Source organism: Gastrolobium bilobum, unplaced genomic scaffold (genome assembly GCF_033153095.1).
Source record: "Gastrolobium bilobum isolate Gb01-03AN ecotype WA unplaced genomic scaffold, APGP_CSIRO_Gbil_v1 utg62301, whole genome shotgun sequence".
NCBI classification, from domain to species: domain Eukaryota; kingdom Viridiplantae; phylum Streptophyta; class Magnoliopsida; order Fabales; family Fabaceae; genus Gastrolobium; species Gastrolobium bilobum.
The window spans coordinates 62,612-134,700 of NW_026895184.1; the positions used below are offsets into that span (position 1 = coordinate 62,612).

At 32.9% G+C, this 72,089-nt stretch overlaps 4 protein-coding genes and 2 non-coding genes across 9 annotated transcripts; 4 read left to right on the forward strand and 2 right to left on the reverse strand.

Moving 5' to 3' along the window:
* The first annotated feature begins 22,540 nt into the window (after positions 1-22,540).
* Positions 22,541-22,622, forward strand: TRNAS-UGA (transfer RNA serine (anticodon UGA)). The gene has a single exon. It is a non-coding gene; the product is annotated as a tRNA-Ser (tRNA).
* A 3,109-nt stretch (positions 22,623-25,731) lies between these two features.
* On the forward strand, positions 25,732-25,813 carry TRNAS-UGA (transfer RNA serine (anticodon UGA)). Its single transcript has one exon. It is a non-coding gene; the product is annotated as a tRNA-Ser (tRNA).
* A 2,288-nt stretch (positions 25,814-28,101) lies between these two features.
* LOC133298805 (uncharacterized) lies at positions 28,102-52,580 on the forward strand. Of its 2 annotated transcripts, XM_061498163.1 has the most exons (3): positions 28,102-28,460; positions 43,558-43,573; positions 51,998-52,580. In XM_061498163.1, the coding sequence occupies exons 1-3, from the start codon at positions 28,264-28,266 to the stop codon at positions 52,211-52,213; spliced, it is 429 nt and encodes a 142-aa protein (XP_061354147.1). In that variant the 5' UTR covers positions 28,102-28,263; the 3' UTR covers positions 52,214-52,580. The 2 variants fall into 2 exon arrangements, with proteins under 2 accessions (XP_061354147.1, XP_061354156.1); XM_061498172.1 differs by lacking the exons at positions 28,102-28,460; positions 43,558-43,573 and adding an exon at positions 49,551-49,560 and having other exon boundaries at positions 52,011-52,580.
* Positions 46,358-46,857, reverse strand: LOC133298842 (uncharacterized). Its single transcript, XM_061498216.1, has one exon. It carries the CDS (start codon positions 46,711-46,713, stop codon positions 46,507-46,509), a length of 207 nt encoding a protein of 68 aa, XP_061354200.1. The 5' UTR covers positions 46,714-46,857; the 3' UTR covers positions 46,358-46,506.
* Positions 52,581-59,935: 7,355 nt separating the features above from the next.
* On the reverse strand, positions 59,936-67,374 carry LOC133298823 (uncharacterized). Of its 3 annotated transcripts, XM_061498197.1 has the most exons (4): positions 67,008-67,374; positions 66,834-66,920; positions 66,627-66,698; positions 62,556-62,691 (listed from the first exon to the last, which is right to left on the reverse strand). In XM_061498197.1, exons 1-3 carry the CDS (start codon positions 67,297-67,299, stop codon positions 66,670-66,672), a joined length of 408 nt encoding a protein of 135 aa, XP_061354181.1. In that variant the 5' UTR covers positions 67,300-67,374; the 3' UTR covers positions 62,556-62,691; positions 66,627-66,669. The 3 variants fall into 3 exon arrangements, with proteins under 3 accessions (XP_061354187.1, XP_061354181.1, XP_061354175.1); XM_061498203.1 differs by lacking the exon at positions 62,556-62,691 and adding an exon at positions 59,936-60,344 and having other exon boundaries at positions 66,834-67,374; XM_061498191.1 differs by lacking the exon at positions 62,556-62,691 and having other exon boundaries at positions 66,424-66,698; positions 66,834-67,374.
* On the forward strand, positions 65,435-66,020 carry LOC133298848 (uncharacterized). The gene has a single exon (XM_061498225.1). It carries the CDS (start codon positions 65,660-65,662, stop codon positions 65,867-65,869), a length of 210 nt encoding a protein of 69 aa, XP_061354209.1. The 5' UTR covers positions 65,435-65,659; the 3' UTR covers positions 65,870-66,020.
* Positions 67,375-72,089: the final 4,715 nt, after the last annotated feature.

Here is a 72,089-nt window from a genome sequence, read left to right on the forward strand (position 1 = left end):
TATCTAACAGAAAGGGATACAATCGCTATTTCATCCACTGAAGCCCAATTCGAACGGGAAAATGGTCGAAACCTGAGCCCAAGATGGACATGTTTTGTTGAAAATTTATTTTGACGTTTGGATTTGTAAATTAAATTATAACCCAATGTGTTTAGGGCTCAAGGTCATGTTTTAATGTTTTATTTTAATTTATTAAGTTTTATTTTATGTATGGGCCGAAGTGGTGGAACCCTAACTCGTTCTGAATGTGGGTTATTTAAGGAGAACTTTAGAAAATCCTTTGGCAGACAGATTTGGAGTTAGACGATTGTTTGAGTTTTTTTTTGAAATTCGAAATTCTGCACTCTTTTCTCTTCATCTTCTTCTTCTCCTTTTATTTTATTTTGAATGATGATTAACCTCGTGATGCTAGGCTAAACACCTTTAATCAATCTAAGGGTTAAATGTTCATTACTTTATTTCGGAGGATCAGTTTTAACTTTTTAATCAATTTCATTTTTTCCCAAATCAGGTTGAATATCATGCGATTATAGATATTCAAACTGATAATGCGATTGCATTCTATAAAGCAAAATTGATCATTAGATTTAATGGTCAGATTAATTAACCTGATGAACGTAAGTTAAACAGGTTAAAACGACTGCGATCACATAGTTGAAATACTGTATTCAACCAAACACTAGGCGATAGTCTAGAGAGGGTTTTCAATTGAATTTGAGGATTTCGAATTCAATTAGGGTTAATCACAAATTGATAACTTTTTTTATCCAATGACGAAATAAATTAATGAAACCAAATTCCTTAGGTTGATTGCTTTTAATTCTAATTTTTAAATCCCAATTTCAATTCTGTTCTTATTTAAATTTCAAATCAACACAATCCCCCTTCTCTTTTATATTCTATTTTTACAGAGCATTTTTGATTTCTAGCAGGTTCTTTGGGAGACGATCCGAGTTGGCCTATCATTACAGACCTAAAGCTCGGTAATTTGCGTGGGTTCGACAGTCCACGTCATCGGGTCCCCTAAGAGTCTTAGTGAAAATATCTACAAGCTGATCATTGGAGTTAACAAATGTTGTCTTGATCTCTTAAGACTGCATCTTCTCTCGGATAAAATGACAATCAATTTCGATATGTTTGTTCATCACATGAAAGAATTGGACAATATATACAACATTACCTCATTGTCACAAATCCGTTTTATTGGTCGTTGTTGATAAAGACAAATTTTGGATCTTGCTCAAGAATGAATTTTGCATTAAAAATAATAGAACAATTAAGAGAACAAATGAGTTGACTAACAAATATTAAATTAAAAGGGCTGCCAGAGACATAAAGAACTAAGGTTAATGGTAAAGAGAAGCATAATTTGTTTGTCCAATGCTACAAACAACTATCTTAGAACCATCAACAAGGGTATGACACCTATATACCTTACCATACCTCGCCTCAGTCTTCTCCATCCTCACACTCATCCCCACAAAAGGGTTATCATTTTCTTACACACACACACACACACACACACACACACACACACACACACACACACACACATTCCTTCTCCCTTCCACCAATAGACCAAACCACTTCACTCACTAATATACACCTCTACCTCTTCCTAATTATTAGAAATTCACACGCACAACACACTCCATTTTCTTCCCATAACCATTATCCACCTAGTGCCTTCCAATAGTCAACCTTGTGCATTTTTTAGCTCAAATAGCACCCTTACACCATCATTTTCGCTTGTATGTGAAGAGCCATTTGAAGACTTCAAGTCCAGTTGGGGTAGAAGAGAGACTAAGGGTAAATTTGGAGATTGGTTGTTGTATAGAAGCACTAATAAGAGATTTAAAGAAGGTTGAGGCTGTGGTTGAATCTCCAATAAGTAAGTCATAGAATCTCTCCTTCTACTCTACGCTAATTCGAAATCTATGTCTTGAAGGGGATGATTGTATGGTTCTGATTCTTGCATGCATAATTTTTTGTGGGGAAAAAGGGAAATGGAAATGAAGTTGTGTTATTGAGTTGAATACCCATAAACAATGATCCTATTAGGCGACATTGAAACATGCATCGTTGTTTCTGGAATCTATTTAGTGTAGAGTGCATGCATGCTTCCTTGACATTAGAAATGGTAATATAATGTATTAGAATTGATAGCATGGGTTTTGAACCTTAGGAAGAACCTCAGTGAAATGGAGATTTCAAACCCTGTATTCTGATGTTGATTGTTAGGCTTGCTCGCTGGAGCGAGCAGTTACTCGAAGGCATTCCTCGCTGAACTAGCTCGCTCTAGTGAGTAGTTCCCTGTTAGTTGCTCTCTCGGGTCTTCCTCGTTGGTGTAGCTTGCTCCAGCGAGGACACATGCAACATATAATTGTCACGTAGCCTTATTTATCAATATGTTCAATATCTATCTATTTTACTTAATTACTTGTCATGATCTATTATGCATTCCTTTAAGAATTCAAGTTTACACCATAATTACTGTAATATTATCTAAAAGATATCAGGTGCCATAGTTGACAATTTGTGAGGGATGCCTCATTGTGTTTGAGCTTAATACACATATAGGTCACTAAGTGAGAGGCATATATAGTAATGATAGGTGACTAATGATATTTTATGTATCTATTTGTAGTTTCTACCATCAGGAAATCTCTTGCAAGGCTGTTATTATGAGATGATGTTGACCAAGACATTTTCTCAAATTATGATAGAGTATGATTGGTAGTTTTATGATTTGCTGAAATTCACATCTCACCCTGTTGGGATTTTATTTCAAGAACTCAGGAAAATGTTAGCAACCCAAGAAATGCATGAAATTATGTGCATTTGATGACATGTTTAATCTTACATGCAATGATATTTTGGCTGATGCAAATAGCTTAGTTAGGAATCATGGTTGCAGAAATTAATGTATTTTGTGTGTTTTGTAATGTCTATAGCTAAGATATTTTGTTCTTTCATATGAAGAATATTGTTCTATGAATTTCTATATGTAAGGATGTGTACATATATAAAGGTGTATGTTTCAGTTCAGCTATGTGTTTATTTTGTTTTACTGTAGATGTTACCAATAGTTGGGGCGTTACAAAGGGTATCTGGAGGTAAATTGTCTAAATTGGGAAGAGATGTGAGAAGATCCGTATTAGCACAGAGATAATTAGAAGCACTAGAGTCAATTATCCATGATCCAAAAGATGGTTGAGAGATGCTAACAATTGGATTACCGGTTTGTGAAGAAGCCTTAAGTTGAAAAAAAGCTTCATAATCTAAACTCAGAATGGTCATAGTAAGGGCAGAGGATGTTGGATCCTTGTGAGTAAGATTAGTAGAGTTAGGCTTGCCATATTTCGGCCTATAGTAATTTGCCAAATGTTCCAATTTATGATTATAGAACATTGAGGTCTGTTACCACCATGATTACAGTTATTATCACGTGAGACAAAATTATGATTGCCCATTGAGACTCACATAATGAGAGGAAGAACATTGGAAAATTTCTAAAGTCTGAAATATAATGAAAAGGTGTCAGAACCTACAAAATACTCAAACATGATAGAAAAGCAACAAGCTAGTTAGAAACAACCGTGAACAATGGCCAAAACGATGATAGTTCACCGAAAAATTTCAAACATCTTGGACCCACAAAAATCCGATACCAGACCTAAGTAGGGGAAATCGGGCAAGATTGTGGTGGTTTGCTCAAGAAAGGCCACCGGACAATGGCTCACGCATTGATTGAAGGAAAATTGGTCATTGGACGTTGGTGACTCGTGGAGACTTCGATTAAAAAGAGACTTGTATAAAGGTGGTTGCCGAGGGAGGAGGTTTTGAAAGTGTGGTTGCTGGGGAGGAACAGAGTGTGGAAGCACCGTCATGCGTGTTTGTAAAGGCATTGATGCAAAAACTGAATGTTGTGCGTGAGAGTGCTTTACTTAACAACAATCGGTGTGTCCTAGGCAGACATGTTCATCGTTGGGAGAGGAATTCGATTCGTGGTCTCTGGTCGTAAAGGTCACTGGAAAATTTGCTGGCGATAATGGCTAACGACTAGGTCTCATTGGACAATGATCGGATGGTCGTTGTCTCGTTGATCTGGTGGAACGAGTCACATGCTAATGGAGATCTGTTAGAAGGATGCATGATAGTGATAACTTGATGGTAAGACGCTTGGCAAGGAAATTAAGTTTTACATAAGGAATTAAGATTTTGCAGACTATGCTATATACTAACTTTAAGGTTATGAATTACTAGTACGATCACACAAGAGTTATATTTATAATAATAATTTACATAAGCTCGGGCCCTATTTACATGATGTGAGACTAGCTAGTCTATCAATGTATATTCTAATAGTTTCTTTTACATTATTAGAGAAAAAAGTATTGAAATGTCATAACTAATTTTGACGATCTTGGAGTATGTATGAGTGAACTCAGTAGTTTTAGAGATTAGGTAGATGCACCAACAATCATTGGTTCAAGTGATATTGAATTTGTTTCCTTTCACTTAGATCTCGAATTTGAATCTTGAGAATGGAAAAAATTGTTATGGGAAAGTCATACCCTTATATGGGTTCAACCAAGCTTGAATTAAATTAATCGGTAATCATTGAACCAGTAGAAAAATCCAAAAAGAAAAGAGAGAGAGAGAGAGAGAGATCAACTAGATGTGCTTAGAAGTTTAAGTTATAAATATGTATCTAGAACTTTAAATATGTTGGTTAATTAACTAATTAATTAACACCTAGAGGACTGCTTATATGTTTCGGGGTCTTAAATATTATTTTGGTAGTAAGACAAGTGATGAGATAGTTAATTTAACATGAAAGTTAATTGTGGATACACTTAACTCTAACTTGTATTTTTTGGTTACATAATTGTAGATAATGCTGCTGTATTATCACAAAACTATTATGTTATTATACCCAAAAGTTTTTCCTACCTCCACTGCCATCATCATTTGTGTCAAATTTCAAAATTTATTTTCAATAAACAAATTATTAAATAGGTTTTTGATATTTTTATTTTGTGAATTTTGTTTTAGAAAAAGAAAATAAGAGTAGAATCAAATAGATCCTATGGTTCTAGTATATCTTCTATGCCGTCAAATGTATTATTTAAAGGGTTTTACTTCTCTCATGTTATAGGACAAAAGTTATTTTATGTTGTGAGATAAATTAAGTGGGGTCCACCAATTTTTAAAAAAAGAAAAAATAGTGAGGCACATCTTTTTATGTAAGTGTAACATGAGAGATGGATCTTATGTAACATGAGAGATGGATCTTATGTAACATAAGAGTATAATTTTCCTTATTCAAAAGGGAAAACTTCATAACCTTGCCCCCTCCCCCGATTTTGCTTCTAAATCATTTACCCCCTGAAGTATTTTTTTTATCATCGACCCCCCTTCTCGACTAGTTTTCCATCCAAATTCCCCATTGTGCTTTAATTTATAATCAATTACCCCCTCCTCTCCACTGGTTTTCCATACAAATTTCACCAATGGTGTTAAAGTTTAAACAAAATTCAAAAATAGTTAAAAATTAAAAAAAGCCAAAATCTATGCAGTTTAAGGCACAACATGTTGTTTCTCATAATAAACGCAAATACCAGGTGTTGTTCTTGTTCAATCTAATTTACTTTGTGTTTATTCTTGTAATGCTGTCTCATTTGAACAATTTATTGTCTCTTCTATTGGGATGATTTCTTTAATCCCTGGTTCTTTGTTTCCTTCCCTTTTCTTAATAAAAGGATGAAGCTTATCTTTGGAGACTATTCGCAGATAACTTTTGTGATGTGACAATTATTATCTAATGCAGAAACAAAGTAGGATGCCCGTGAACCAAATGATGGTAGCTCAGTTGGTGCCATGGAACTGAGCAGGTGGGGGTGAGAGCATGTGTTCGAACTTCCCCAGTACCTTCAACGGGAGGGGTTTAAAGCCTTAATCCTGGGACCTGCTCTGAATCGGAGTAATCACGAAGCGATGAACCGGTTGGAATATCTTCAAAAAATAAACAAAGTTGGACTAAGCAGTGTTTTCTATTTTCTGGTTTTCTACGTCAAACTTCATAGCTGGTATTGAGTTTAAAAAGCCCTGAAGTTTGCAAACATTTTCCTACTCTCTGTTAAATCTTGTCATATAATTAATTGTTCTGTATGATGAACTTTCTAGCCTCTTCAGTTGAAAGCTATTAGTAATTTCATTTCATAATTATTGTTGTGACTTGGGAGTAGATTAACTTTGATTTTCATATTTATTTGTTCAATACTGAGTTGCATGAGTATATATGACTATGTTCTTGATTTAGATATTGTTGGAATTTATGTTAATAATGTTGACAATCTTTTGGTTATGAATAAGAAGTGGGTTAAGGAAGAAAAGAGAAAAGGGAAGTTGAAGGATTGTGTGGGTTTAAGAAGTCCCACATTGGACAACTAGTAGGAGCTGTGAGAGTTTATAAGCTCCTACCTCACTCTCCTAAATTGGCCATTGGGTCACTACACATTTTGTGGAAGGGGAGGATCTAGGTGGGCTTAGGTCCACCACACGCCGCCATCATCCGTCCGGCCGATTCGGTTCGTTGCTTCCCTCCAATTTTCAAACCCAAACGTTTCTACCCGCCGATTTTTTGAGCAATTTTGAACCGAACCGGTTCTTTCCTTTCACGAACTGGCGGAGGCAGTTCATCGTGACCGGTCAGTGTCTATAAAACACCTTCAAAAATTAATTGGTTTTTTCTGCACTGAAACTCTGCCGGAATTTTTCCTTCCTTCCAGTTTTGCATATTTTTGTTCATACTCTTGTGTAATCCCTCTGGCATATTGTTGTGTTCGTTTGGGCTGTTGATTGACAGTGCTGCCACTCTTCAGACGAAATATGTTCTATCCTGGGAGACAAGTGTCCATATACCTTAGGCATCAGTGAGGGGACAAATTGTCTTAAGGAGACACTCAGATTTTATTCCTCTGATTCTACATATTTCATTCCTCTGATTCTGTCTGTTTCATCACACACATGAAGTAAGTTTGTTTTTAATTTTCATAATTGCACAGTGATAATTCTGATCATCTATCTCTTCTATTTTATACATGGTTCAAACCTCTTAGTGATTTAATATCACATCCACTGTCTTCAATAACAGATATTACATATATAAAAAAAAAAACATCATTGCAATGGGGTTCCCTGTTGACGACGTTAGCTCTGGGTTTTTTGGTTATGTCGAAGTGAGTGAGTTTTGTATGCAGTTTTCATCCTAAACACCTACCTATATTCCGACTATCTATGTATGCAACGCAAGGGTTTTACAGAAATCATATGGAAAAAGTGACTAAGTCTACTCTTGTTCTTAATGGCAACAAGTGTGGGAATCCTTGTGTCAAATTTTTTCAATACCTAGATATTTTTGAATTAAAGGAATGATATCATAGATTTTGACTTTTTTTAATTTTTAACAGTTTTTAAAATTTGTTTAAACTTTAACACCGTTAGTTAAATTGGATGGAAAACAAGTGGAAGGGATAATTGATTATGAATCAAAGCACAAAGGGATAGATAATAAAAAAAAAGGTCCGTCGCTTCTCATGTAACTGCTGATGAGAAAAGTTGCAGCAAATTTTTAACACTAGGATACACGTGCGGATTCTATAAAAAAAAAAACCAGGATTCGGACGCGTATCCTGTGTTGCTGCAAAATTTCCCTTCTGCAGTCACATAAGAAGTACATTCCCCTAAAAAAAAATATTTTAGGGAGTAAATGATTTAGAAAGCAAACCTCATGGGGTTTATGAAGTTTTCCCTATTTAAAATAAACTTTTGTTATAAATAACTTTTTTCTATCCAAGTGTATTTATTTTACATTTATTATAGGATTCAAAAGATAAATAAGAATGTTAAGTAGCCAAAGAGAAATTTACATTTAAAGGAAAAAATATTTGACGAGTCGCTCTAAAAATTACTCAAAATTATTAATAAGTTAGATGACGTTTTTAAGTTAATAGTATGCTCTATGATTTTTTTTCTTTTTAGTTATATGAAATAAAATAACTCAACTCGCGTTCCACGTGATAAAGTCAACATCCCTAACATCAGATTATCATGTTTAAAAAATATTCCTTGACTAGAAAGGAAAACAATTTAGACAACTGGACTCTTGTTTCTTTATATTAATATAAATTCAAATGCATGGGAAATTTTTAATTAGAAAATAAATAGGTTTATCTCTTGATTTTAACCTAAATTATATTAATTTTTTATTAGATTTATTTAAACCATTATTTAAAGTGTCACATCACACGTATGTTATATAATCATAAATCATACAGCTATATATATGCAACCAAAAACCTAAAAGTAAAAGAAGCAATTTTAAAACTGAAGAGAAAACCTGACTAATATTTAGAAAACAAACAACGAAAATTTGTGATTCAAGGAAATTTGAGCAATATTTTAAAGAAGCAGCAGGAAATAAAGAATATATGAAATAAATAAATCAAATAATTTAATAAGAGGATGAGATATAAATTGAAATGGTGGGTTTCATGTAGGTAGCATGCTCCTTTCAATTTCATGCATGTGTTTTTCTTTCTTTTTTTCTCTCATCACCTTCGGTCTATCTTTCATTTGAAAAGGACATGGAAACTCTAAGGCCAGATGCGTCCCTATCAAGGTATAACGTCCTTCCTAATGGAAAAATAATTGCATCAGAATCCTGCTGTTGATTGCACCTACGTAATCTTATAATGCAAACTAATCTTTTTGCTTGAATTCCATTACTTCCTCCGTTCACTCTTATATGTTGATTAAGGTGTTACACAAGAATTAAAAAAGTTATTAAATGGAAAAAATATTTGTCCTATTAAAGAATACAAATTGTGTCATTTTAGTTTTTAACACTATGTATTATGGGTAGTATATAGTTATAATATGAATTTTTCTTTCTTTTCTCAGTTAGAGAGAGAAAAAATAACATTTAATATTATAACTATGTACTACCCGTAATACATAATATTAGAAATTAAAAAAACACAACTTTTTAAAAGAACAAACACTTAACCCTTATTAAATACCTAATATTTGCCGATTGTAATTGTTAAAAGCAGTGTTTAAAAACCCGACCCGGCCGAGGTAATGGGTCATGGAGTCAGGGGTTCAATTGGGGGGTCACTGGGTCACTATGCTGACCCGATTTTATATATTAAAAAAAATAAACATATATATATATATATATATATATATATATATATATATATATATATATCACATATAAAAATATTAAAAAATAAACCACCAATCATCAAAGATTCAAAATATACTTAACATAATTCACTAATTACAACCACAAGTCAATATTACACAACCTAATTAAAGTATCAAGATACCAAAGTACAAAACTCATATTCTAATGGGATCAATATGCTGATGACTCGGTTCTGCCTCTTTGGAGAAGGTCCATGACAAAGAAAAATTTAAAGGAAGTAAGAATGAGTTTTTGTTTTTCATCGCCGACCGTAAAGATTTCAATTGAATAGATAAAATTCTTACCTTTTCTAGAAGATTCACGTCTGCGAGGTGAAGATTGAAGACATATAGGTCGCTGGGAGAGAAGAAAACGATTAGATTTAGGTTTGCAAGCATTTTTATTTTATTTTTTTAATAAAAACGAAGTTGTTTCATGGAATTTTTTTTAAAAAAAGTGACCCCCTTTGACCCCTCTGACCCGGGAGTTATTGAAACCCAGCTGGGTTTTGGGGGTCTTTTGGGGTTGACGTGCATATAGGGTCCAACTTGTGACCCCAACCCTCAGAGAGGAGGGGTCAGGGTTGACCCGGGGGACGGGGTGAGATTTTAAAACACTGGTTAAAAGTGATTGTTTGAACCAATGTTATTAAAATCGGTCCGGTCATTGACCTGGTCAAGGTACCGGGTCACTAGGTCACTGGTTCAACCAGTGGGTCACTGGTTCAACCGCATGACCCGGTAATTATATGCAATTTTATAATTTATATTAAAGAATTATAAACATACTCAAATATCTAAAAAAAATGATAAAAATTTCAAATATTTTAATACAAAAAATAATAAATCACATATTATTATCAAATAAAAAATCAAACAAAAATATAACGATTGTGATATGGGGTTTTAGGTTCATAAAACAATATCTCTAACTATAAATTAATTCAAAATTTTATGCATAGTACATAATTGAGATAATATTAGTGTTGTAGGTACATAATTTATGTAAGTCAATAAGCAAAAAAATATTCAAATATGGGTATTATGATTTTTTTTGGGACCGGACCGGGTCACCGGTTAACCGACTGGGTCACCATTTTTTATGAAAACTGGCCGGGTCGGACCGGGTTGCACCGGTTCTGATACATGGCCGGTCCGTTGCTTCAACCGAACCGGTTATATGACCGATTTACCGATTCCCAAATCAACCCGGCCGGGTCGGTCCGGTTTTAATAATTATGGTTTGAACTTTAAAATAGAAAGTTCGATTCTTAGAGAAATACATACTCGGATGGAAATTGCAAAGCTATGTTTATATCTGAAAATAAAATTATTCAATACATTAATTGAATCATGTGGTATTATATGACTAAATTATGTCCTTTCACTGCATCGATATTTTTTCTCCGATAAATCTCAGGTTCCGCTTCTCCTTTTTTTTCTTGTTTGTTTTAATAATTTGATCTCTGTACTATATATATAGAGAGAGTGAGGGGGTTAAGTTAATATACAGTAACTGGATACAAGAGTTTGTTCGGTCAAAAAAATATAACTATATATTACGATAGTACATAATTATAATATTAAAATTATTTTTTTAACTATGTACTACGGGTAGTACATAGCTATAATATTAACGAATAGAAAGCAAAATGACATTTATACTATAACTATGTACTACTCGTAGTACATAGTTAAAAATATATGACTGGTCAAAACCTTATATCCAGTCACATGACAAATAATTATTCCATATATATATATATATATATATATATATATATATATATATATATATATATATATATATATATATATATATATATATATATATATATGGGGAAATCACTTCTTATTCAACTGCAAAAAATGAGATCTTCTGCTATAGACACAGATCTTGAAATGAAGTTTATTATTTAATTAAAAAAATAAAAAAAGGAAAGCACGACTCCCCATGACTCTGCTGCAAAAATTTTGATCTCCGGTTGAATGAGAAGTTTAAACCCCTATATATATATGTGTGTGTGTGTGAAAAATTGTTTCTCATGTCACAAAAGATAAAGTTATATCTTACAACTTCAAAACAACATCGTTTTGAGGGTTGATGGGATTAATGAGTAGTGTTTTAATAATTTTGATTGTTTATTTATTATATAAGTTTAACCAAAATACCCCTAATTAATTCTTCTAACTCTCAAAACTATGTAGTTATCGGGTTATATGGGATAACTTTATCTCCAGCGATAAGAGAAACGATAAATTATAAATTATATATATATATGTATATATATATATATATATATATATATATATATTGAGCAAATTATTCCGTTGTTATCCAAGCGAAATTGTGGGGTATTTTAAAGGGAATGCAATTGGCTTGGGAAGGAGGTTGGACAAAAGTAATTATTAAAAGTGACTCAGCAACAGCAGTCACTTGGCTCACTAAGTCAGGTGAGCCAGCCTGTGAGTACCATTTGGTGTCTCGTATACGGGCTTGGACGAACAGGGAATGGTCAGTAAAGGTGAATCATACGTATAGAGAGGGTAATGGTTGTGCAGATTGGCTTTCAAATTTACCTTTGGCTAATGATGAGACTCAATTTAATTATGATGATGTGTCAATTAGTTAGTTTGTTATACACGTATGATGTGTCAATTAGTTAGTTTGTTATACGCGTCATTTAATGGTTGCATGTGACCACTAGTTTAGCTACGTGGCAGTTAGTTTGTTAGGTAGTTTTTCATTCCGCTGTTCTCTGTATACTTAGTGCACTATATATTGAATAGTGCAGTAGTTGAATAGTTAATTGAATTCACTTTTCCTCATTCTCTTGAATATGAGTTTTTACATTGCAAACGCTTCTTTAGTTTTGTGTTCTATGATGGTATCAGAGCTCTTCACAGAGCTCTGATATGCGCCTTTTTGATTTTCTTTCTTCTTTTCTAGCATGCATTTTATTTCACTTTGCTGCTGTTGTTGATTGATCGATTCAGATCTGGTTTGTAGTCAAGAGGCGACTCAGAGTTCTGTGAATACGATGGAAACAAAAGTTGAAGAAGTTGTTGAAAACGTTCGTTCTTCTAGACATGGAAATGTGGTGAACACAAACTTGATTGATCTGTTAGATCCAGGAAGTCCTTATTACCTTCATCCAAGTAAGAATCTGTCACTTGTTCTCGTTTCAAATTTGATGAACGGGAAGAACTATCATGGATGGTGCAGGGCTATGACAATGGCCTTGATTTCGAAGAACAAGCTGTCCTTTGTTAATGGCAGAATTCTAGTTCCAGAAACATCAGATCCACGTTTTGCGGTTTGGGAGAGATGCAACACAATGGTTCTTTCTTGGTTACACCGTTCAATTACTAGTTCCATATCTCAATCAATTTTATGGATGGATAAAGCATACGATGTGTGAAGAGATCTTAAAGAAAGGTCTTCACAATCTGATATTTTCAGAATATCTGACTTGCAAGATGATATTAATCGATTGCATCAAGGAGATAGCTCAATCTCTGATTATTTCACGAGACTCAAAATTCTGTGGGATGAGTTGGAGGCTCTCCAACCAACTCCTACATGCCAATGCGTTCATCCGTGTTGCTCAATTGCTGTTGAAGTTAAGACCATCAAGGAAAGGGATTACTCAATTAGATTCCTCAAAGGACTCAATGAACAGTTCTCCCATGTGAGATCCCAGATTATGTTGATGGATCAATTTCCCTTTGTCAATCGAGTGTTTTCTCTGGTTGCACAACAGGAGAGGCAACTACAGATCGAAGGTAATATTTCTAATCATGATTCCTCAAGAATATTTTTCAATTCTGCTGCACAAATTCCAGAAAGAGGTCGTTCACAAAATCGTGGAAGAGGAAGGACATTCACTAGTGGACGAGGAAGAGGTTCTAGACTATGCACCTATTGTGGAAAAACTAGCCACACGGTAGAGACATGCTTTGAAAAGCATGGTTATCCTCCAGGCTTTAGGCAGAGGAGTGTTGAACATAAGGCCAATGCAGTTACAAGTGAAGATAAAGGACCTAACCGAGGTGACAATAACCAAGCTGAAGCAAAGGAGAATTTTACCAAAAGTCAGTATCACACTATCATGGATATGATCCAACAATCAATGCATGTGCAACAGAATTTCACTCCATTTTCCTCTCATACCAGCAACATGGTTCACACTAAGGCTCTTAATGCAGATAGAAACTCCACTGGAGCAAGTAAGTTAGAAAATCAACGGGTCCTGGACACAGGAGCCACTGACCAAATCACATTTTGCCTTTCAAACTTGTTCTTTGCTAAACACATAGAACCAATTGCTATTTCTATGCCTAATGGGACACGAGTATATTCCTGCATTTCTGGTACAGTGGTCGTTTCCAAAACACTTACACTAACAGATGTCCTATATGTAAAGGAGTTTGGAGTGAATTTGATATCAGTAAATAAACTGATCCATGAAACTAATTGTCATGTGACATTTCAGCATCAGACTTCTTTCATTCAACATCAGCTGTCCATGGAGATGATTGGTTCTGCTAGCTTGGTGAGAGGACTATATGTGATAACTCAAGATGCTATAGGACATGAAGGTTCACCTGGTAACATAGCAAGGGAGTTGAACTCTTCTAGAAATAATAGTTTTGTTTCAAATACTATTGCCAATGATGTTTGGCATTTACATTTGGGCCATTGTTCCAAACCTGTAAAAAAGATCATGATGATACAATACCCATTTATTACTTGTAAACACATAGATTCAGCGTGTGATATCTGCCATATGGCTAGACAGAAAAGACTTCCATTTACTTTGAGCAACATTATATCAAAGAATGCATTTGATCTTATACATATAGATATCTGGGGACCATATTATGTGTCTTCCATTCATGGTCATCGTTTTCTTTTAACCATAGTTGATGATTGTACTAAATATACATGGGGTATACTTATGAAATCGAAATCTGAGGTAAGACAACACATCTGTGCCTTCGTTACCTTGATTGAAAATCAGTTTCATAAGACAATCAAAGCTTTTCGAAGTGATAATGGGCAGGAATTTTTGATGACTGAGTTTTTTAAACAAAAAGGAATCATTCATCAAACTTCTTGCATTGAAACACCCCAACAGAATGGTGTTGTTGAAAGAAAACACCAGCATTTGCTCAATGTTGCTAGAGCACTTCTTTTTCAAGGGAAACTCCCTATTGGTCTATGGTCTTACTGTATAATTCATGCTATACACCTGATTAATCGTCTTAGCTCACCAAATTTAAACAATAAGTCTCCTTATAAGCTGCTATACAATAGTCCACCTGTGATCACTCATCTTAAGGCCTTTGGATGTCTTGCTTTTGCATCAACAATTGTAGCAGGTCGTTCCAAATTTGATTCCAGAGCCCGCAAATGTATATACATTGGACACAAAGATGGCACTAAAGGATATATTCTGTATGAGTTATCTTCAAAGCAAATTTTTGTCTCCAGGAATGTTGTGTTCTGTGAACAACACTTCCCTTTTACTGAAGTTCCAGTTCAACACTCCCCTTTTACTGAAGTTCCAGTTCAACACTCAATCCCCAAGCCCACAGACCAAGTCTCAGTTCCTTTTTGTGACATTCCTGCTTCATATCATCATCACAATCCATCTGATGCACATATAACAAATGATTCAGAAGTCATAGTACCAGAAGAAACACATGTTGCAGACATCCAACATCAGGAGTTAAATGATGAGACTCTTGTTGATCCCTCATATACTGACAATACCAGCTGCACTTCTACTCCAAATAAACAAGGCCTCAGACGTTCTACAAGGGTAAGAGCTCTTCCTAAATACTTATCAGAATTTCAATGTAATTTTTCCTCTGTTGATGCACTGCCTCCTACTTCATCTACTGCTCACCCTTTGTCATCTGTCATTTCCTATGCCAATTGTTCCTTGGAGCATTCCTCTTTCTGCCACAACATCAGTTCCTTTGTGGAACCAACTACTTACAAACAAGCAGCTAAATTCCCTGAGTGGATGGCTTCTATGAATGAAGAATTGGAGGCCCTACATCGCAATAAAACTTGGGACATAGTGGACCTACCACAAGGCAAACAAGCCATAGGGTCTAAATGGGTGTATAAAGTTAAACATCATTCGGATGGAACTATTGCCTGTTATAAAGCAAGACTAGTTGCAAAGGGATACAATCAAATGGAGGGTGTGGATTATTTTGAGACATTCTCACCTGTTGCAAAGCTCACTACAATCCGATTGCTCCTTACAGTGGCTGCCTCACGTGACTGGCATTTGGAGCAACTTAACATCAACAATGCCTTTTTACATGGTGACTTATCAGAGGAGGTCTACATGTCCATTCCACAGGGAGTGATTGCTGTTGGAAATAAGAAGGTATGCAAACTACGCAAATCCCTATATGGTCTTAAACAAGCAAGTAGGCAATGGAATACTCGCCTAACTATGGAACTGCTTTCACTTGGCTACTGCCAATCTTCATCTGATCATTCACTCTTCACGAAAGCCAATGGACAGCACTTCACTGCTCTCTTGGTTTATGTAGACGATATGGTGCTGGCTGGTAATGACCTTGATGAGATAAAGATGGTCAAAGGTCACTTGGATGGGTTGTTCAAGATCAAGGATCTTGGTCCTCTAAAAAATTTTCTTGGCCTTGAAATTGCTCGTTCTAGGCGTGGTTTAATTTTAAATCAAAGAAAATACATTCTGGAGTTGCTCAATGACAGTGGATTGCTTGGTACAAAACCAGTTTCCACTCCCATGGAACCAGGTCTTCATCTTCGCCAAAATCAAGGTTCTGTATTTCCTGATCCAGCAAAATACCGAAGACTAGTAGGTAGATTGCTCTACCTCACCAACACAAGACCAGATATAGCATTTGCTGTCCAACAATTAAGCCAATTTGTGGCTAATCCCATGCAAGATCATTTTAATGCAGCATGTCGTGTCCTTAAATACTTGAAGGGCTCTCCAGCTAAGGGTCTCTTTTTCTCTTCTAATAATTCATTACTTGTATCTGGATTTACTGATGCAGACTGGGCATCATGCCCAGATACCAGAAAATCCATCACCGAATTCTGCATTTTTCTTGGAGATTCATTGGTGTCTTGGAAATCCAAGAAGCAAAGCACAGGGAGCCGTTCTTCTGCTGAATCCGAGTATTGTGCACTTGCTACCCTCACATGTGAAATTCAATGGTTAGTGTGTTTGCTATGTGATTTGCAAGTTCCCTGCACACAGCCCTCTATGGTTTATTGTGATAATCAAGCTGCCATTCACTTAGCACACAACCCTTCATTCCATGAGCGTAGCAAACACATAGAGTTGGACTGCCACATAACAAGAGAGAAGATTTCTGCTGGTTTGCTTCATTTGCTGCCCGTTTCAACCACACAGCAGTTAGCTGATGTTTTCGCAAAGGCTTTGCATCCTGCCCCCTTTCATGACTTTGTAGCCAAGTTGGGACTTCATGATATTCATCTTCCAACTTGGGGGGGAGGGGTGTGATGAGACTCAATTTAATTATGATGATGTGTCAATTAGTTAGTTTGTTATACGCGTATGATGTGTCAATTAGTTAGTTTGCTATACGCGTCATTTAATGTGGTTGCATGTGACCACTAGTTTAGCTACGTGGCAGTTAGTTTGTTAGGTAGTTTTTCATTCCGCTGTTCTCTGTATACTTAGTGCACTATATATTGAATAGTGCAGTAGTTGAATAGTTAATTGAATTCACTTTTCCTCATTCTCTTGAATATGAGTTTTTACATTGCAAACGCTTCTTTAGTTCTGTGTTCTATGAGCTAATCAGGATCATGGGGACTTTTGTGTTTTTTCGTCTCCTCCTCTTCGTATTTTTTTACTGTACTTAGCTGATTTAGGTGGTACGAGTAGTACTCGTTGTATTTTTGTTTCTTAGCTTGTTTGGGGTGTTTTGCCCAAATAGGCTACCAAAAATAAAATAAAAAATAAAAAATCGTATATTCAATCTTCATCGTTAATTCACTTATACATAGCTAAAAAGTTTAAGAATTAGAGGAAGGAATTAGTATTAAGAGTCCGTTTCAATGAACTTTATTCTCCAAGATTTTGTTTTAAAGTACTTTTTCACTTTATATGCGCATTTGGATGCAGTTTTTGAAAGAAAAAAAACCAGAAATAAATTGAAATATTAGTTTACTTAAAAATACTTTTGAGATATTCATTTAAATGCAAAGAAAATCTGGTTTTTGAAAAAAAAAAGTAATGGATAAATTTTTTTTTTAAGTTTATACAAATGGGTCCTACTCCTAGGTTGCCACACACAAAGAAAGATAAAATTTAAAAAAATCATTAAATAAAAATAAAATATTTAATGCTTTAAAAATTTTATTTTTTATTTCATATTTCTCATTTTTTTTTATGTTTGCTTAACTCACTCTGAAAAAAAAATACCCAAAAAAGGGGGCACACGTTTGATGCAGGCACGAAATAGGAATACAAAGAAGAAAGCAAGTTGATTGGTCTAATTAAACTGGAAAAACACGTTTTATTTGGGATAGCAAAAAAAAAAAACCTACTTACCTAGATATTTGATGAAAACCAACTCCTAAGGTTAGTACTATATTAATTTATGACATCAACATTGTTGTGAAACCTGGTTTGATACGACTGGATTGACCCGGAATCCAATGAATCGGTCATTGGAACGGTTCAGGTCAAGCATTGAACCGGTTATACATCAAACTCGGTCAAATCTGGACAAAATCGGCCAAATTCGGTCAAAATTGATGACCCAATGATCTGATCGGGTCATGTATTTAAAAAAAAATTGAAATACCAAAATTGTTTCATCTTGTTAGACAAAAATGTAGAACTCATTTTAAATTTTTTTTTTTTGTAATTTTATTTGCTAGTATACTCTTCTACAATGACCTCAAATTTCAGCTTCTAATATTGAATCAATTTGCGGAATAATAAATTAAGAGAATGTGACATATGTCATTTCAATGTAAATGAATTTGAAAAATATGAATTCGATGTCATTGAGAGTTATGTTTATGGGAATTCTGAATTGCAATTTAAATTGACATAGTAATAGTATTGTTTACCAAAAAAAAAAAAAAAAATTGACATAATAATAACATACATTCTCATTTATTTGTGCTTCATGTTTTTGAGCTAGTGAACTTTGTTTAACTCATTTTAGATATGGTATATATAATTAAATTTACATATTCGTATTTATATATATTTTTTTATATTTATATTCGGGTCAACCGATCCGATCAATAATTCATCGATCTGACTAATGACCAGTGATCCAGTATCCCAACCGAATCGACGTCGGAGTAACACTTATTTGAGTTCGGCCACCGTCCATTAATTTTTGAATACTTTGCGACATCTTTTTCTTTTCTGATATATCTTGGATTGGTGAGATTTGGCCTATGACTTGGTTCGATCTTAAAATAGTGATTTTTCGATCTGCTATCTTCTCAATCATTGCTAGGTTGTACAAAAATCAAATATTAAAAGCAGTACTGAGCTAAATTTTAAATCGCCACTTATTAATAGTGAAGTATTAACAGCATTAGCCACCCCAACAGCACGTGGGGAGCCTTCAAGATCAACTAATAACTTCTATATTTGAAGTTTTCAAAGAAAAGTCATCAGCTAACATACCTATTTTTATTGAGTGGTGCGATCGATTTGTGGCAGCGTGGGGCAACCGTTTTCTTTAAAATCCACGCTTTTTTCGTAAGAATTTAAACATTCAATATATTTTTGATGCATTATTATCTTTAAAAAGTTTCACTTGACATATATTATCATTTAATGAGGATACCATATCATATACCAATAAAAGGGTTATATTTTTATTTCAAATTCTAATGTCATAACTCGTATATATGAGGCTCCTAAACCTCATGTGATTATTAGTCCTCCTAATACATAGAAAAAATTGTTGAGTCACGTAACCTCGGCCATCCCCCTCCCCTCCTTCCGAAATTGCTTCTTATGGGATTTGAACCTTGACCTAGTTCTTATATCAAGTGGTAGAATAAAGTGCTTATCACTACACTAATGTTTTGGTCTTTATATGTATGTAAATAGTAATTTTATGGTGTTGGCAAATGATAATTTTTGCCCATAATGCATTTTATAACATGATGGATATATGAGTTTTATATCAAATGGAGTATCTTATGATGTTATGTGAACTTGAAAAGGTTATTTTAGTGATGGCATGGTTAAAAAGTCAAGTTATGTTTATTGAAACGTATGTTGTAGTGTTGATGGAATTAAGATTTACTATGGAATCTTAAATCCTAAAATTGTTTGCACAATATTTGCATCTCGGAATTAAGTATGGTAAATTTTTTGATGAGCAAAATGGTCAAATCTTTGAGTTTATTTAATTCCAAATTTGTATGATTTTATCTCAATTGCCCATTATTTGGATGCCATGAACCTGTGATGATTGTATATCATTTTATGGTGAAATTGGATTTTATTATTTGATATGTGTTATAGTCAAATAATGTTAAGTCAAAAGATAAATGCAATATGGAGCAATTATAACAGAGAGGAATGATGCCCTCTTCGAGGAATTTTGCTTGAAGTTTGGTATACACTAAACGAATGCTCCTTATGTGCTGCAATTTAATGCAATTGCGTATAAAGAACTTGACATTAAATAAAATGATGTTGTTGATGTTTGGTTTAACACAAAATTTGTGGGGGAAAGTTATTTTAATGGCAAAGAACATTCCCTATGAAATGTGAAAAGGTAGGAAGCCTACCTTGAATTATCTTAAAGTGTGGGGGTGTTTGACAAAGGTCGCGATTCTGAAACCAAAAATGGTTAAGATCAGACCAAAGACAATGGACTGTGTGATCATTGGAGATGTGTATAATAATGGTGCATATCAATTGTGATGTAAATTGAATCACCGACTCTAGTGACATCAAGTTCACAAGTGAGTATGTGTACACACTTAGTGGAGGTATTGTGTCTTAGAAATCATCCAAGCAAACATGTATTACAAGGTCGACCATGAAGTAGAATTTATTGCCTCAAATAGAGTCGGTGGGGTAGCCGAGTAGCTATGTTACTTCCTTGGCAATATTTCGAACTGACCGAAGGCAGTGCCTGCAGTGTGCATACATTGTGATAGTCAGGCAGTGATCGGAAGGCCAATGAGTGTTATGTATGATGGTAAGTCTTGACATATACGTCAAAGACTTTATACCATAAGACAACCACTCTCTAATGGAATAATCAACATTGACTATGTGAAGTCAAAGGAGAATATTGCGGATCCGCTAACAGAAGGTGTAACTAGAGTATTGATGTATAGTTTGTTGAAAGGAATAAATTTAAGATTGTTAATATTGATCATTACAGACACTCTATTAAGAAGAGTAGAGATCTCACGAACTAGGTTCAAAGAGAAAACCAAGTGATGATTAACGGATAAGCAATGTGGAGTTTTTCAAAACTCATACTCATTCCTAGACAAGGCAATGCATAAGTAAAGGGTAAACAAGTAGGCTTTTAATGATTTTTGATTCTGATGTGTTCAGATGGTGTATGTTGAGATGCACCGCCAGAAATCACTTATGTGAGTATGAAGTGAGGGTCGCTTCTATGAAAATATAACAAGGTCGTATTCTATAATGCACCTGCAGAACCAGGAGGTGTTCATGACCATAACAGACACAAATAGAGGACCAACCACGTTCGAGGAACAATTGTGTGTTTCCTATTGTCTTGGTTCACACTCAAAGGTCGACGGTTACAATGCATCGCGTCCTCCGATTGACTGAGTAAATTCGATAGGTCTCACTAAGGACGGTTACAAGGCATTGTGTCCACCGATCCCGATGCAATTTTTGCTCATTGATCAGTTGCAGATTGTACACCTAGGCCGAGATGCAAATGGTCAAAAAGGACAAACTTCTTATTCATGTGAGAGATTGTTGTATAAATGGGTTATGAATAAGAAGTTGGAAGAGTCATGTCTCTTCGTTTTCGAATAGTCGTGTCTTTTCGTTTGTGAATATTTGCGCTTCTTCGTTACCGAACAATCGCGCCTTTTCGTTATCAAACAGTCATGACTCTTTTTTCCAAATAGTCGTGTCACTTCGGCTCGTGACCGTTCATCTCTTATATATAACAGTGGTCAGTGCATTCCAAAAACTAAGCTTTCTGACTCCTTACCAAAACTCTGCCAAGATTAACCCTCACATGCTGTCTTGGTCTGCGATTGATCAACGTTCGCCGTGTCCGCCAATGTTGTTTCTTCTAGTTGTGCCACCGTGAAACAAAGGTAACTCGTTCTATTTTAGGAGGTATTTACCCACGAACCTTAGACATCGTTGAGGGGGCAAAATTGTCTTAAGGACACAATATGCAATACTGAGCTTGAGTTTAATTTTTTACAATTTTTATGCTTGCGTATTGCATTTTGATTTTTTGTAATTGCATGTAATTTTTGTGTTTTCACTAATACCATCATAACCAAAAGCACAGATTTTACACTACCATCAATAACATAATTTTGTGTAAATTAAGACAAGGTTGTTTCAATTTATATAACAAAAATGATAAGTTCTTTAAATAATTTGGTGAACACAATCACTCCAACCTATAGCAAAAAGTCCAAGAAGTTCAATGAGATTGATTTCAAACATCACCTTAGTAGATAATTTTTTTATCTCATAGAAAATGTAAGAACTTTTTATTCATGCATCACATTTCTAATAATCTTAAAAAATTCGTTATTTCAAACTCCACCTTATATGAGTGTGTTTACATCCATGCTACGCATAATTATTCTCATTTCTCAAGGTATATTCTTCGCAAAACGTCACATTTCCCACCAATATTACACGGACCAAAAAGTCACAATTTCAATCTAATAGTTTGTGTTGTGTAATACAATAAAATATACAGATTTGCACATGGGCTGCAATCTTGACAAATAAAATAGTTAATTAAAACCAATGTGCTTTTCATTATGATGGGGAAGGCTAATCTTCTTATTGTCAATCTAATTGCTAGGCAGCTTTACACATCTTTTAAGAGCAGAACTGGTTGACATCATCATCAACTGAATATCCCCCCAAAAACATAATCAACATATTCATGGAATTATTTTATACAATTTCAATTATACTGGAAGCCTGGGAGTGATTTCTATTATGCTTTAGAATAACCATTAATTATACCAAATATATGATAGGACCTTAGCATCACCGCTGTCGATATGTCCGAGTGGTTAAGGAGACAGACTTGAAATCTGTTGGGCTACGCCCGCGCAGGTTCGAACCCTGCTGTCGACGTTTTCTAACTTTTTTTCACATCTATGGAAAAGTTATGCTTAAAAAATTTGTTCATGCAAATGTGTTCTTGTTTTTTTTTTCTTATTCCTCTTTAAGTTGCCATTTTTTTTTCTTTTTAAATTTTTTCCATCTGTTCATCCTATTAATATATTTCGAGTGGGGTAGAACAATAATGACGGCGTAACTCTTTCTATCAAATAAAATTTGAGCGCTTGAAAATGATAATTTAGTGGTTATATATACTCAAATACGTACGTTAATACTTATTTAAGATTTGGTACACTGCATGCATGTTATGGTATATCTGATGAATAAGTCATCATTGAAGAAAACTTTACGCTCGATATGATTTGAGTAACTGAACTAGCACAGTATTATATACTTAAGGCTAGCTATAGATGAAAAACCGGGTTGGTCCATACTGACAAAAACATGGGTTTCTAAATGCACGACCCATCCTGAAAGTTCATTGCAAGCCGAATGGCCTAACTTGTTTTATAGAGTCCAAAGTTAACTATTCTGTACACAAAATTGCTCATCAGCCCAATTCGGGCCAACTTGGGCAGAATTATATATGGGGGGTGAGGGTTATACCCTTTATTCTTATTTTAAAGATAAATAATTGTTATTACAAAAAAAAAGAGATAAATAATTTTAAAGGAAATTTCTTTTCCCTAATTTTATGGATGGGAAAGAAACAATATAGGTTAATTGAATCCTAGTTGTTCTAGCCGGATTACGTAAGCCCAATGTGTTGGGGACAACAATTATTTTGCCAATGTGTTGGTAAAAAATTTACCGAAATGTCATGCACCAATAAAAATTTATTAAAATATCACATCACCTAACTCGCTAGAACATGCAACGACTTTTCTTTAGAAAAGTGCCACATGGACTGACGTGTTGACTGACCAAACTTGCTACACTGTATAACGAGTTATGTGGCCTTAAAAACGCTGCCACGTGTGCAGACCTAACTCGCTACGTATTGTAGCAAGTTAAGTGACATGACATTTTGGTAAATTTTTATTGATGCGTGGTATTCTGGTAATTTTTTTACCAAAACGTGGCAAGATGGTTGTTGTCCCTAGTATGTTGGGCCAACTATCTAGAGGCTCAATAAAATCCCTTACAAGATATGTCCATTAGTTGAGCACATGAATCTTAATACAAGAGATTCTCCTCTCTTTTCCCAGCTCATTATTGTACACACGATGGTGAGATAGCGTCTCAATGTGATAGTGGAAGCAATGACTAATGATTTTGGCTCAACTTTTCTCTCTTTCATCATTATTAAGGAAAATTCATTCCCCTTGTATAAACATTTCCTCTTGAACAGAAGAGGCACCTTATTCCTAATATTTTTATGAGTTGTTACTCGACTAGATTTTAGAGCCATCGCAGCCTATATACTACCTCTTTCATCGCAGCCATCTTGCAATAACGGTTACGATTTTTTTTTCTTGAACTTTGATCCATACCACTGCTTCTTTGAGCACTTTTATATTGATATATTACACCCCTTGAAAGATATAAACCTAGTTCTTAATCCACACAAATTCACTAATATTATTTTTTTTAACTTTATATCCATTCCTTGTTCTTTCAATGCTTTAGTACATAACTTATTTTTCCATTTTGGAAAAATGTATGTTAAAGTATCTTTGTGAAAATAATTTCTTATATCGGGCAATGAGAACTACAGCCTATGATCTCATTTGGTTAAGGAACTACGCCTTTGCGAACAACGACCCATAAGACTCATTTGAGAGAATTAAGCTGCATTGCACATATCTTCTAACCCGGTCTCTCATGAGAGGACCAAGCATATAAAAATTAATAGCCACTTCATTTGAGAAATTATTCAACGTAGAGAGATCGAGACAACATTTGTTAGTTCCAATGATCCACGTGCAGATATCTTCACTAAAGCTCTCAGAAGTCTGCGAGTAAATTATATTTGTACCAAGCTTGGAACGTATGATATATACGCTTCAGCTTGATGGTGTGTTACAATTATTAGAATATCTGTAAATAATCATATAATTATCTATAGATATTAGTTTTCTTATTTTATTACTGTTGGGATATTCAAGTGTGATGGAGGCCCACATTGGTTGGTAATGGGCTAAGTGAAGTGCATAGAAGTTGATGTGACACGGTGTCCGACCCACTTGATGTGATTTGTCTAACTTAGCCATTGGTGGTGGTCCCCCGCCACGGCCTTCTCCTAGACCGCTTGACAATGGTATTAGTGCCGGGTTGGGCTCAATCTAGCTTGGTGTTTGCTTAGAGGCGAGTTGAGTACTTTGAGTCTGAGTACTCGGTTGAGGGGGAGCATATTAATGTGGGGTTTCACACTTGAGGAGAAAATTGTTAGGATATTCAAGTGTTATTAGACTCACGTTGGTTGGTAATGGGTTAAGTGAAGTCGATATAAGCTGGAGGACCCATGAACCTAATACCTTAAGATTTTGGGTTGTGACATTGTGTTAAACCCACTTGGTGTGATCGGTCTAGTTTAGCCCATTGGTAATGGTTTTTCACCACGGACTCCTTCTTGGACCCGCCTAACAGTAGTATCATAGTCATTATCCTTGAATATCCCAACAATTATAATTTGAGTTAAAGTTTTGGACTTGTCCTTTAAGCTCATTAATTTCTCTATATATTGTACAACTTTATACTTGTTGAATATAGTCTTGTAATATACATAATCCATTATTCTAAATTTGTTCAACTCATTTGTGTTGTGTAATACAATAAAAGATACAGATTTGCGCGTGGGCTGCAACCTTGATAAAAAAAAAACCAATGTGCTTTTCATTATGATGGGAAGGTTAATCTTCTTATTTACGCTTCTTTTAAGAGCAAAACTGGTGGACATCATTATCAATCAACTGAGTATCACCCAAAAAAACATAATCGACAATTTCATGGAATTATTTCAGAAAATTTTAATTATACCATATGCCTAGGAGTGATTTGGAATTTATTAAAATCTTATTTCCAAACTCCTAAATTCTGATATAAAGTGTTGTCAGCTGACGTTGCTTTGGAAAAACAAATAATTATATCAAATATATGACAGGATTTTAGCACCAGGGCTGTCGATATGTCCGAGTGGTTAAGGAGACAGACTTGAAATCTGTTGGGCTACGCCCGCGCAGGTTCGAACCCTGCTGTCGACGCAATTTTTTTTTTTTCACACGTAAGGAAAAGTTATGGTCTCAACTCTCACCGGTTGCTTGTCTTTGGAGATTCTCTTATAGGACAAAGAAATTGTGTGGGATCCATAAACCAATCGTAACGTATCTTTGAATGTGTTCTTGTTTTTTTTACTTATTCCTCTTTAAGTTGCCATATTTTTTGTTTTAGATTTTTTCATTTGTTCATCAATTATCCGATTAATACATCTTGAGCTGAGTAGGACTGCAATAGAGAGCCAGGTTATGTAATTCTGTGACTTCTGTGTATTGGATGGCTCGTTTCATCCAATCCTTTATCTATTAAATAAAAGTTGAGCGTTTGAAAGTGAGAATTTATTGGTTATATATACTCAAATACGTTAAAACTTTTAAGATTTTGTACAATACATTGTATATATGATGCACAAGTTTTTTATTTTTATTTTTATACATAGTGCATAAGTTATTATTAAAGAAAAATTTACGCTTCAATATTATTTGAGTAACAGAACTAGCGCAGTATTATACTTAAGGCTAGCATTATCTACAAATATAAAATCGGGTTGGTCCATACTGACAAAAATATGGGTTTCTAAATGCACGGCCCAAATGGCCTAATCTGTTTTATAGAGTCCAAATTAATTAATTATTCTCTACACAAAAAAGATGATCAGCCCAATTCTGGAAAACTTGGGGGGTTGCCCTGGTATGCTTATTTTAAAGGGACTTTCCCCCCCCTAATTTTATGGATAGGAAAGAAACAGTTTGGGTTATTTTAATCCTAGTATCTTCTCGTTTTTAACTTTATATCCATCCCTTGTTCTTTCAATGCTTTATTGTGTAACTTAATTTGTCTTCTTTTTTTTTTTCCTTTTTTAAATGTGTGTAAAAGTGCCTTTGTGTAAAAAATTTCTTATAACAAGATTCAACAAGTAGCATGAATATTTAACTGAAACAAAACCTTTTCAATTTATTTATTTTATTACAAATTATTTGAGTACATGAAACTTGCTATTGATGCAACCCAGATGGAATCTTCACCATACAGATTGCTTGGCCGGTCGGATATACTTAATTGTCCTTTTCTTTTTCTAATTTTTGTATATAATGTCGAATTCGAATGTTTAGCTTGTAAGTAATCAAAAAGTGTCCTTCCTTACTCTTTCAAATCAAAATAGCTACCAAAAGCAAGCATCTTTCCAAATTGTCTTTTCACTTTCTTTTTATATGCATATTGTGATATAATTCGTCATTAAACTAATTTATTTATCCCTTAAAGCTACTTTATTTGATACATCAGCTTCCTATAATCTTATCCATCGCGTAATCATCCACCAAGGCACACATCTAATTGAAGCATGCCTACGTGTACTTAGGCCCACACATGGGTCAGGTCAATTTAGTTACGAGGGAAAAATATAAATTAATTAGAATATAAACCGAATTAATTGAATCTGTTAGAATTTTGAACACCGAATAATATCTAAAACTATATTTATACATCATGTCATGCACTAAATTGTCGTCCGAAACATGTGAGAAATGGAATATATTATTTGGGAAAAACTAATATTATGTAACATGATATAAAAAAATTTACCCACTCATACATTGGTTTCCGCACTAGCATTTTTTATTTTTTGTTTTTATTATATGTATGGGACCTACATGCATCTTTCTTTGAGTAGGAAAAATTGGTTAGGTTATGTTACATGATAGTAACTTTACCCATATTATTTTATGTTCCATTTCAATATCATCACGTCTCAATTTTCTTAGTTATTGAATGACGGATCATCCGTTACAATTTTAATGACAAATTTTGTAAAACAGAAAAAAAAAATGAACATTTTAATTACTGATCATTAATCAGCTATTTCGTTAATCTATTAATAAATGGGAAAAAGATTCGTTTACAATTTTTTTTTACAAATAACACTAAGTATGACCGATCAGACACTCTTGATTGAAGTATGACCGGTCATACTTAGTGTAGTTTGTAAACAAAAAATTTATAAATATAATCTTCCTATGATAAATAATTGAGAAGATATGATCATTTTAATTCGAGAAATAAAAAAAAAAATTCATTCTGCCGCACCATACAACAAGAATCACAACTCAGCTGTGACTGTAAATGCAATTTAAAACCATGGTTTAAGGCAATAAATACCCCTCAATGTACCTTACAAGGATGAAGCTTCCTTTTAGTTTTGGTGCCGTGCGTGTGGGTGTGAGTTGTACAAAATGAATCAGAATGGCTTGATTCCACAACCTTTGCTTTTCCCATGTCATCAATTGCTTGTCTCTTCTTCCAAAGTCCCCACTTTCCACCCCAATTCCTTTTTTTAAGTCCCATTTGCATTCATTATTGTCAATTGCAATTGCAACCACAATTGAAATAGATAGTGAAAGAGACCCCCAAGTACAGAGAGTGAGAGAAGGAGGAGAAGATGCAAGATTGGGGGCCAGTTTTTGTGTCAGTGGTGCTCTTCATTCTCCTAACTCCTGGGCTACTGGTCCAGATACCTGGGAGAAACAGGATTGTAGAGTTTGGCAACTTCCAAACTAGTGGACTATCAATACTGGTCCACTCTGTCCTCTACTTTGGTCTCATATGCATCTTCTTGTTAGCTATTAGGATTCACATGTACATGAATTAATGATCCCAAGGTGTATGTATGCACTTGTTAAGTTCATTTCGTCTATTTTGGTTTTTTTTTTTTTGAAAACCCAATTAGTCCATAAATTTCTGATTAAGGAGAACAAATTCCTTAACCAATTATTGTTTGGAATGGGTTTTTTTTAATAAATTTCTTGGAATCATGCTTGTAAGTTATTGACTAATAGTTCAGTTTTTAGTGCATGGGTTATTTTTTCTTTTTGAGCTGTGAGTGTTTCATGCTTTTGTAATGAATTCATGATTTACTCATTTCCTCTCCCCAAAGATTTTTATCTTTGGAACCGATCATTTTTCCATACACAATATGAATTGGAGCATTACAGTTGGAATATTAGACTTATTGGTCAGTGAAATCAACTGGCAGTCGATATATAATATTTTTTCTCATATTTACTTTGTGCGAGGATCTATATAAGATAATAATAATGCATTCTATATTTTTCAACTGTTTATTCTCTCCCTCTCATGTTGGAAAGACTAGACTGATAATAATAATTCACTAAATCTCCAGTCATTATTTCAAGATATTATATAAGGAGATTCATACCAATATATATTTCCAAATATATTTGGTTTCATTTTTGTACATTGTGGTGGAGTAATTAGAATATAAAACGCACATAAAAAATATAGCATAAGCCAATGTAATGAGGAGACGATAACTTATTGGCATGATGCGTACAAGTACTGTAGCATAAAATATAGCATATCCCCATGCAAAAATAAGGAGCTTTGTTCTCATAGGCAATGTTCTAGCAATCAATTGAAGACATTTAATAAATAATTATGCTAATATATAAATTCACTAGCATTATGAAGATGAATTATCTTTATTGTGCTCTTAATATTATCATTTGAGCTAACAATCTCACAAATGTTAAGATAGACAAACATGTGGCCATTTTATAGATGCATCTATTATATTCATAATATTTGAAAGGTTCACATGATGGGTGAATAGGCCCATATATTTCACCCTTACAAGAGATTGAATCTCAACTTTAGCTGGTGATAATTAATGTAGCAGTACATGAAAATTCAATAAATTAAAGAATCTTCTGGTTCTTCAATACACGATCATATGAATTTCAATAACTTTTTCTCATCACATTTGATTCGAGATGGTCCAACCGGTCATGCCAAATAATAAAGTTATTATAATCAATATCCTTTTGATTTACCAAGGCATATATTTTTCAATCATGCGAATATTAATGTAGTACAAATCCAGAGAAAAATAGGTAATTTTTCTCTTTTGATACACATTTCTTACCTGCAATATTTGTAATAATATTCAATTTTACCACCATCTATGGTCTCAACGTGATATTATTTATAGCCAACTTGATCCCCCTTAGTAATCACACATTAGCTCTTCTAGAGCTATTAATTAATTTTTATATTGCAAATTATTGTATTGAAATTGGCTTCTTCCATATTAATATGTGTGATTACATGCATCACATATCATTTTGTATATATGCAAAAATAATTCGGATTTTGCTACCTCAGGAGCAATAACCAACAAAGATATTATAAGCCTTAACAGTGAGATTAATTTTAATGGCCTGAGATTCATATATACTTGCCCATATTCATTTTATTAGCCACTTTCGTTTGGCTTCTTTCATGATTTGATCCAATTTGGATTTTCTATTATTTCTTAAAGGGTTATATCATTATATGTGCTCCCTCAAAATATCTAGAGATCTTTCATAGATTTGACATTTATTTCAGACAATGCTTTTAAACCAACGGGTCTAAAATTCATCTATATGAGATTCAAACGATCATTTCAAATGTTATATCTATAACAATCAATTCGAACAAAAACCAACTCTCATTTTAAATGCTATCAAATTTATGTTACATCCTAAAATTATTTCAGAACTTTTAAAATATTATAAAAACAATCTTCATCTTTTAAGAGTCTTTCACCATAAAATCATTGCATACACAATTTTATATTTGATGTGCTTTCAAAATAAATCAAGATTATAAATGTTCATCACATGTATTTTCTTTACTCAAAAGAAAAAGGGGTCAATTCAAAATAATAATAAATATAAAAATTATAATGTTCGATTACAATAATCATTAATAATGTTAATCAATAACCGACACAATTGCATTCAATCATAAAAATCACAAAACCACAATGATAATAATCATTATTTTATCATTTAATACATATGCATAATTATGTCAACTTACAAATTCATGCATTAAATTATTGAATAACATTTAACCATGCATGAGAAAACAGTAACGGTTATGAGATTTAATCATATATAAAACAATTGTAACGATTATTTAATTAACAGTTAAATTTCAATTAAAAGAATGCATTTATTTGCATATCATTATTATGTTTTATTTGCATTCAATTAAAAGAATATTACTGGATAGATTGAAATAAAATATAGTATACACAAAATACTCCAACAGTTTCTCATTCATTCCAAAAGTTAAATTTGATTGATGGCAAATAATTTGTAACTGCCTTTTTTAACACAAAATTAATAGAAATATAAAAGGCAAAATTAATTGCACATATTCTAATACATAAACAAAATTGTCATCTTTAGAACAATTTTTTATTTATTAAGAATTTTGTGAAAAATAATTTTATATGCCATCGACCTTCCCTTTTTTTTAAATTTCTCATAGATTCAGTACTTTAATTAAAGTTATCTAATAGTTTCTCCCTGCTAAAACTTTGCAAGATATACTTCCTTACTAAAATACTCATTAAGCACATAATTTTCTTTTTCTTTTTAGATCAAGTATCCATATAAATTGCATGCAATCATAAGACCAGTTCGTTGAATAGCTAGAATACATAGGTGCATATGTTTATCAACAATCATGTAATTAAGCAATATAAGACAACAAACAATATCTTAAGTTGCTATTTCACTATAGGCACACATAATTGTAAGATAAACAGAAGCTACATAAGATTGATTGACTGTAAAATTCTCGCCATATTAAGCATATTGGATACATATTGTCAAATACTCATTTCTAATTATAAGGTTATAAAAAAAAACTCTTGCAAAAGCTACATGAAAATAACTCCAATGCCTGTGAATAACAAGGCCAATCATAATTAAAACAATAAAAAATAGTGAATAAGGCCAATCAAAGAGCCACACGGATGGAAGCACGTGAATAATGGTTCTTTAATTTTTATTTTATTTATTTATCACCACTATTCTTTCTTCACTTCTGCCCTCTCATTGACAAATTTAACCATAGCAACTGGTCTGGAGGGCTATTTACTATTTATTTATCATCAAAGATAACTTAAAGATTACTTTAAACTCGAAAAATGTATTTTCTTAAATTTCTAATAAAAAAAATAATGATAATAATTAACTGATATCAAAATGGCATACTAGTATTCTGCACAAATTGATGAAAGTGTTTCCTCCTTCTCACAAGATTTGATTTCTTTTGATCAGTAAGCCCAAGTCCAAACCTAGATAAATCACGCTTTGTTAACCACTACTCACGTGATTTGAGATGAGATACCCTTTTTGCTACGAAGAAAGTGATCAACCGCCATAACAACGACTTTGAGGAAAATTGCAACAAGTTACTCAAACAAGGAATCTTGGGAAGAGAAAAGAGGTTTTGATTTGAAAGAAAATAGCATATATTTAAATCGGGTGTATAGATTTAGATTAGGCGGTGGGGGGTTTGTTTGGTTGGTAGAGGTTATTAATAAAAAAAATGGGAGGAAGTACGAGAAAAGAAAAGAGACACAGAAGTAGGATAAAACCTCATTCTTATTCATCATTACATTTACATAGAAGTCATATCTTATATAGGATATGCATTAACAAGGAAGTAAGTACAATTCAATACATCATTATGTGGTGGTTACATAATCATAAATTGGGGGATAATACCAACGTTTTTCAGATTTGGAATTACTATTTTAGAACACAAAAACGTCATCCATCAATATTTTGGCTGACGTTGTTCTTAGTTATACTTAGTATGACCGGTCATACTTAGTTATAACAATAAAGTTGTTCTTTTTTTCTCTCTCCTCAGACACTGTCGGCTGACGTGGCAGAGAGAGAAAATATAATTTTAAAGTATGACCGGTCATACTTAGTTAAAAAGGGATAGCTGTAGACAAGCTTATCTAAAGTGCCTGTAGAAATATATTTCCATATATATATATAATATAATATACTTATGGTTTGGGCATATGTTTGGGCTATAGAACCTTCTCCATGCCAAAATATTGATTAAAAAATGCAGATTGCAAATTTACCTATGGTTTGGAGTCTCTTCATCCCATAATCAATAAAGATTATTTTACTTCTACCTGAGTTGCACACTCTAATTCCAAAGTAATTTGCAATGATAAGACCATGTTTGACTGCAATTATGATCTAGAAATTCCTATTGCTATGGAATCTGGAGCTATATCTGAATATAATAACCCATCAAGAATGGAATTTGGTCCCCTGCCGAGGGTAATAATTGATGACAAAACAAACCCAAGTCCCTAAGAACTTTATGATCTTGGAACCCATACTAGTTTTCAATGAACTATGTAGTGTGGAAATTAGGGTTGGCAAAACGGGCCAACCCGGCTCGACCCGGCCCAACCCGCATTAAGCCCGAAAAAAACGGGTCGGGTCGGGTTGGCTTGAAAAAAACGAGCCAGAAAACCCAACCCGGCTCGACCCGAGCTGGGTTAGGGTTGGCTCGCGGGTTGGCTCGATAATCAGCTCGCGGGTTGGCTCGTAAAAAGGCTCACGGGTTGGCTCAAAAAAAGCTCGCGAGTTAGCTCGAAATGATGCCAGTGGGTTGGCTCGCGAGTTGGTTAGCTCGAAATATTGGCTCGCGGGTTGGCTAAAAAAATTTAATTTTTGTGGTTTGTTCTCCTGTATAAAATTATCAATACTGCCAAAACTATTGATTGCCTAATGGATAATGGTTTAAAGACAGTAACTAATAAAACATAACCAATAAATTAAGAAATCCCAACATAGCAGTAGATAAACACATTACAAAATAAAAATTGTCCTATGAGTTCCCATAGCCAAAATACAGTACAATATCAAAATATAAACATCCAAAAGTACACCATTATCATTAGATCATGTATAAAGAGTTTCACGATCATTAGATCCCCGTGAAGAAACTAATATATGGGAAATACCATATTCATCATCATCATCATCTACAAAACACAAACCATAAAATGTAAATAATCTATTAAGGTTACAATGACAAATGAAAAATGAAATTTTAATTGAATTGAAAATAAATAAATTACCATTGGCAACAAAACCAGCCAACCAATTGCGGGTACATACCAAAGCTTCAACATTCTTTGACAACAACTTATTTCTATATTTGTTAAGCACACGTGATCCAATGCTAAAAGCAGATTCAGATGCCACAGTGGTAATAGGAATGTTTAACAAGTCACGAGCCATTAATGATAGACTCGGAAAACGACAACTATTATCCTTCCACCATTGCAATGCATCTAAACTATTCCAGTTGTCAATAACCATTACAGGCGGCTCCTCTAAATAAACATCATGTTCAGATTTTCCAGCATTTATTGCTTGGTGTTGAGTGTGCAAGGTCAATTCCTATCATATTTGCTTGGTGTTGTAATTTAATGTGCATCCCATTTTGAAATATCACTGTATAAGACAGCAGTTAAATTAATGGTATGCTTTGCAGTGATTCTTAAATTTTCGTAAGCAAAATAAACAAATCAATATAGCAAAGTGAGATTAGTTTCTTTTAGGTCACCACAGATGAAAGGACAAAAGGGGTTCAAAATTCAAATGCATGATCATACAAGAGCAAGAGATTCTCGGGTTACAAAAAATATTTGGAACTGCAAATGACATATAGTGGAGCATTCTTTGAAGAATAGAAGAAAAAGCCAAAAAGGGAGTGAATAGCAGCAAGATAACCTTAACTTTGTTTAATTAAAATATCAAGCCTTGATTCAAAACCTTTAGGTCAATCAGGAACCTCAAACAATGCATCCTTACTTCCTCATTCTATGTCAATATTGATTTTCCTCAACATCTAATAACTATCTCAGCTGAAGGCATATAATTTTTGTATTAAAGTGCAGAATCATCTAATTGATTTATGTTATTTAATGCCTTACAAGATAAAAACCCAACAAGGACTCATTTGGTATTTGTAATGATCTGTCATAAATTACCAATTGTATTTTATCCATACTCAGATTTAATTCTCTTAAAATTTTAAACTAATCTAACAATTAATAACCACTCCATATGCTGCATTATAATGGTGAAATAGAAATCTGAACATGTCTAGAGTTTCAACTTGATGATTTAACTCATTAAGAGTCCCCAATTCATAAAAATAGCATAAGAATCAGGTTGCATCTATAAAACTGGGGACAATCATATAATCAATAACATTTACGTTCAACTTTGCATTTTTGATATGGTGATTTCTGACATAATAAATTCCAGTCACTGAATCAAATTTCATTGATTAAAATGATACTTGATATCACTGAATTTAAAATTCATAACAAGCAAAAGATAAACTACCCTAAAGCTACAATCAAAACTTTTTTCTTTTTCATAAAATCCCATCATCAAAACCATTGCTGACAACTCTGTGAAAGTCAACAACCCATATAATACATTGAAATCACAAGCTATACTCCAAATGAACAAGAGTTTCTTCCAGTCATTGAATTTAATATAAAAATAAAAAAAATAAAAAAAATAAAAAAAATAAAAAACCCTACATTCTTAAATGACCAAATGTATTCACTAACTGATTTTAAATTCATATTGACATGCATTGCACATAAAAATCCAAACCAATTCCCATCAACCCAATTCTTCTTATACACCAATGATCAAAGATACCCAGATTAGGATACTCAATACCAAACAAATATATATATATAAATATATATATATATATATATATATATATATTAAACCCAAAAAAAATTGGTAGGAGAGGGGGGGAACAGACCTTGATCTTAAATCGAGTAATGGGAACACCCACCCATCAAGTTTCCTTATAAAACACTCACCCATCATGCAGTGAAGCATACAAATCATCATTAACCCAAAAAGAGAACCAAGTGAATCAACTAATTGTGGACACCAAACTGATAAAAACAAAAAAGATATGCGTTTGTGCTTGACACCCGTCCAACACAAGTTTAGACTAAGAAGAAAAAAAAGAATACCTGAAAACACAGAGGTGGCGGTCGGTGGAGAGGAGGAGCACGGTGGCTACTGGCTGCCAAGATCTGGAATAAAAAGGAGGAAAAAATTAACAAAATGCAAGATCAGTAAAACAAAATGCAAGATCTGAAATACCTTAAAGTTTTTCGTCGCCATCGGTGTGGGTAGGGTGGGGGACGGACATGGGGTGACTGCTGGTAGTGGTGACTGGTGGTGAGTTTAAGAGCGGTGACGGTGAGTGAGCGTGTCTGAGGACTGACTGTGAGTGTGACCGTGTGTAACTTTTTTTATTGTATTTTATTTATAAAAAAAGAGAGTAACCTGCGAGCTGGCTCGTTAAACCCGCGAGCTGGCTCATTTGAGCTCGGGTTGGCTCGGGTCGGGCTGAATCGAGATGGCAGCTCATTTTCACCAACTCAACCCGGCTCGTTTTTTGCGGGTTACGAGCCAACCCGACGGGTTAGTTCATTTTTGCCACCCCTAGTGGAAATGTAGGGGTAAGGCTAAAATGCCTTTTAAAAATACCCCGAGGAACTTCAGTAAGAAGCATAAGGTGGGTTTGGCTGTTATCCTTGAGTCAAAAATTAATGGCACAACTTCCATTAGAAGAATAAATTAACTTGGGTTTAAAAACCATATTGTTGAATATATTATTGGCTTAATATATTATTTGCACCATCGACTTAATTGGAAAAAGAAATTAATTATTCCACTGTTATTGAACCTACATCTCTGGGGGAAAGTTTTTGATTACGGTTATATATGCTAGCCCGAAAGAAGACATCAGAAGTAGCCTTTGGAAAAATCTTAGAAGAATTAGCGAGAATATGTCTTAACCTTAGGTAACGAAGGGAGATTTCAATGAGATATCCACTGCCAAAGAAAAAATGGTGGCGCTCTTGCTAATCTGGCCAGCTGCATTAATTTCAAGGAAGTTCCAGATGATTGTCATGTTATGGATTTGGGCTGCAATGGTGAAAAATACACTTGGAGGGGTGCCAAGTTCCTCCATCTTGATAGAGTCTACAAAAGACTAGATATAATTTGTGCTAATATTATCTGTAATAACCCGTCGGCCGTCGGTGTATTAACATACACATGATATTAGGCACAACATGTTTAATTAAATAAATACGAAAGCTAACTACTATTTAGAGATTTGTCTTGAAATCTTAAAGTGAATAAACTTTTTCCTTTTTCCTTATATATTGCAAAACGCAAAATTAATTTAACTTTAATCCATTGCTTTATCCGTTGATACCTTATTACTTGTTTACTTAATACATTCCATTATGTAGGGTTTTGACTAAGTCTTTGTCCTAATTATCCTTACAACATTATCTCAGTAATTACATTATGAACATCTTATACAACTAAACATACATGCATAGCCTGACCTAGCAATCTATTGCATAGGCTCTCATAACACATGAATATGTTCTATCTCAGAATAATAAGCATGCATATAGTTATGTCATTACATTACATAACCAAAATAACATAAATACTCAGTGCTATATGCTTATACATGTTCTCTGACAAAAATAAACAAGCTTATTCTAAAAGATATATACAACCTCTATGCTTCTTACAAACATAACATAGCATAATAATTTAGATAACAGTCATGTCTCATATGGATATACGTATATCAAATGAAAACAATAATTGTATCATGTCATGCTATAATGTCTATGTCGACCTTTTGTCACGAGATGAACCAACATCATGAGTCTCAATACCTGAAAATATGGTCCCCACATGGGGTGAGATAACAATCTCTGTAAACTAAGGGTTCTCGAAGGATTCCTCCATAAGTTCACTTCAAGTATAATCATAACAAAAAATAGTATAATCATAATAGAAAACATTATATCATCATAAATTAATATAATGCATCAATATATATATATATATATATATATATATATATATATATTAAAGATATGTATATAGGGGAAGGATTCATTTACAAACTTTTTTTACAAATTACACTAAGTATGACCGGTCATATACTCTTGATTGAAGTATGATCGGTCATACTTAGTGTTGTTTATAAGAGTTTGTAAACAAAAAGTTTGTAAATATAACATTTCTCATGTATATATATATGTATGTATATATATATCATGCGTGTGCAGTAATAAATCCTATTGGCTAGAGAAAATATGATGTATGATTTACGCAACCCTAGAAACCCCAGATAGCTCAATGCTCTCTTCCATGATAGCCACCCCCACTTCCCTTTCAAGATTGTGTTTTTCTCTCTTGAGGCAAACATCAAACACCCATAAACCTTCTATCATTCATCCCTTGACTTGGTAGCACCTAAAGGCTCGAATTTTTGGTAGAAAATAACATCTTGATTGCTGCCATGGGGTCTTGAAGTGTGCCATTTTCATTTTGGGGCGTTGGGGTATCACCACACCTTATTTTGAAGTTTTTGTGAAGAAAAAACCACCTTTGGTGAAGCCATTTTCGTGGGTCTTAGTGGACAGAAGTGTTGCGAGGACTGGGGACCTCCAAGAATCCACCTTTTTATGTTTTTGAAAGCTTTAAGGTAACTCTCAACTATTTCCCTTGAATTTTCATGAAAATAGCTTGTTTTGGGTTGTGAAAAAGAGAAACTTTGACGGTTTAAGTGTGGGACAATTAATCTAAGTATATAGGAGTGTATTTAACTTTTGTGTGTGAGAAAAATGGGAGTTAGAACCATTGGAAGCCATTAAAATGGCGATTATGTAACAAAAACACGAGTTTTCTGCATTCTGCAGTGTGGTAATCGATTACCACTTTGTTGGTAATCGATTACTTGTGTAAATGTAACAGCAACACGCTAATTTGAAAAAATCGCGATATCTCGAGCTAAAGAGCTTCGAATTGAGTGCGATTTGGACCTATGTGAAGCAAACACGTAAGGCTACAATCTATAAATTGTTAGATCCATGGGATAAGTGGATTGATCGCGGTTTGAGTTTGAATCTTCTTCCTTGCTGTTGGAAATTCAGTTTGCAGCAGTCACTTTGCGAAAAACATAACCGGAGTTATAAAACTCCAATAGAGACGTATAGTATGTCGTTAGAAAGCTTAAGATGTTTAGTTTTGGTAAAGAGATGCAACACCAGTTTTAAAAATGATAAACACGATTTAGTGCATTGGGCTTTGAAAAGAGCTTGCAATAAGCAAAACAAAAAAGAAATAATGTTCCTTTTAATCCGAAAAGCTAGGATATGCTTATTGATGGTATACTTATTATGAAAACATATCTGTAACCTTGCTGGATACTGTGTTTATTGGTGACCTTTTGTACACTTAGTCGTTAAGGGAGGACTTAGCTTGACAGTTAAGCTTCTAGTCCTCGAATTGATCTGTTGTATGCTCCACCAAATTCCATGGGAGGTTGGTTTATGTGCTTGATATGTGTTTTGAAAATGATATATGTTATATTATGAGCATTTGATATTTGATTGAGATGAGAATTATTTGGTGCAATTGCTATATGTATATGCATGGGGCTACCACACCGGGCAGTAATTCTCGATGTATGGCAGAAGCCATAAAGGTGGTAAATCCGCGTGTGGGGGTATAAGGAGAGCCACTTATACTCTACGTAGGTTGTAGGCATGCGTAAAGCCTACTTTGTTCTCTGATCTGTAGAATAGTTGCATACACACATGACATGATCATATCCTATATTGCACAGTTATTGATATTTATTGCTCATATTATTTTGTTATCCTGTTGAACTTATATTATGCCGGTAAGTCAGCTTGGGGCGGAGGAATCCTTGAGGACCCATTGTCTTACTGAGATTTGTCAAAATTTCACTCCATATGGGGCACATTTTTCAGGTATAGGTATTCTTGAGATAGATGCTCTTCGAGGCAAGAAGTCAGAGTAAACATTTTAGCATGACATGCATGGATTAGTATCTGATATATGATTACTTGTTCTTATTTGACTCTTGTAAAAGCGATCATCACATTTAACATTTGTTGGTTATTTTTCTATGTTAGAAAAGCATGTCAAGATGATATGTATAGGAGTCAGGCAATTTTGAAAGATTATGCAATGTTGAGCTCATGAAAGAAAACATCATCAAACCCTTACAAAAAGATACCATAAAAGCTTGAACTTGATTTTTATTTCACCATGGCTTGTGTTATGATATTCCTCTTATAAGTTGTCCATGGTTTTGTTGTTCTTCAATATTTTCTTGTTTCTTATGGTTTTGATCTTGAAATCTCTTCTTAATTATTTCACAAATTTGATGTTTATTGCTCTTGAATTGTCATCTCGATGCTATTGGTTTATTCTTCTTGCCTTGTTGTCTTCAAGGCTCTTCTCTTTTAGTTATTACCACTTTGTTATCATTAAAATATATCTTCTATCTATACTATGGTGGGCTAGGGATCCATAACCTACCAAAACATAATAAGGCTTTTTTTCATAGAATGGTTTGGTCCATTATCAACTCTCCATCTCAAATGGGCTCAAGTTCTTATAGAAAAATATAGAAGGAGGTTGGATTTTACTAGCCAACCCGAAAGCAAAGCTTATGACTCCTTTTTATGGAAGAATCTCTGCAAGATTTGGTTTATCATGCTTGATGGCCTGTCTTGGGAGATTATTGATGGTACTAAAATTAACTTCTGGTTTGATAAGTGGATAGGGACTATGAACAATCTTTTGCCTGAAGTTAAATTTTACTTCACCCCATCCTCTTTGAAGATATTGTGACAACGTGTGTTGACCCTCTATCTGGCTGCTGAAATTTAGGCCTACTTCAAGAGTTCTTGGAAGAAGATACCTTTAAAAGAATCAAGGCCATCCCTCCCCTCAATTTGAAGCTAGCAGTGATAGCTTATCCTAGCTTGATTTGAAACCTTCCTCATCTATGGTGAGTTATGCTTACACTAGATTAATGAAGGTCAACCTCCTTTCAACCACTTTTCCCTGAGACAGAATCTGGAGCTAGTCAAGTCCTTAAAAAATGAAGTTTTTGATCTAGAAACTTTCCCGTGGTAGACTTTAAACTAGAAGCATAACTACCATGTGGTGAAATGGGATTAATAGGTTGTATTCTTGCAATGATAAGGTGGAATCAATTCTTCATGTACCAAGGGATTGCCCAAGAGCTCTAAACATTTGGAATAAAGCTTTTTTCTAGCCTTACCCCTCTCATTTCTTTCAAGAACAAGATCTGAACAACTAGTTAAAAAGGAACTTGGTGCATTCTGAAGGTAGGCTAACTGGATGAAAAGACTATTTCTTTTTTACTTGCTGGTTCTTTTGGTTTTAGAGGAATAAGGATATTCTTAAGTCTAATTTTAAGAGATAGGATTAAGAATTAGTTTTCATCTATGGTTACATGAAAATCATTATTTCTGTCTGCTTCAACAAAAAGAAAAATCTAACCATGTTGCTATCTTTAAGAACCATAATTCTTAGCCTTGCCTTTAGAGTAACTGGATGAAATCAAACGTTGATGGAGGTGCTTTAAAAGGAAAAGCTGTTTGTAGAGATATCATTAGAAACTCAAATGGGGAATATGTAGCTTCCCTTCACTTTGGTATTTGTTTCCTTTTACAAGCTAAACTATGGGCCATTTCTAGAGGTTTGGAATTCATTTGGCAGCATAATCACAAAAAAATAGAAATAGAAAGAGACTCTTTTCAAGCTATCAACTTGCTTATCGTTCCTGGTAAATGGTAAATGACATTTGAGAACTACCCTTGGTAGTTAGGATTCAGGCTTGGAAGAAAAAAGATTCGAGGATCATTTTTGCTCATGTGAAAAGTGACAAGAATAAATGTGCGGATTGACTTGCTAAAGAAGCCTTACCCAGACTTTGGGAAACTTTGGGGCACTTATTATTTCAACTCCTCTTACGAAGAACTCCATAATCTGATTTTGGCTTTTCTCTTATATTCTGGTGATAAGAGCCTTGGCCCTACAATTTGTTTATGGGTTTTATTTCTCTTAATCACTTAAGAGAAATTTATCTCATACTCTCACTTTGATTTCTGTGCTATGTTTTCTTTTCTTTTCTTTTCTTTAAAATAAAATGGGTCCCACCATTTGTTGTGAGAGTAGGAGAAAGGATTTATCGTATGTGATATAAGAAAAATAAAATCCTTTGTTTATTTACTTTTTGTTTTTATGTTTCTTTCCTTGGGCCTTACCCTTTATGTGTACCATAAAAAAAATAAAAAAAATTTCAACCTCACGCCATGTGAAAATGGAAATATCTAAATATTATAAAACAACAACTCAATTAGTAAGCATCCCCTGTATATGTATGTGTAGTGTAGCGAAAAATCATTAAAAAAATAAGTTTATTTCTTAAATCTTCTAATAATTAAATTAATTAAATAATATGTCTATTGTCATATAAAGTTACGCAATGTTAAATTTTTTAAATATTATACATATGCAGGAATAAAAACTAATTATTAAGTATTCATCATTTTTTGAAAAAAAAAATTAAATTTTAACTAATTTCATTATGTTAGATTGTAAATTTTTCATCTCGGATAGTAATTTGTTCTACATCCCGGACAATGTAAATATGAAAAAAATTAAATATTATATATATATATATGTATGATAAAATATTATTTTGAAAAATGGGATTCATTAATTAATATTCTAAATAATAAATTTTATTCAATTAATTTAATTGTATTTTCATGTTATTTTTTAACCATATATGTAGAGTTTTTACCTTTATGCATGTATATGCGAAAATATTTAAATTTTAAACTATTATTAAATAATATAAATCTATACATTAGTAATTATTTTAAAAATAATTGGAATTTTCAAACATTTAGGTTTTCGGTTAATTGTTTAAGGTAACTCTAATAAGTGCGGTACTAATATTCAATTTGAATAATAATAAACCTTTTATGCTTTAACTTTGAATCACTAATTTCCTTATTTTTTTTTATCAATTACCTCAAATGAATTTTTCCATTTAAACTCATCCTTAAAACTGTTAGAAACTTAACTGATTTTTCCTATTTTACTTTTCTTATAAAAAAATAGACTGAGCACAAAAAATAAATAAATCAAATATGTCGAAATCTTATAAAATTTACAAAAAAATAGTAAAAGTCAAAATATAATATATAAGAAACAAAAGCCTAAATATGTCTAAATTAAAAAGAAGAAAATAGAAAATACTAAAAGTAAAAAAATAATAAATAAGAAAAAAGGTTAAATATGTCTAAATTAAAAAGAAGGAAATACAAAATACTAAAAGTAAAAATATAATAAATAAGAAAAAAAAAGTTAAATATATCTGAATTAAAAAGAAGAAAATAGATTGGGGAAAAAATAAAAGAAAAAGATAAGACGACATATGTTGGAAACCTACATTAGTAATAGAAAATAATAAAAGTAATAAACATGAAAATAGTCCAAATGAAAAGAAAAAAACGAATCCAAAAAAAATAGAAGAGAAAGTAAGACCAAATATGTTAGAAACTTACAAACCTGATTTTTTCTCCTATTTCCTTTTTGTCTTATTATTTTTATTACTTTTAATAGTGATAGAAAAGATTAAAAGTGAAAAACTTGAAAATAGAAGAAAAATACCAAATATATTTAAATTAAAAAGAAGAAAATAGATTGAGGAAAAAAATAAGATCAAAATATTTTAAACTTACAATTTATTCTTCTTCTATTTTTTTGGTCTTATTTTTTTTTTCTGTTTTTTTTTTGTCTTCTATCTATTTTCTTCTTTTTGATTAAGACTATTTTAATTTTTTTCACTTTTAGTCTTTTTTGTCATTGTTGTAAGTTTTCAATATATTTAGTCTTAATTTTTTCTCAGTATTTTCTTCTTTTTCATATACACAAATTTGTTTTTTTTTTCTTCTATTTTTACTTGTTTTACTTTTAGTCTTTTTTGTAAGTGTTGTAAGTTTCTAACATATTTAGCCTTATTTTTTCTGCTATTTTTTTTTATCACCAACCTATTTTCTTCTTCTAAGAAGGGTAAAATAGGCAGGTTAGTTAAGTTTATAGTGATGTTAAGAATAAGTTTGGATGGAAAAAATCATAGAAAAATAAATGATTAAAAAAAAGCATCAGGGGTAAGTGATTCAAAGAAAAGCACTAAGGATTTTCTTCCTAATAATAATATCTAATTGTCGGCTATCAAATCAGAATTTTTCGAGTAATACTAGTATAAGTTACATTCTTAATTTTAGCGTAATTTTATTTATATGTAACAATTCTTATTTATCACATGTGTAAACCATTATATGCAAGTGAATTAATGACTAAGTGTCTGTTTGAGAGTTTTTTTTTTAACTTTTTTTTTCCTTATAAGTAGAAGCTAGGTCAAATAGATTTTTATGAGAGCTCTTATTATAAAGAGTTTTTTTTAATAATAAAGAAAAAAGCTACAAGCTAAAAGCACACAAAAGGAGGGTTTTTTTTTTAAAAGATGTATGTCATCTTTTTTGACTACTCATTTATTTTGCAGTTTTACCCTTATTCTAAACTTGTATTCATAAATTTTATCATTTATCCTAATTTATTATTATTTTATATTTTCTCCTTCAAAATCATCATAACAATTTTGTATAGTCACCAAACAGTTTTTACTTTATTTTTTAAGTTTTTTTTAGCTTAGAAAAAAGAAATGCCAAATAAATTGATATAAAACTTATTATAATTCTGCCCATTTTTGTTTTATAAGTAAATTCTTTGGTTGGTTTTTCAAAGATCAACTATTAGTATGTTAGTTTCTTAATAATTTTTCTCATCAAAGTACTTTCACACATATATAATATATATTTATCAAATTTATGGTTTTATATAACCACTTTAATCATCCATTCGTTTTGTATTACAACTTGAAACTTGATTCCCCTAGAATGTCTATCACAATGGCTGTGTCATACTAAATTGCTTCCCCTTTTCTTATAGCCAAGTGTTAGACATATAGACATCCAAAACATTTTGTTATCTACTATAACTAGCACATTCAGATCTGGATAGTAGCATATGCCACAGAAAGTAAATCAAGAGAAACTCCGAATCAGTATTTATAGGGGACAAATAATTCAGTTGGCAAGGATCAAATCAATTCTCTCATCTAATACTTGTTTCCATGAAGATTCTGGTTTTGGTGGTATTTGTACAAGAAAACAAGTATAAGCTAGCAGTCCAGAAAGTCCATTCTTGTCAGGTGGGTCCAGGGGGAAGCCCGTGGCGGGGGTCATCACCAATGAGCTAAGTGAATCAAATACATCAAGTGGGTTCGACACCACATCTCAACCCAAAACCTTAAGGCATTGAGTTCATGGGTCCTTTCACTTATATACTCTTTACTTAGCTCAATACCAACAAATGTGAGACTCATCACACTTGAATATCAATTCTCTCATCTAATACTTGTTTCCATGAAGATTATGGTTTTGGTGGTATTTGTACAAGAAAACAAGTATAAGCTAGCAGTCCAGAAAGTCCATTCTTGTCAGGTGGGTCCAGGGGGAAGCCCGTGGCGGGGGTCATCACCAATGAGCTAAGTGAATCAAATACATCAAGTGGGTTCGACACCACATCTCAACCCAAAACCTTAAGGCATTGAGTTCATGGGTCCTTTCACTTATATACTCTTTACTTAGCTCAATACCAACAAATGTGAGACTCATCACACTTGAATATTCCAACAATCTCCCCCTCAAGTGTGAAATCCACCATTGATTTGCTCCCCCCAACTGAGTACTCCTGGCCCAAGTACTCAACCCGCCTCTTAACCAATCATTAGGCTAGTTCGAGCACAACCCGACTCTGATACCACGGTCAGGCGGGTCCAGGAGAAGTCCGTGGCGAGGGGCCACTACCAATGAGCCAAGTTACTCCAAGTACACCAAGTGGGTTCGACACCACATCTCAACCCAAAACCTTAAGGCATTGGATTCATGGGTCCTTTCACTTATATACTCTTCACTTAGCTCATTACCAACCAATGTGGGACTCATCACACTTGAATATCCCAATAATTCTAAGCATCATTTCTTTTGTAATAGCTCAATTCAAAGTAAAACAAAAGTAATACAAAAACTTAAAGTAATACAAATTAAAAAGAACCAGGGACATGGGAACAAGCAAAATATGTCACTGTTTTTCCTTTACCCTCTTTCAAGCTCTTTACTATTTTCTTCACAAACGTTAGTTTCGCATAATTTTTGTTTATATGATCTGACATAAGGAATTGTGAATCATTAATTTTGATGGGAAAAAATAAATTAAGAGAGAGAAAAAGAGAAGGATTTAAAGGAATGTTATTGTCTTATTGATTGAAATTATGGAGTGGATCTTTTCATATAAAAATTTCACATAGTTTGGTCATGTCAAGACTTTTTGTCTATTCTAAATAAGTGAGGTCCAATAAAAATTTGTCAAATATTAATGAAGAGAAATACATGAAATTTTAAAATGAACATAAAAGGATACTTCCCTTGAAATTATGTGAATTATGTAAAAGAAACTTATGTAAGTAAATAACCCTTCTTCAATACCAGATGAATTAAGTCCTTTTTCTGCATAGATATGTAACACTTTCTAAGAATAAACAACAAAGCAGAATACTCATGAAAGCTTTAGGAGCCAAGTAAAGAAGACTAGGTAAGATAAAATTCAAAAGGGCACATATATTGATCAGCGTTTATAGTAGCAGATTGTCACTTAATCTACTTTAAAAGATAACGCAGCATGTTAGTTTTCTTTACATATAGCATTTGCTGCTTCTCCTAGATATAAAGATGGATACTAAGAACAATGAAGAACAACATGAGAAACAGACCATAGATAACAGTGTGTACAAAAATGGATGCAACAGTAGTCTTCATGTTCATAAACTCAAAGGGTGAATTCTTCCCCGGCAACTGAAAGATCATTCCTGGCGACAAAAGCCAAAACAGTGCAGCAGCTATGAATGGAGGAGCCCAATCATTCATTGTGTGGATGTAAGAGAATGAGTCTCAAAGCTTGAATAAAAGAGGAAGAGCAAGTTGAAGAGGTGTTACAATTTAATAAAAGCACTAATTAATGTTTGTGTTCTATCCCTCAAAGAAAGGGAATTGGAATCCTATAAAGTGAACATAAAAATAATCAATCATGCACTTTAATCTTTGTCCTCCTTTTTATCCGGACCTGTATGTGGGTCTTTCTGGATAAGAAAAGCATCGTTTTCTTTAGTATATGGAGTCAATTAATTCCACAAGGCTAATTCTAGCAAATGGCTACCATAGAATAAGAATGGCATTTGTATTCAATTGTTATAAACAATAGCTGTAAGATGTGGTCGATTATGATACAACGCATCTTTGTCCATTTAGTGGCTGATCACAAACCTGATTTCTTTATTGGCCCCCCTTTATGCTATAATTCAAAGGAAAAGCTAGACAAAACAAAAAGCTAAGACGTATGAAAGGAAAAGAAGCTATATAAAAGCTAGAAAAAAAAACTCAGCCAAGCACTTGTAGGAAACACGCAGGCATGCTTGCTGAACGACTTTTTTTTCAAAGAAATGAACTTTTTTTAAACCACGTCGTTTCCCTTTCTTTTTTCTTTATTTATTCGTTATCCCCTTTAGGTTCCCTGGTGTAATTGGTAGGGGTGACAATTCTGATTGACACAATATGAATATAAATACACTTAAAACGAACACGACGTGAATTTGAAATCGGGTCACAACCTTCAACACTAACATAATTAGCTTATTTTACGGGTAGATACAACACAAGTAATCGAATAACCAACAATAACCTCAAAGTATGTCGCGTATTATGTAGGTTGACATGATATGAATAATCTATCAACTTCAGAATATGTTGCATATTATGCGGGTTGACATGACACGATAAAATACGAATAACCTGTTTACGACACAATCACGACGCAAATAACATGTAAGAAGATTAAACCAAGTCAATTTTAGATTTGTGGGTTAACACGTGACACGACACATTTTTTAGTGCTAGTTTTTACCAACACAAGCATAACACAAATTTGAAAACAAATTGATCCGAGCATGGATTTTTCGTTTTGTATTCATTAACACAAAAAATTTGAAAATTGTCACCCCTAATAATTGATGATTTAATTAAAATTTTAGTCCCCATGTAGTATTAATTTTCAATTCGATCTTTACACGAAAAAAGTTTTCAAATCGATTATTTTAGGTAAAATTGTTTTCAATCCAGTCCCTACCGTTTTATAGGTATAATAAACATGTATATAATGAAAAATGACAATGACTTATGGTTATGTATTATTGATTTTTAATTTAATCTATATAAGAAAAATATTTTCAAATAAGTCCCTATATGAAAAAAATATGTTGATATGTGGTTAAAACCGTAGGAGGAAGTAGGGTTAGATGTGAACAAGGAAAAGTTTAACTATTCAATGTGTATAATATAAGGGGGAAATATTTGTTTTTTTAAATGACATAATATTTTATCATTTTAATTAAAATTATTGTGTAGTACAGTGAGAGAGACAATTGCACAATTAATGGTCTGTTTGGTGAGATGTATAAAGCCTGATAGTATAAGTTTATACTATACGTTATGATATTTTTAGTTGTTTGGTATGACCATCGTATAATATAAGCTTATACAGAATGATCCCTTTATACATCAAAGTAATGTATAACTTAATCAGGCCTAAAGAGTTGAGATTAGGCTTGATAAAGAAATAATGTATTAAACAGTGCAATTCTTCATCAATATATTTTAATAAAAATAAAAAATATATTATTTTAATATTAATATATTAAAATAAAAATAATTTTTCAATATATAAAATTTTAAAATATTAGAGATTTTTATTTTTATAAAAATTAATATATATATTTTTGGCCTCATCAATAGATTTTTATAAAAATTAATATAATATGACATATTTGGAAGAATTATATAAATTCTTTATTAAAAAGTATTTTTGTTAAAAATATTTATTTTTATCCTATTTAGTGTTATATAGTGTATTACCAAACATTGAGTAATATTATCTTATACAATATTATGCTAAACGCTAGATAGTATCAAAATTTAATCAGGTCTTATACTATCAAACCTTATCTTATACTGTGTATTATACATGTCCAAAAGTTCATGGTGGAAGATAGTATGAGCTTATTGGTAGAATTTTTCAATTTATGTATAAAAAAAAAGAATTTTTCAATTTAAATATTAAATAAGACATTATTTTTTAATTAAAATGACAGAATATTATATCCTCGGAAATTAGAAACATTTTTATAATGTAATGGACTTTTGTGATGGAGATCTTTGTTGATCAAATAACATGGTTTTACATGCACTGCTTGTTGAATTTCAAATGTTTTCTAGCATTCCAAACTTATACGAAGGCTCGGAAATAAGGGTGAAATTGGATCGGGCCGGTCTACAGGGGCTATGGCTCGACTTACGTCAAGTCTGACCTGACCTAGTATATTTTGTAAAATAGGTCGGGTTTGAACTTTGAAATAACTTGTTAATAAAAAGGTTGTAGGCCCACTTTCACAAGGCCTAGCCTATAAGCCTACAGGCCGGCCTATATTGTACTATTTATTTTAAATAAAATAAAATAGAATAAGTATGCGTTGAAGAAAAAACAAAATATATAAATTTAATCAATTTCAATTATTTATAACTTAATTATATTTGATTATATTTTAATAGAATCTGACTTTATTTCTTACATAAAATAGAATCAACATTTGTGGATTCATGTAGTTATTTTAATTTACATAGTATAGATTTGTTTGTTGGATATGATGAAATATATGTTACTTAGTTTGAGCATTTTGCTTTTGAAAGTGATTTAAATGCAGATTGTATGAGTTTTGTTGTGATTCATGATTCTGTTTGGACGTTGAAATTATGAATTTTGGTTTAACAACAAAATTTGAGTATTTTGTAAAGTTGATTCATGGTTTTGCTTGGAAGTTAAAAATTAACAGACTAACGATTAGACTCGTATTAGACTTGGGCTAGGTCAAATTGAAATTTTTTTACATAGACTTGAACTTTTTGGAACAAAGCTTATCCCAGCCCAATCCACTTTCAGCCTGCTCGGAAAGTATGGTTACAGGCTCGGAAAGTTTTAGCACTCTTCATTCAAAGTGAAGTTCATGAATTCTTCGTAGCGAACATTCAATACGGAGCCAAGATGAGATGTTAGATTTTACTATATTATCTAAAGATTTATTGTTTTTTATTAATATGATATAAAATTATCTCAATCAACCTCGAAACAAACTACATCATTTTGGAAGCGTATCTAGGTAAAATTCATATAATACAAAACAAATAAATTTTTTAAAATATCTTTAGTTAATTCCTCTAACATAAAATATTATAATTTTGAAATTGTTAGAAATGTGTTGATGGAAAATCATAAACTATTTACCTAACTAGGTTTGTGGTGGGGGCAACAATAATGATAATGTGACATTTGAAGGGACTCAGAGAGGTCTTTCACTCTAGTTTCCTAGAACATATTTTTAATACTCCGGTAATAGTTTTTTTTTTAAAAAGAAGAAATACGATATTGATATTATTAATTAGTGTTATTATTAATATAACTATCATTTTATTTTATCGATAAATCGATTATATTGCTTCAATAGTTATATTTATTTTTATTTTTGTATGGTTATGATTTTCTATATTTAATATTTTTACATTAAATATAAAAAATCATAATCATATAAACGTAAAAATAAATATAAAGTATTAAATAAATAGCGACTTTTAAAAAAAAAAATTAAATCATAACTATTGAATTAACATAATTAATCTAACGTTAAAATAAAGTGATAATAATATTGATAATAATACTAATAGACACCATCTCAAATTAAAAAAATAAAACAAGTACAATAACTATACATGAGGATATCCGGGATAGATATAAAAATATTTACTCGTGATAGATATAGAAAGTTACAACATATAAAAGCTTGTATTTGTGAGATATGATAAGACTCTGGATAATGGTGTGATTGAGTGCTAATAAAGGAAGTGCACAAAAACGATTTTTACTTACAAAAACTTGTTTCTTAAAGGAAGTAAATTGATTTAATTATGGATTTTATTAATCTCATGTTAAATGAAATAAGTTATCTCATATTATATAGATAAATTTGTGAGTTTCACCATCAGAAAAAAAAATAATATAGTTATCAAAAAATATATAGGAAAAAAAATTATCACATGTAACATAAAAGTAATTTTCTTTAACTATTGTAGCACTGAGGAGAATGGACAAAAGGATGGGGTGACAGATAAATCAAAGAGAGAGTAACATGACATTGGCGGTCACCGAGTCCGGACCCATGTCAATGAAAAGCTAATTAATTCATTTCCTAGTTTCGCGTGCAGAGAAGTAGAGCCACCCAACGAGCGAAGTTATTGTGGTACGAGAGAAAAAAAATTTAGGTGGAAATGAGGTAAAAAAAAAGAGACAATAACCATATCGTCATTATTTAGGCAAAAACTTATCAGATTGTCACGTTAGAAAAAAATTTGTCAAAATATCATGTCATAATCTTGCTGATCTGACAAGCGAGAATAAACTGAACACGTGACAGGGTATGAATGATCAATCATTCTAGCTGGACAGCCCAACGCGAATGACAGAATGCTGAACATAGCAAAAGTACAGGTATCCTGTACTTTTACACAGAATGCTTGTACTTTTGCCACGTGTCACAATCTGTTATTCGCGCCGGGCTGTTTAGTTAGAATAGTTGACCATTTAGACGCTGTCACATGTCCAGTTCATTATCGCTTGTTAGATCAGCAAGATTGTGACGTGACATTTAAAAAAAAAAAATTCTTGTCATGACAATTTCGTAAATTTTTATTAAAGAAATGTCAGTTTAGTCAATATCTCAAGAAAAAAAGAAAAAATTGAAAAGAAAAAAAAAATTAATACAAATATCAATTTTTGAACGAAAGAGTGATCCGTAACATATTAAAAAATTTCCCAGCCAACACCGAGACAAAGACTAACACAAACTGTTACCACCCTTTTCTTGTGCTTCCAAATTGTTCCAAATTCCTAGACGTCACTTTCCAACTCCTTTCGTTTTCTTCATTTCCATCCCCCAAAATACCAAAGCTACTACCTTTACCACTTTCATAACCGAAAGTCACCATTTTTATTTCTGGGTCAGAAAGATCTATCATTTTTTTTTCCTGGGGTTGGGCTAAAAAGAGAAAAGAGAGTGAAATGGCAGATTGGGCACCAGTGATAATCGGCGTTGTGTTGTTCGTGCTGCTCCAACCAGGGTTGCTGTTTTCCTTTCCGGGAAACGGTAAGCAGTTAGAGTTCGGTGGCATGAAGACCAACGGAAAAGCTATATTCATTCACACACTCATCTTCTTCGCTCTCTATGCCATACTCATCTTGGCCGTTCACGTTCACATCTACACCGGCTGAACCGGTTGCCCAGATCTGGGTTTTTTTTTCTTTTCCTTTTGTCGGTCCAAGGTATTTTTACTATGAGATGAAACCCACCATTGTTGTAACTGGCTGTCCTTTTGTTCTTGTTGTTGTTAGGAGTCAATGATTTTTCTTTTTGGTAATGAAAAATACATAGATCTTACAATTTTTGGGTGCTGTTGTTTAACTATTGAATAATTCAAGTATAATGAACTCACTTTCATGATAGTACTTTTTGGATCTAATAGCTGGATTTTATTTTTTTTTAGTAATAATATAGCTGGATTTTATAGTATGTGAGTCTCACTTGCGTTTGGGGAATCTCATGTATATGTGCGATAAATTGGTCATCTAAAGAAATATTTGGGGCTTGGGATATAATGTTTCTATGTATGTGGTTATTTTATTTTGAATTATGTTTCATGTTATTAATTTGGTTCAGTCAATTAGCAATTGGTGAACTTATATAAAATCGGATTCACATTGATTATAATTCTGCATCGATTTTATGGTTCAACTGGTTTTTGAGTAACGCAGATTGGCCTCAGATTAATTGTATGTCTTCGCCCTCTCTCACATTTTAGGGGAGAAAAAAAAATTTACCAAAAAAAAAAAACAGTAAAATTTTTACCACTTAAGGAACATATGTTTTGAAGGAATTTTTACATGTCTTCCAAATAGAGGAAACAACTGTCAGGATTTTGTTAGGAAACAACTGTTCTACAACGGGGCTCACATAAATTCAATAATTGTCATTCTCGCACACAGACACACATTCTACATGATAATATAAGAATTTCTATAAATCTTGTGTTGGATGAGTTAGGGCATTTGATAGAGTAGAAATTTTTTTTATCCAGAAATTATGATTTTCAGGAAAATGATGAGAAATGATTTTTTTTGAAATGTTATTAAAAAGTTGTTTGGTAGACTTACATATTTTCGAGAATATTGAGTTAATTTTTTTGAAGCTATGTTTAGTTGTATTAAATTTTTCCTTGTCATAGAAATTCTAAAATACCACCTCCTGGATTATTTTTTTCAAAAAAATGTACACACAAAATAAAATTTTGAAAAAATCAGATTCCCCAAAAAATTTTAAAAATCCTATACCAAACGATGCATTCTTATTTACCCAACCAAAAAGTTCCAGAAAACAAAAAAAAAGTCCTGCTATCAAACGGGCCTAGTAGTCGTAAAATCTCTTCTTCGAGAGATGTTCATTACCATGAGAAAAACTTGGTGCTGGGAGCACCTAGGGAATTTTTTTAGAATTTAAAGGAAAATATTAAAAAAATATGGGCAGTGTTACAAAAATCGGATCGATCCGAAAATCGGTGAATCGATTATGCAATTGGTTCGTTTTTTATATTAGACCGGTCATGTTTGGTCAGTTTTCGTAAAATTTGGTGACTCAGTCAGTACAATCGGTGATTTTTCCCGGCTACAAAGCACGGACACACCCAAAATTTTGAAAGTTGCGTGTCGGACACTGACACGTTCCGACACGCGGTCAATGTTTTGACACGCTTAACTTTTTCCGACACGCAGTCACGCTCCCACACACCGGCTACAAAGCACGGACACACCCAAAATTTTGAAAGTTGCGTGTCGGACACTGACACGTTCTGACATGCGGTCAATGTTTTGACACGCTTAACTTTTTCCGACATGCAGTCACGCTCCCACACACATCCGACATTTTTTTTAAGGTCTAAATTTTATTTTATTAATTAACGTGTCCTAACGTGTCGATATATGGCATTTTTTAAAATTAACGTGTCGGCGTGTCGTGTTGTGTCGTGTCCCGTGTCAGTGTCGGTGCAACATAATTTTCCCGACATAAATGGTTTGTTCTCATCAATTGATGCCTTTCTTTTTTTACTCTCACAGATAAATGGTTTGTTTTCTTTTGAAATATTTGAGTGATTTGTAGTTTATTAACTTACATAGATTATGTACTTACGACCAATGTTATTAAAACCGGCTTGGTCATTGACCCGGTCGAGGTACTGGGTCACTGGTTCAACCCGCATAACCCGGTAATTATATGCAATTTTATAATTTATATTAAAAAATTATAAACATACTCAAATATCTAAAAAAATGATACAAATTTCAAATATTTTAATATAAAAAATAATAAATCACATATTATTATCCAATAAAGGATCAAACAAAAATATAATGATCATGATACGAGGCTTTAGATTCAGAAAACGATATCTCTGACTATAAATCAAATCAAAATTTTCTGGATAGTGCATAATTGAGATAATATTAGTGTTGTAGGTACGTAACTTATGTAAGTCAATAAGCAAAAAAATATTTAAATATGTCCATTATGTTTTTTTTTTTTTGAAAAAATAAATAATTTGAATTTTTTTGGGACCGGACCGGGTCACTGGTTAACCGATCGGGTCATCGGTTTTCATGAAAACCGGCCGGGTTGGACCGAGTCATACCTGTTATGATGCACGGCCGGTCTGTTACTTCAACCGGACCGGTTACATGACCGGTTTACCGGTTCCCGGGTCGACCCGGCCGGGTCGGTCCGGTTTTAATAACACTGCTTACGGCACTAATATTATCTTGGTTATGCAATATTGAGGAAATTTTTGATTTAATTTATAGTTAGGGATGTCCTTTACTAAACATGAAACACCAATATCACAAATATTATATGTTTGATTGATCTTTTGTTGGATTATGATATGTAATTTATTATTTTTCATATTAAAATATTTGAAATTGGTATCTTTTTTTAGGTATTTAAGTACATTTATAGTGTTTTTTTAATATAAATTATAGATTTACATATACTTAACGGGTCATGCACTTAAACCAATAACTCATTAGTTGAAATAGTGATCCAATGATCCAATAAACTGTGCTGGGTTTAATAACATTGTTATGGGTGAAAAGAGAAAAAAAAAATTAATAAAAGAGAGCACCTAGTCAAATTCTTTTAATGCACTAAATTTTTTCTCTGGCCAGGTTATGTAGAACTAAGAAGTCCTTCAGGGGGTGTTTGGTTTAGTGTAAATGTTCAGAATGATAGATATATCACAAGTGAGAAATTAAGAACGCTGTGTTTGGTTCGTTGTCCTTCCTGATTTAGCCACCTATCGTAGATGCATAGGAAACGTAGATGCATAGCATTTTCTGCTCAAAAAGCCGGCCAAGGAACTCCTTTTTGTAGGTGATATTGCCAAAAAGCAAGAAATTTCTCACACCGCTTAATGAACCAAAGACGAGTGTGCCACCGTAAAAGTTGGAATTAGACTTGCACTGATAGCATGCCACCGTAAAAATATTGTACAAACAGGGTTATTTTTATAAACTTACCTGATTTTCCCATCTATATTTTACCTACAACTAGGGGTGTAAATGGGCCAGGCGGCCTACAGGGTCCTACGGCCTAGCCTACGTAAAGCCTGGTCTGCCCCGGCCTTCGAGGTAATTAGGACAGGTGAAGGCTTGTAGACGAGCCTATTTAGAAACAAGGCCGTAGGCTAAATATAACAAGCCTGGCCTTTTGGCCTGTAGGCCGGCCTATTTAAATTTTTAATAATAAAAAAATACAATATTATTTATATTTAAAAGATGACAAAACCTAATTTCTTTCTTTTGCTCTGCGCAGCTTCTTCTACATCAGATCTCACGACTCAAGAGGAGTCTCACCTTAGTCTCACCAAAACCCAAACGATCAAGTTTTAGTCTCTCACCGCCGGTCACCCATCTATTCTCATCGCCGGTCACCCATCTATTCTCATCGCCGGTTACTCATCTATCAAGGTTTACCAGGTATTTTTTTTTCTTTCGTTAACTTTTTAGATTTTGCGAAGGTGCTGTTATTTTGGATTTGCTACTGGTTTAGCCTTGAAATTTAGGATTCTCTTCTAGGTTGATTTTGTTGTTGTTGTAGGCGTAGCTGAACTCACTGTTACTGCCCCTTAAGGGGGACTCGGTGAGTGCTCTGATCATCACAACAAGTGTGTACATTGTTCCTGGGTATTCTTGAATTTTGATTCGCATTCTCTTGGGTATTCTTGTTTTTTCTTCCCAGGTGGGGGTTCTTCCTGCACTGCGTTGTTCCTTCTCTCTTTTTTAAAAAAAAAGTATTGATATTTGAACTAGTCTCTTGGTTCCACACCCTGTTACTTTACTGGTATTTATTCCTGATTCTTCTCGATGAAATGCTTTGCATACCATTTTCTTTTTGTTTTTGTTTTTAAGTTTTGGGGGTTTATTAGCTCTCTCTCACCCAACCTTGAAAAGTACTCCAAAGGTTATGTTTTGTGAATGGTGTTAAACTTGATATGTGACATACTTTTTCTATTTAATTTGAAGAGTGGTTGATAATTTTTCATTGCTTGTCACCTTTAAAAAAAAAGAGTGGCAGCGGTGGTGTTTTTATTGGAAGGATGAGGTGGACATAAAAAAATGACTAGTACATTTTGGCCTGCAATCTGCATAAATATTTTTTATGACCATTAGAAGCAACATGTATGGTAAGACTAAACAATATCATTTTCCATAATTAGAACTAATTGTCTTTTATATATTATGATATATCTGAATGCTTTAAAAATCGAATTGAACTAACCGGTTGAATCGATCGATCGGTAGTATTAATGAACAGATCGACTATTGTTATATAATTTAAACAAAATTCAGTTGTGATTTAATCAGTTGAATTCTTACCTACTACAGAGGAAACATATATGCCGATAAAAATCCTATATTTTTTTCTTTTCTTAGAATAATTAACATCTTAGAATGTACTAAAAACTAAGCTCCACGCAATACTTAAACCTAAATTTCTACTTGAAGATCAACAACCTGCTGCATTACTTTTGCATTTCCTTAAATTTCTTATTGTTTTTATATTTAGAATTCATTTTTATAGTAGCTTTTAGAAATGTCAATTACTATAACATAATAAAAGGGACCAAAGATAACTAGTATAAGCCACAGAAGAGCATTTACTAATATGTGTGGCTTGTTTGTTTTCTTTTGATTGCTAATTTAGCATATTACCTCATTCACTTTTTTTTTGCAGGAAGATGATGTTAAGAAGGCTCACTAGAAGATTGTGAAGTGCCAAGAAAAATTCAATCTTTGTTGTTGTTAAAAAATCTGTTGTAGAATTTTTATAACATGTGTTCTTGTTAAAAAATCTGTTGTAAAATTTTTATAATTTGGACCTATGCTGGAAATATTGTTTAATGAATGAGATATTTTTATTTATTTATTTAATTTACAATATGGTAGGCCTAAAAGGCCTCATAGGCCATGTAGGCTTTTTATTTTTAAATAACAGGGCAGGCTTGGCCTTTAAACTAAGCATTGGATAGGCTCATAGGCCAGATAGGCCAAACATTTTCGTGTGTAGGCTTAGGCCATGAAGGCCAAAGCCTGCCCTGCCCTGGCCTATTTACACTCCTACCTACAACCAAACATAGATTTTAGAAAGTTACCTAATTTTTTCGGTAAAATTTTTCCCAACCAAACAAATTTTTTTTACTTTTTTCTACCTATCTCACTTTCCAACCATTTTTCTATATATCACATTTCTCTATTATTCATAAAATTTACCCTGAACCAAACACCCACTAAAGCAGCAATTTCGAGTTGAATGACGGGATAATTATTCAACTATGATTCCAAAAATTCTTTCCTATGGTGAGGCTATGCGAGACTCATATTGTTACTTGAGTCAGCTTTTGGGGTCATCATCATAATCATGATTTAGCTTATTATTGATCAAAACCATATGCTCTTATTAATGAAATTTTTAATAATTGAGATTGTGCTAAAAGCATGTATAACAAATTGTTAAAATTTAATCTGTCGATTAAAAAAATCAACGATTGTAAAGTGCATCTTTTATTTTAGAGAAATCAATTTTTTAGACGAAATATATAAATGTAAATATTGTATAAAATAAAGATATGTGATTTTAAAATAAGAATTTAATATTAAAGAATGTTTGTTTTATCGTATGTATTTTGAAATAAATTTTATTAACACGATTACCAAAAAAAAAATTATATTAACACAATTTTAATTATATTATACAAAATATATTAATTTAAGTCAAGGAATATTATAGTTTATCATTAAACTTTAAAAAAATTGCAATTTATAAATATTACGTGATACCAAATCAACGAGAAAGTGTGATTCAAACCCGTTCTACAAATACACCAGCAGTAATTTTCAAAATACAAATCTAACCTGAATAACTTCAAATCAAACTAGTTTATCAAATAGGACTGGTCTTCAATACCCTCACTTTTTCATGAGTAATAATAGCCTAAACATGTAGAATTTATATGGGCTCAACCGCTCAAGCTCAACCCACATAATTAAAGGACGCTTTTTGGGCTTTTTTCCTTCAACGAAACTGGTTTAGATGTTGGTTTTTAAAAGACGATGGAATTAAAAAGAAAGCAAAAATACTACTTTCTTAAGCTAAAACTTATGGCTTCTAAAAAAGGAGAAGTCACAGTCAAAATATTTTCTCAAAATTTAAATTTGCCCCAACCTTAACCAACCCTTCCACACCATTAAATACTATTCCTATTATTATTATTATTATTATTATTATTATTATTATTATTATTATCTCAATCCCAAATTTTATTTTCATGATTTGCTTTTATGTCTTTTTTAGTAATTTTATATAAAAATCATGCTTTTTAATTTTAACACCTAAATAATTTTTTTAATTAAAAGTATTTTTCAGATCTTCGTCCAAATGCAAAATAATTTTAACTTTAAAAAAAGTTGTTCTAAAAAATACAATACATAAAAAGTTATTTTTTCAAAAGCTGATCCAAAATAATTTTTCTTTTTCTTTTAAATTTTTTTTTTTTTTTTCGCAATTACAAACGAATCGACTATGTTTACAAAATTCGCCAGGAACTATATTAACCTCATTGACAAGGTTGCATTTGATTCCGGTTAAAGATCACCACAATAATAACATAATAATACAAGATGTTATTAGCTGATTGATGATCAATGCAAAGGTAAATTTTTTTGTGATATTCATGGACAGAATAAAACAAAATTTACTATAGTTATTTTTGAAACCAAATTTATTATAATACCTTAATGTTATGCACTGTTTTTCACACAATAAAGCCAATATAATAAAAATAACAATGATTATTAGTTTTTTGGTGCTTTGAACAAAATTTTAAAAGTTAATTTAGTGAATAATAAAAATTTAAAAATTTTATGTCATCCCTTTTGTTTGCTTTTAGTCCAGTACATATATTATTTAATCAACAAAAAAAAAACACCTTTAAGGAAAGTTAGAACGTAGAGGTGTCAAACTTGCTTTACATTCTTGAGCATCCTTGCTTTGTTTTACTAAGTTAACTCCACTTGCTCTCCTGAGTTGCACAAAAAGATAAACTGCAGATTCACATCCTCAGATGCATTATATCTATATCAGTTTATTTATCCACTACTCTACTCTTTATTGTACTATATTCTCTAAGAGGTTGATGTTGTTTGCCAATTCACCCTTCACCCAATTCAAATTATGAATGAGAGAAAAAGAAAAAAGTTCGATTAAGAGCGCAAGTTGTATAAGTTAAATGTTAATGAGACAAAAATCTATACAGAACAAGCATGACATGATGAAAACTACTGAAATTATGTAGTAACAAAAGATATAATTCCTATAATTATATCTCCTTTTTCATTTTGAACAATTTACCAGCATCAAAGACAGCTGAGATGAGAAACTTTAAAAGGGTGAAAAATAAAGGGAAACTAATACACCAAAAAATGGTAAATGTAAACATACTTATAGGAGATTTTTCATGTCAGTTAATGTGTACGTGAATGCCTATTGCAACAACCAAGATGGTAAGTATACAAAAGTATATGATGGCATGAACCAAAATGGAAATCCCACTTGTGTTCATGTTACCAAACTCCACAACTCTAATCCTTGCTGGGAATTGGAACAGCAACCCTGGAGATAAGAGGATGAACAAGCCCACTGCAACAATTACTGGTCCCCAATCAGCTCCCATCTTTGTCTTTTCTCTTTTCACTTCTTAGTCTCTGCTTCTGCTTCTATCTTGTGTATGAAATAACCCAACTATGGACCATGTGAAAATTTCATTATAAGTAGAACAATTCCTTGTTCGTTAAGGAGAAAAAGGATGCTAAACTTCGTGAGAAAAAAAGACAAATGGGTTGTTTAACATGAGAAGAAAGGTATGTGACATAGTAGTGGCCAGTGGGTTTGCTTTATGTGCCAGCAAAAGGAACTGCTTTTTCTTCTCATAAGCTTCTGATAATTGTTACACATAGAGGTCTCTTTTTTGGGATTGCTTTATTGATTGATTGATCAAAGTGGGTCTAACTTATTTATTAAACTACTAATTTCTGAAAAGTGGAAAGAAATGCGTGTGAAAAAGATTGGGTTATTGCATAAGACACTCTGGTAGGTTCCTTAATTTATATGTTCAAAGCCAAACCATATGAAAAGAATGGAATGCATGATTTACAAAAGAAGCAGAAATGAAAGGAATATTTCATTCAATCTTGGTGATATGACATGAACCCTGAATAATATACTTAATTATTTATATAAAGCTTGGGTTCGCATATGACAGATTGCTAAAAAAGTTATGGATTTGAAATATAGAGGAGATAAAAAACAATACTTTAATTGCTCCTTTAAGCGAAGCCCAACCCTACTAATTAGTTAGTCCAGGTCCCATATGAAACAAATCAGAATTATAATCATGGGAAGATTCATATGCAATTATGCAGAATACTTGAAAGGTATCAACAAAGCAAGGACACAGAGATAGAAGAGAAATGATGAGAAGCAAATGAACTCGCATTGAATGATTGTTATAGAGGAGTATATATAGGAAGTGTCACAATTAAATCATGGCTAAGTAAGAGACTGAATCAAGAACAAACTTACATGTGGCATTGCTGACTAACCATAAAAACTAACTCATTTTCTAACAACCCCGAGCAAACTCAGGGTGAGATAATCATCCACTCCTAAGTTTGGATCTGAGTGTAGGGAATAGAGAACTGGAGATTGGTTTTGTAAAGTACATTAGCTACTTGTTCTCTAGAGGGTATGTCTCTGAGATCTACATGCTTGCTTGCTACAAAGTGTTTGCTATGAGCATGCAAACTTGGTGAGTAGTTGAAGTAATCATGGTCTGGATTTCTACTTGGGACCAGAATGCAATCTGTGTACACAATATTAGCTTCGTAAATTGCAACTCGGTCCTTTCGGATTATATCCACCGGTTCATGGATTACTCGATTAGTCCAAGTCGAGCATTGTTGGACCCAATATAGGAGGCGGTTCTCCCAAGTTCCTTTCCTCCATTCCCGAGGCTCCAACTCAAGACCCCAGGTTAAAGATTTGATCCTTTAAGAACAGAGAGGAATCACATTTAGCAGGTTGAAACCCCAACTAGCAAAGAGTGTGGATTAACTTGTAAAACTAGGCACTTGGACCTGTTTAAGCCAATACAAAGTTTCTTGAAGCCTGCAAACTATGGAATTAGCACCCTGCTAATAACCTGGAGGTTGTTGTTATGTTGTATGTGTATTTCCTCGGAAAGGTCACCATTGAAGAAGGCATTATTGAAGTCTAAGTTGGTGTATAGGCAAGCTATTTGAGAGGGCAACATTGAGAACAATTCTGACAATAGAGGGCTTCACTACTAGGCTAAAATTTTAAGAGAAATCAAACCCTTCTCTTTTATAAAAACCTTTAGTAACAAGCCAGGCCTTGTACTTGTCAAATTGTGCCATTGGGGTTATACTTTATTTTAAATACCCACTTGTAACTATGGAAATACTGTTAGGGGTAAATCAACTAGAGACCAAGCGTGGTTCTTTATTAAGGCCTGAGACATTACTCATCATACATTGCAGCTTTCGATTGAGGATGAGACAAGGTAACAGATTTTGAAGCGGGTTCAAACTTAGTCGTTGCAGTAAAGAGCTTTGGCTTATGAATGCCTAATTTAGCTCTAGTAACCATAGGGTGTGTATTCTGAATTGAGGAACAAGTATAGATTGAGCAGCCGGTGAGATTGAGGTAATCACTATAGGAGAGCCAGAATCCAAGATGACATTGATAGGTCGATCATATTTTGAATTTAGGAAAAGCAAAAAGGTTCAAGATTTGTACTAGCGTAGATAAATCTATATGAACATTGAGGAGTGAAATTGGTGAGGGAACCCAAAGATTTGAGTGAACCAATACACACACATAATAGATGCTTTATTAATATCAACAAGAATGTTACATGATTGAAGTAAAGAGCGTTGACCTAACCTACATAGTATAAAATTATTACTGGAAACCATAAAGGTATGAACTCAATCATTAAAAGGATTTACTATGCTAGGTTGTATTACACATCTTTAAGCCTCCCTTAACGGATTACCTCCCTGGTAGCCTGTGATTTAACAAAACAATAGTTAGGTGAAACTAAAAAAAAACACAGGATTATCCTTTGCAAATTTTGACACACTAATCATATTTTTTATAATATGGGGAACATAAAGAACAGTTAAAGACTGAAAGACTATGAACTAGAATTTGAAAGAAAAACAGAATGACCAGTGCAATTAATTGTCAAACCTGAATTATTTCCCATTTAAACCCGATTAGATCCTTCATAAGGTGACTTTGCCAACAAGTTTCCAACCTCTAGAGTGAGGTTATTAGTTACCTCTGTACCAAAAATACCAATCTGGATCCATTAAAGTTTCTAGTGTGGCTAGCATTGCTTGCATAGGAAGACCTTGGAGTTGTGCTGAAGAACTTTGGTTTGGGGGTCCAATCTTGACACAAACTTGACATTGAGGTTGTGAATATAGTCTGTTTCCATTTCTACCATAATTACCATTGCCTCGACATCGTCTACCAACATGAACCCTCTCTGAAATTAGTATTATACTTTCTATCCTTCTATTAAAGCTGAGAGAAGCTTGTTTTAGCTTGTAAAGTATACCGATCACTATTGTGATGCTTCTTGTGTTTTTCTAATCTTTCTTCTTGAGCTATTAGCAATGCCTCAATTTTTTAGACACTATGAATAAAAGAATCATGATCTTCATTCAAGCCATTGAAGGCTTCTCTTATGTGATCTTCAATACTAATAGGTGCTCCGACAGAACCTAATGCATCCACTATCTTTCTGATCTAGAGTAGTTAACTAGTAACCAATTGTTCCTTCTTCAAACCTTTCAGCTGTGCTTTGAGTTGTTTGATCTTAGCTCGAGTTTGTGAATGCGAAAAGCTTCTCCAATTTGTGTTAAACCTGCTATGAACACTCTGCAACCTACCGTTATTGTGGTGATTGCTTTTGTCATCTAAGCTAAGTGTTGTAGTAAGTGAAGGCTCACAACTTTCACCATAGAGCAAACTCTCTAACCATAGAATAGACTAATCAATAACAGACTTGCACGTGGCTGTAAATTAATTCTAAATCAATCTAAACTTTCTCTAATGTAGCTTTGATGGTTATAGCGTACTGATGGACACAGTGCATAGTGCTTAAACTGCTTATATAGACTCTTCCCTACCACAAATTCATAAAAACAGTGTGCAAAAACATGGGTATTTGATGGTATCTGGATATTTGAGCATGTGGGTTGATGGCTTCTGCGATCGCACTTTTTATTCATCCACTAGTTCACAAAATATAGTCTCCCATTGTCCCACACATGTCCAAAAACATGGCTTCTCCCAAACAAAGGTCCCCATAGGTTTTTGGAAACAAGGGTTGAAATTTAAGATTGTCTAACTAGTTCCACATATACTAAGAAATAAGATACATAATAGCGATAAAGGTCCTCTATGAGTGAGTAACATCTTCCATGAATCACGATGTCCTTCAAGCCCATATTACTTAATGAATAAATCAATTTCTCAAAATGAACATGCACGCAAAATTGAAATGAAAAGCATCACAAGTAGAGTTTATAACATCTTACAAAGAAAATCACATAATGGGACCAAATCTCTTTCTATCTACACGAACCTTAAATTTCAATGGTGGCATGCCTTTAGTTAAAGCATCAACAAGTACAAATTTAGTGCTAATGTGTTCAATAACCATTGCTTTATTCTTAACACACTCTTTTATGGCTACCTATTTGATGTCGATATGTTTGCTTCGACTACCACTTGTTGTTCTTCGCCATAAAAACAATAGGTGAATTGTAACATTGTATCCTTTATGGCATGGACTAGAAATCGAATCCATAATTCCCAGTAATAAAACACGTTATCCATACACCAGCCTCAAAATAAGTTACAAACTCATCCTCCATAGTGGAAGTAACAATTAGAGTTTGCTTGACACTCCTCCAAGATAAAGCTCCATCGGCTAGCATAAAGGCATCTTGAAGTTGATTTTCTCGAATCAGTGTAGTTAGTATAGTCTAAATCAGAGTAGCCAATTCCTTCCAAATTATCCGTTTGTCTACGTATAAGCATGTAATCTTAAGTTGCTTGAAGGTATCTCATCACTTTCTTTGTAGCTCTCTGGTGGTTTAAACCTGGATTACTCTAATATCTCCCTAACATCCCAACAACAAATGCAATGTTAAGTCTTGTGTAGGCCTAAGCATATATTAGGCTTACAATAACTAAAGTTAAGGAACATTCTTCATTTATTTTCACTCAAAATCATTCTTTGGATACTGACTGAAATCAAATTTGCCACCCTTCACATACAAATTTCTTCATAACAAAATCTCAATCAAATCAAGATTAATTAACATCTTATCAACATTAACCTTTTAATATTCATAAAGACTATTTCTTTTTAAAGAATATTTTTCAAAATATAAGTTTTCCCAAATATGTATTAAAAATACTTTTTCTGCGTTTTTGTTATAAATTTTTTTTTAAAAAAAAATATATCAACTTATTTTAAAATTTGTTAACATATTTTTAAATTGAATTTTTTTTCTTAAAAAGACATATACAAACTAAGCTTATATTTATTAAGTTTGAAAAAATTCATAATAAAATCAATAATTAATAGATATTTCATAACTCAGCTAGTAATCACTTCCCTGATTGAATTGGTAGCCGTCCAAGGATAATTAAGAGGGACCACAAGAGTGTCATGCCATGTAGATGAAACTTTCAAGGAATCGTTGAATCCAATGCATCTGCCGATTTTGATGCAAACCAGAACATTCCATTTGTCCCATCTTCAAATCTATCTCCCTAGTCCCTTCCCTTCCTTGAACTTCATGTTGTCTTTATTTATCTCACATCCATATGTGTGTTAAGTTTGCTACCAAATGCCCTTCAAGCATTTGTATATAAATTCATTTACATCTCTTCCATTTGTTCACATTTTTCTTTAGCATTTGCATCTCCTAGCGAAGAAACTATAGAGATAAATGGGAGATTGGGCCCCAGTGATTATAGGCTTCGTGCTGTTTGTGTTGTTTTCCCCTGGATTACTGTTCCAGCTCCCAGGCAAAGGCAGGGCAGTGGAAGTTGTAAATTTCCAAACAAGTGGCATCTCCATTTTTGTTCACTCCCTTCTTTTCTTTGGCTTTATGGTTATCTTCATCATTGCCATTGACGTTCACATAGGTAGTGGATAAGTCATCCACTACATATAACACTTTTTTTTCTTTACTTTAGTTATATTTTCAGTTTGTCATATGGTTATTGTATTAATTTGAATTTGGCATATATAGAGCTATGTATAGAAGGTTGCTGTAACCAATATCCTGCTTCTTAGTGAGTTGCAACCAGTATACCAGTTATTATTTTGCATTTGTTCTTCTTGTTTAAAGCAATTTAACATTGATTTGATGCCAATATTTATATATTGTTTTCTAGGGTCCCTTTTTTCTTATGTTGCAACTTATTATAACTATGCAGCAATTGAGAATACATAGTTATAATCTTAGAACTGTTTTTTTTTTTTTTTTTCTATCTTACAAATTTGTCTGCTGAAGAGGGAAAGAAAAAAACAGTTTTTCGATTATAACTATGTATGCAAAAAAAATTTACAGTGACGTACATTTCTCAATTTTCTATGAGGAGTAGTATATAACAGTGTTATTGATTCTTCGATGAACTTGTTAATCAATTACAAATGAACTTCAGGGGTTGTTGTTAAACAGATTTCAAATAGACACAGACTGCGAATAAAACATTAATTTTAATCGAACAATATATATAGCAATATAAAACAGACTAGTTCATGCGGAAACAGATGAAGAAAATTAAAATTGACATGAGTAAACATATGAAATCGTTCCTTCTATATGCAAATGAAGTCAATAAATTTTTCAGTAACCAAATTCGCTTATTATCTATTTTATTATGACACAAATATGCATGATCTGCTACCTTATTATCTTTTCCCTTCTAGAGCTTTAGCAGTATATTGGCCTCATCTGTACGACGATAAATCCAAGGCACCTAAAGTAAATAATAATAATAACAACATACAGAATAAACCAAAATCAAATAAAATATTCAAATTGAAAAAGAACAAAAAAAAAAAACAAATGAAAAAAACATGAAAACCAAGGAACCAAGAAGAGAGGTACTCACGTGGAACATTGTTGTGGAACATGATGGAACCAAGAATGAAACGACCCAATAAAGATAAGTAGGAGACAAGTGCAGCAACATAGAACACTAGGACCAAAAGAATAACCCAAGGTAACAAAAGGAACCCAACAAAGAATGTGACCGAACCGAAAAGCATCAAGGCCAGGCATATACCCAAAAACAGAGATGCAAATGTTGCTGGGGAATCCTGTGAGGGTGTTAACGTTGTCCACCAGGGCTGTCTCTTAGAGGGTGGCATAGAAGAAGAAGAAGCAGTAGCATCAGAAGAAGAAGAAGCAGTAGCATCAGAAGAAGAATATGGATATGGGGTGGTGAAAGGGAAGGGTAACGGAGGGAACTTGAGAGTGTGAATGATGATGGAACATAGCTCGTATAAAACCCTTAACTGAGGGTCTTCATCTTCGGGTTGGTGTCTCATGATTCTTTCTTGTGAAATTGAATTCATACAGAAGAAAATTAAGTAGCTTGAGGGGTTGCGGAAGAAAAATGGAAAGAGAACCAAAAAGGGTGTATTATTACTGTGAAGCTTTACATAAATTTTATTTTGATCATTGCTTAGACTTTCATGTAATTTATTAAAGAGATATATTTTTCTGAAGTTACATGAAATTTTTTTTCTCATGTCACAGGTATATCGCAATCCGAGCCAGTATTTTTTTTTTCTTTTCTTTTAATCGTGAGACTCGTTCAATTATGTTTCTACATGAGATAATATTATAAAAGCATTGCCCTTTATTAATATAACATTGTTATACTATATATTATATATATTTTTTTAAATGGTTCGTGAGTCTACCTTAAAGTGAAAGGATAACTCAATGTGTATTATTTTTAGATTTAGATTATGTGAAAAAGTAATCATAATATTTGATCATAATTATTCATTTAAAAGTTATATACCTTTTTTTTCTCTTATCTTATCATTAATTAATGATATGATTAAATAACATAACCACTTAATTATTTTGTCACATCAGATATCAAAATCCATTATTCCCTGTTGTGATTTGTGAATCTATGAGTATGGATGGGTCTTGGTATGGGGCACGTAAGGGTATGAATGGAGTGGGACCTTCTATGTTTAAAAAATCGAGACGAAGGGATAAGATGCTGAGATTTGTACAATTCAAGCCCCATTTATTTATCAAAAAAAATATGTGTCATTTAAAAAAATATAAATTAATTATTTTAAGAGAGAAAAAAAATAGATAAAGAGAGAGATACAAAGTTGACAAAAAAAATAAAGTTGTGAGTCTCACCTATTTTACTCATTTAAAAGGATAAATATATATATTTTTTATAACAAAATGAAAGTTATTTTAACTTTTGTTAAAACAATAATATTACTCGTATAATTTATTTTTAATACCTTTATCTATACCTCTTATTTAGAAAAAAGATAAAAAAAAAATTTCATTTTTTTTAGTTTAGAAAAAGTGTAAAGTGTAATTGCAGTAAATAAAGTATAAAATTAATTTATTTTGAAATAAATAATAGCTATTGAAGGATCAAGGAGACGAGAAGGTACTTGGTGGTCCTGCCTGCACCACCATTGTTTTGATGGTCCTATATGGTAAATTGGGGAAAGAAAAGAAAGAAAGAAAAATTAGACAACATTAGAAAGAAAAAAAAATGCCATGGTGAGAGGAAGCATCTAATGATTCAAAATTTCTCCAAGGAGGCACAGTCTTTGATTCGAGCCCAAAATTAAATCATGAGGCGGTGGCCGGTGGAGACCATTGTTGGTTTTTCCTTGGCTTTAATAATATCATCATGAACGACAAAGGTATATTTGGTGTGGATGAGAACGAAAATAGAGAATAATTTTTTTAAAAAAAGTATTTAATAATTTAAAATAAATTATGTAAATTTCATCAATTTTTTTATAAATATTTTATAAATATCTAAATTTAAAAATAAAATCTTTTTTTTTTCTACTAAAATCGTCCATCTAAACAAATTTTTTTTTTTTTGAAAACTCCATCTAAACATATTTCTAGTTGCTTGTTTTGGATTCGGAACATATGTTTAATAATTGGGCTGGGCATGTGTTCCTTGTGTTGAGCCTTCTATGTCGGCTGAGTTGGGCTAACTTCTGATATTTCATTTCGACAGTAACTGGTTATGTTGCGATAGAATATAGATATTTTTTCATGGGGAGAGTTTTAAATTTTTTTTTTTTTACAAACTATATTATGTATTTTGGAGAGTATAATTGAGTGTATCCGAAATATATAGTGTAGTTTGTAAATAAAATTTTTATAAAAATAACATATCCTTTTATATATATGAGTTTTATAATTCTCATGTTACATGAGAATTGAAATCTTATGTTGTAGAGATAAAAAACACGTAGGACCTATATGTTAGAAAAAATTATGTATAAGATCCATGTCAGCATAAAAATTGAAGGATGTTTATGAAGATTTCAATTCTAAAACAAGTAAAAATGAGAATTATAAAACTCATATATATATATAGGGGTCAAATTTGAAATTTGACTCCTCATCTGAAACATAGTTGACCAGTCATACATAGTTATAACAATAACGCTGTTCTTTTTTTCTTTCTCCTAAGACATTGTCATTGTCGGCTAACGTGTATTACAAATATATATATATATATATATATATATTTTCAAATTTGACAATATATATATAGGGACATGATATTCTTACACCGGTGTAAGAGTTAGAAGTCTTACACTCAATACTGATCGTTGATCCATTTGTATCCAATGACTCACATTACTAAAAAATTTGAGCCCTTAGATATAAGTAGGATCAATGAACAAGATTGAGAGTGTAACTTAAATTGATGTAAAATGATCCTGACCCATATATATATATATTACAAATAATTATTTATATACATATTATTAAAGTCATTTTCGGATCGTATGCCCGTATAACTTCTAGATTCACAAATTTTCATAATATCAATCAGAATATTGCTTAATTTTAATTTCTAGATGTATGTGTTATCTTATTCAAAGCATTGATTTGGGAATATATCTGTGGTTTGTCGTTAGAAGCTGCCCGCTGTGGAGAAACAGTTGTTGAATTAATGACCATGACCAAGGATAATATAGACTAACGGATAAGGTAAATTTCTGAATATATTGAAAGGTATGCTTAGCGATGTTGTGAAGCAGGGTTCATGATGCTCATGTCATCAAAGCAACGTCATGAAGATGCCAATGTTGGGACAGCATCAGATCCACTATTCCGCTCCACTTACAAGTTGTAATAGCAAGAACAAGGAAGTAACAAAAATATCTCGTGTACCCGAAAGAAAAAATCTTATCGGGGGAAGGGGATACTAGGAAGGAATAAAGAGAGATGACAAATGGACTCCACATACATTCATTTAATTGTATCTTACATATATCCTAATTACCTAATATATACGTAGTTGCATCACATTTGAGTTATTTCAATAGTAAAACGACTATTTGATCTGAAGAAAAAATGAATGACATCTAAAGAAAGAGTTCATTTATATATTACTTTAACCTCATTTAAAATTTCATTATTAATTTTATGGTACAGTTTATATACTTAAAGTGATTTTTTCAAAGATTTCTCCATCGGTTCGTATCATACCAAGTTTTTAACACAGCTGCGTAAGGCTTGACCTCAATATCACTCATTAAGCTAGAACAATTCCTTATCTGTTGATCCACGTGTTTTAACATATGCAGTGACGATTTAAAGCCACTTTGAGGATGAAGCCTTCAAAAGGCACTTGTTCATTTGAAGAAAAATTGCACAAGATACAATTGAATATAGAGTACTATTTTGTACGTACAATGTTATTCATCTACGCGATATTATTCACGTGAAATAGTGTAAGTAGATACAATTAATAAATAGAATACTGTCAACAATATGGCAACAAAATTTGAGATTAAGAAGTTCCACAAGAGTAATTTCTCCCTATAGAAACTGAAGATGAAGGCAATCCTAAGAAAGGACAGTTGTTTAGCTACAATTGAAGATAGGACCATAAAAGTAATAAAAGAAAAGTAGAAAGAAATTGATAACCACATTGTTGCCAATCTACTTATAGCAGTGGCAAGTTCAGTTTTATCAAGTTTTGCTAAAAAGAAGATGACAAAGAAAATTTGAGATGTGCTCACCAAATTGAACGAGGTTAAATCTCTTCACAATAAGATATTCTTAAAGAAGAGACTCTACATTCTTCAAATGAGTGAGTCAACAAAAATAACAAACCACATAAACAATCTGAATACATTATTTTCTCAACTTACAGCATTGGACTACAACATAGCAAGAAGTGAACGTGCTGAGTATAACACCTCGTATTTCTAAATCATTTAATTAATGTTAAAATATGGATTAAAGGGTAGGATTAGAGAAAATCCTGAATTTAGAACCAAAATATGTAAAAAGGGTCAAATAGTAATTTGTCAAACATGTAACCCTAGGAAAGGAAAATTGAGTAGAAGGTCTCAAATGGGAAAACTAACCCTGGAAATGGATTTAGAACGAAAAATTGAGTGATTAGGCAAATTTCTGGAAAAATGATGAATAGTGTTTTTATGGGATAAAAATATTGCGGTACAATTGTACCATAAAGCGTGCCGAATGAATTTTGAACTCTAGGTTTAGAAATAAGTTATAAATGGTACATAGAACTAGGAATTATGATTTCTGATGAAAATTGATTGAAATTAGGGTTTTGGGGAAGCGTGCCCACAGTGCACATAACAGCTTAAAACTGTGATTTCACCGAACGATCGAAAAACTTCGGATTCATCTAACCAAGGACAATTAAAAGACAATGGTTAATGTTAAAAATTGGAGTTTCTAAATAGTCTAGGAATTAATGGACGTTTAGTGAAGTGAACGGGAGATTTGAATTAGTTTGAATCGCGTGATGTGGCGTGGGACTCACCCCACTTAAGTGACTTATGCCACATGGCCAAATCACTATTGCATCACCCTCTTCCTCCCATTCTCTCTTTGCTACCCGCGGCTTCCCCTCCTCCATGTGCAAGTTTGTGTTCAAATTTTCCTTCCCACCAAACTCCATCATTCCTCCACCAAAACACAACTTTCACTACATTAACTTTAAGTAAACAACCTCCTAAACACAACCATAGTATTTTCAAGGCTTGAAACTCACTAATTTGGGAGAAAAGGGGGACCCAAGTCCGCGGCCATTGTGTGGAAGTTGGTGTTCTTGGAGGGGTTTGATCCTCCAATGCTT

Excerpts from the sequence above, each read along its gene's own strand:
- LOC133298848 (XM_061498225.1), top strand. The coding sequence starts at position 65,660 with ATGGGAGATTGGGCCCCAGTGATTATAGGCTTCGTGCTGTTTGTGTTG.
- LOC133298805 (XM_061498163.1), top strand. The coding sequence starts at position 28,264 with ATGCAAGATTGGGGGCCAGTTTTTGTGTCAGTGGTGCTCTTCATTCTC.
- LOC133298823 (XM_061498191.1), bottom strand. The coding sequence starts at position 67,299 with ATGAATTCAATTTCACAAGAAAGAATCATGAGACACCAACCCGAAGAT. Across the intron at positions 66,699-66,833 it reads GTTCCACAACAATGTTCCAC|GTGCCTTGGATTTATCGTCG; the intron begins GTGAGTACCTCT and ends TATTTACTTTAG.
- LOC133298842 (XM_061498216.1), bottom strand. The coding sequence starts at position 46,713 with ATGAATGATTGGGCTCCTCCATTCATAGCTGCTGCACTGTTTTGGCTT.